This window comes from Ostrinia nubilalis, chromosome 5, assembly GCF_963855985.1.
Source record: "Ostrinia nubilalis chromosome 5, ilOstNubi1.1, whole genome shotgun sequence".
Classification (NCBI taxonomy): Eukaryota; Metazoa; Arthropoda; class Insecta; order Lepidoptera; family Crambidae; genus Ostrinia; species Ostrinia nubilalis.
The window spans coordinates 5,847,534-5,919,622 of record NC_087092.1 but is presented as its reverse complement, the minus strand read 5'-3'; the positions used below and the strand labels follow the sequence as shown (position 1 = coordinate 5,919,622).

The following is a 72,089-nucleotide window of genomic DNA, read 5'->3' as shown; positions in this document are numbered from 1 at the left end:
GTTAAAACATGATAAATTCTAGGTATATTACACCCGTATTCACAAACGATGCTTGCTTAAGTGAAGCCGAAAATCGAACGCATAGCGTTGAATAGAGCTCTGTGATTAGTTCGTGTGTCACCCTGTGCGTCTACGTGCACTGTGAGACCTCATAGTAATGTTTGTGAATACGGGCGTTATTTTATTTTCTAATTTCCTGACACTTACTCGTACATTCATTTTGCCGAACTCATTTAAATTGCACCTTTTCATTAAATTTGATTCGAGCGGCTCGTTTAATTTCACTTTTGCGATTTCACGCGAATGTTTTATTAAAATAATAACTATAAATATTATGTATTTAGTTGTTATTTCTGAAGTGTCATGATTCATCCACTATCTTATTATTGTAACATAGCAATAAAATTGAATTACAATCAACGTTTTATCGACAACTGAATACTCGTGCCTATTAATAGTAAAAGTGACTGCTATGCTCACATTAAAATATGCACCGGCTCGTTTCTGTTCAGTTTCATTAATTTGAAATTCAATTTGACGAACTTATCCTTTATTCATGTTTTTCACACTACGAATTTGTTAATTATCTATTTAATTAATGCCTTCCTCGTTTACTATGTAGATTTAATGATATAAAAAAACAGAACTGATGTAATGGACTTAATTACCATTGCGTAGTAGATTAGAGAATAATGCAGGTTCGTTGGAAAATAGAATAAAAGGATATTTACAACAAAAAGAACAGCTATGTTTGCACGTAATGGATTTGACTTTTGATGATATCTTGTTGTGCGAGTATAGAAATGGCGTTAATAACATTTTTATTCCGTTCGACATGGCGGCGCTAGTGTGCAACGAGTTGTTGGTTGTTGCCATGGGAAGCAAGAGGCGGTGTGGTGCGGGCAAGGCAGCGCCGCGAGCTCCGCGCCACCTCGACCGACACGCAAACGATCCCGGGTACCAGGCGCCCAGAGACCGATAGGAGCTAACCGCGTGCCATTCCACTCGCCTTGTCTCGCTCACCTTATCGGCGACCCTCGCACGTCTGAATGAGGCAAACGGCCTTCGTCGATTATACTCACAACGGAAAAGAGACCCTTCTGCTATAACATTGGAGTTAAAATTCCGTGTGGAGACCACCCCGATGAGTTTTAATGATCCCATCGTAGAAACCTCCGCACCGCTCCAACGAAAATGGAAGCGTATTCTGAAGCACGTGAAGAATTTCTGATATATTTTGTAAATTTATGCTGCCCTAATAGTCTCGATGCTTAAGGATCATTTTAGCGTGGTTGACATTCCTTTTTAAAGACATAAAATTCCTTGGGAACTATCGGCGAGGCTTTCGTGTTGATAAAAAATAAAGTGGAGGAAATTATATGGTGGAATGCTTGGTTTGGCGGCATTGTGGTGGTTTTTATCGACGGTCTGTGGACGGTGCTACATCAACGTGGGACGGGGAACTATTTACTCTTTTTGGTGTTCATTCAGAATAAATAATGACGTAACCCGACGCGTTGTTAATGGATCACAGCCGACTCTCGGCTCTTTCGGTGACGGCGGCTCATTGTCTGTTTGTTGGTCCATTTTTTATTAGATCGTCAAGATAAACACGATTGATAGTCTCGAGTTTGTTATCGAGGTCGATAAACACTTAAGGAGGCCGAATATTTGAAAGTGTCCTTATTTCTTTTATGTGGTTGGTATTGGGGTTGTGTGTAGAATAAATATTTTTATGCGTTCATATAAAACTAATGGCGATCTATGTAACATTTGTTAATGATTCCTGGAGTAGTGAATTGCAAAAACTTCAAAAGTATCTTTTATAGTTACAATATTATGTCTGGCTGGAATCAACCATTAATTTATTTAAATTGTATTAATGAAAATAGAACCTACTTATTTTTTTTTTGCGTTAAAGAGTTGTATCTAAAAGAATTAACTTGCAAAATATCGATTACCTCAGCATATTATGAAAATACTACATTACAAAATGGTCTTATGTCATACTTGCTCATCATATTGTAAAATCGACGTTCAAAATATGTAATGAGAACATCGTCAACATACAGTATGTTTCGTCAGGCTATCTTTTGTAATAGCAGAGGTTCAAAGTTAGTAAACACGTCTGCCTAGTTGCAGCGCCATCTGAGTTGATCTGGGAGAGGCCAGACTGTTTACTTGCGTCAGCGATAGCGCCGCGGCAAAGATGGCGCGTGCCGCGACACGGCAGGCCCAGCTACCAGGCTCGCAGGAAACCGTGGAGCTAGCGCGCCACCGTTCTCATTCTTTGCATTTGCGCAGTGTGTGTGACAGCTTACATTAAACGACGCAACTGCCGCCTAACCTAAATTCAACCGTATGTCAAAGAGGATAGGGTGTAAATCAGCTTGGAGAACAAATGCAGCGTGTGTTTAATGACTGCGTCACGTGATCACGTCTCGGCTAGCAGTAGGGAATGTGTCGGCTACCTCCTATTGAAACGTGCGGTCCTAGTGGTCAGCGCGCACTGCGCAACTCCCCAGACACACGACGTCACGCACGCGGCCCGCACACAGCCTCGGTGCGAGCATTCCGTAATGCAAACAACGTGCCAGACCAGCTCACCAAGGCTGTGCTAATAAAAGTCAAATAAATTATGCGGAACTTATTATGCAGATAATATTGGACGATAATGCCGACGCAGAGATATGGAAAATGCTAATTCTGTTTCTAGGCGCGTTAATAAACATCCCAAGTGGTGTCGGGCCATTTTAGCGATAATAATACGATACTTCAAGCAATTTGAGATGCAGAATAATTCATCCGTCTGGTTATGAAAATGGAAAAGAAACTGGAGCGCCTGGTAATTTTGATTGGGGCCATTATGTTGTTCTAGAATAATATCAAATTGATGAAAATATCTACACAAGCTTGATACAAAACGTCTCCATGAGTCCATGTTAAATAATAATAACATGAATAGCATTTTAGCATTTTATTATAATATGAAACTGATATTATTCATAATCATTAAATTCATATTAAATTTTTTCTTTTCCATAACCTTTTCTTTTATATTTTGCTAAGTAAGTTTAAAAAAAACATTTTATTTTTATAGTCCTTATAAATAATAATAATATCTTTATGATTATCGTAGTCGTTTTTAATTAGACAATCAATTTCTTTTCAAACCACTTCTAAAGCTGTTTTTATCAACTTACAACAATTGTCTATAAACATTTATCGTGCACTCATTTAACATCAAACAACAAGTATTTATGTTCCTATCAGCTCAACACGAACAAAAACATCACTATCGCAACAGTGCGCCACCGAGTCGGTATTATCGCGGCTCCGCTTCAGAGCCCACCACAGGCGTTCCACATTGCACGAAACACGAATACATCGATGTCCAGAATAACCTGACCTCTGATTCCACCATACTTTTCCCCTCGCGAGCATTGAAGTGACCGAACTCGAGGGGACCGGTGCGGCTCTCGATAACTGGCCGCGCGACGCCGCAAACATCTCCTCGCGAATTCTGCGCGCCTAGTACCCTGCGTACAGTGCGGCAGTTGGCGACCGCGCCGCAAACCGCAGCGGCGGCTGCCGGCGTTGCTGGTTCGACCCAAGTTCACCGTGGGAGGGGTCCCTTGGCAACAGCCCCTTTATCGAGAATACCTACGCATTCACCGCCCGGCAAGCAACAATGTACGAAATGAAAAACATCGGCCACTTTACAAACTACTTTTATTATCTTGCTTTGTCACAATTTTGTATTGGCGAGACTGGTTTGTGGGTCTAATTTTCGCAGTCTCCCATAGAATATTACGTCCGAGATTATTTTTTCTGCGATGTACCGCTGCATGGGCTCCAACTCTTTGAGCTGAAGGCCAATAGTGCGGCCGAATGTCTCGCTCTCTTTGGTCGCCTCCGATTCGTCTGTGGTACTTTTTATTTCAGGTTGTGATTGTGTGACTTCCTGCTGACACGCCGTTTCTTCCCGATTTGATGGTGTTGCTGCCTGCTGTGATTGTGTCACTTCTGTGTCCAGTGGCTCTTCATATGTAAATCTGATTTTCTTAGGTGCTGGTGTCTTTATTTCTTCGTCGCTGTCTTCGATAACTTCTGTGACATATTCTTCCTCCTAATAAAAAAAAAGTTTTAATTAGAGCATTGCCCAATTTGTAAATTATTAATTTGACGTAAATAGACTCTCTTAATTTTACTTTTTACTTAATGAAACTTACAAAATCTCAATAAAATAAAAACATCATAAAAGTCACTCGCTCTAATGTTTAATGTTAAATGTGCCACATCCTTTACAAAACATGTTTTTGGTACATCCAGGCTCACCACCGCGCAGTGACTAACTAGATAAACTTGTATTTTATTTTCACCTACCTGCTTAGCAAAAAAAAGTCACTTCTATACAAATGCCACGCTAATTGTTATTGTAATTTAAGTTCATTAATAAGGCAAAATAATGTTTCTCTGTAAGTGATTTCATTGTCATTTTTTTTTGAGAAAATAAATATCTTTAACCACAAAAATAGCTAATGCATAGCAAAAAATGACACGCGAGTCAGTAATTACTAGTTACCTCAATTTTTACTTCCATTATTTCATTAACTTCTGTCACTTCTGTTATTTCGCTGACGGAGCTGCTACTGGTGTCATCTCTAGTTTCATCCAAAAATGTGAACAGGTGGTAGTACCATAACACGGGGATATGCGGCTGAGCACCTTTTGCTCTGGCTGCTAAAACCTTAAAAAAAAAAAGAATAATTTTATTATTGAATAACGGCCTTTTAAATCGAACAAAAAAGAGGGAAAAATAATGCATTTGATGGAGATTTTACCTTTTTGTATTCCCGCCTGTAAGCATTCCTCATGTTATCAATCTTCTTCTTGAGCATTTCTTTGGTAGCATCTACGTATATGGTCCTATATTTCTGCAAAAGTATTGCATATGCTCTATCCCGTTCGTTTCTGCAGTGATACAAATGGTGCGCCTGATCCCAAATGCATGGCAGCCTTTTGAACATTTCCAACATTTCAGTGAGCATTTTCATCTCGGGCGCCGGCGGCATTTTGAAGTTGTATGAAAACAGGTCTATTACCGTCATTTCTGTGTTATTCATTAATAATTATTTCCAAAAGAAGCACTTCACACGACCGCGTTTCGCCTCGCACTGATAATCTGTCCAACGCTAACTCTGACTTCAGACCAACTGACTGATTCGTGTTTGGTCGTCAGACAAGTTTTGCCGATCGGGCCGACGCAAACAACAGTCGTGATGTCGTCGTCTCTTTCTAGCGCGTGGGGATGACAAGGACGGGGCATGACGGGGCGCAGGCGCAGGCGACGCGTTGTCGCGGTCGCAACAACAATTGGCCGTTATTTTTCTGTTTGTCGCGACCGGCTTTAATAAAAGATGGTCGTTGGTCGGGTGAATGGAAGTTTTTTAAACAATGCCATAGAAAAACGAGTCTAGAATGTAATAACTTGATTTGAATATGTATAGTAATAAAATGGATCTAGTTTTGTACGGTATTAAGTTATTGACATTACAATGTTTTTTTTGTAGGACTTAATACAAATTAGGTACTTGCTAGCTATTTCCTGCGGCTTCGGTGTGTAAAAGGACAATTTTCGTTCTCCATACATGGTTTGCCTAAGAACCATCAATTTTGACATTTACTACCCGAAAGCGAAATTATACGATTCTGTGTGTAAAAACACTGATTCTTGATGGACACTTGATTAAGAATATTAAATCACAGCGATTTTATATGTTATGTTTATGACAACATGGCGTCTAAATCACATTGGTTGTATTGTGTGAATGTATGAACACCAAGTCGCGAAAAATGTTTTGTATTATCGTCACGCCGAGTCGCAGCCAAATAGTGTAAAATAATAGAACAAGTTTTAGAAATACAACTCGGCATTCCACTTTTATAATATGCCCACATATTGCACGTAAATAAACAACATGAATCATAGGTTGTTCCCATCCTTGACATCTAGATTTAAATGATTACACATGATTTAAACTCCTATTGTATTGTAGATATCGAAGCCAAATCGTATATAATAATAGAATGGGTTTTGGAAATGACTCGGGGTTCCACTTTTATAAAATACCTACTAATTGCATAAAAATAACACGATTATGGGTTTTCTTTTCACTGTTTACATTTGACACAGATAACAAACTCCTATCTCCATGGCTACCGTCGTAGTCTATGCCAAAGACTACAATATTATAAGCAAGAAGTTTCAAACCTTAGCGGCTACAGTAACCCCTGGGCCACATATAGCCTGACCAGGAACATAAAAACCCTCGCCATGTTGCGGAAAACTAATGGTACTAATTTCTTTTAATGGCAACAGTAACTGAAAACTTCATTGTCATGTCACCTTGCATGTCAGACTATTGCTGTCAAAGTGTAAACAAACTTTATTTTAAATGTGCGCAATTGATTTTGTGAATTAAATTGCTAAAATCTTTTCATAGTCGTGAAAGAAAAGTGGTTCACAATGTGTTATAGTATTTGTCGAAGAGAAATACTAAGGGTTCGGACAATATTTTCATTGAATAATTTTTCCGACAAGGGTGTCAAATTGACTGACATGTTTATCGTATAGTACAGTCCACTATGAAAATTAGCTGTGGTTTGTTTCAACTACCTATTTTAAAGTTTTTTGTCACTTTCTAAGTGTTGAATTTTATGGAATTGGGAAAGAAATACCGAGTTTGAAGCGTTCATGAGCAGACATTGCAGTTGAATATTCAAGTTCTGAATTTGATTATTGATGAATAATAAAATAAATCCTACTAGCTCGATTGATGTTTTCATTTAATTTATTTAAACCAGGTTACCTATAATAACATTTTTTCGTTAATTCATGAAAATATCAAATTAGCCCGTAATCCTGAATCCTGATACATAAAGTTAGCCTATTAATTTAACACAGGTACGACTGTACTCAGTGTTGCACTATCAAATGCAATTGACGCGCCTCTATGCCAGGGTTTTTATGTTCCTGGTCAGGCTATACATCGTGATAACATTCGGTCGACACCGGAACGAAGTCTTGCGATTATGCAAAAAAGCACCGTATTCTAATGCGGCTATACCACGTTCAGCCGGGGTTTTAATTCAACTAAAGTTCTGAATAAAGACTGGAAGAAAATACGCCGCATTGTATTAGCACTTCGTGTTCGTTAAAACGGCTTCAGTATCATAATTATAGAGCCTACATAGCGTTTTCTTACCAATAATCTCCGCAAGTAGCGCTGCATGATCTTTACAACAAAAACGGCAATAGTTATTATGGTGCCAAAATTATATGATTATTTGGCACGTTATTATACACGTTCGAAGATTTGTCATTTTCATACATTTATTATTTTCTTCATGTGCTGGAAAAAAAATAGTTTCTAGCCGTCCCAGCAACTTCGCCAGTAAAAAGTTGTCTTATCTTATCTTTAAAATCGTAATATTAATTTCTGAACGTATCCTGTTTGACACCTAATATTTGACATAGCTGGCGCAGCGAATTTCGGCAAATTAATTTTGACATTGCGGAACATAACTTTTGATAGGTTATATAAAACATAGAATTCGACGGGGATATCCTAGCGGAGGAAGTTCAAAAATTGGCTGAACAAGATCTTATAATAATGCAAGGCCGAAGCTGTAGCGCGCGTGCGCCTACGTGTAATACGACGTGTATACGATAGTATACATAGTAATACCACAGAATAATAATAAGTACTTCGTACAGAAGATTTTCTTCGCGAAGGTATTTAAAAAAAAATATGCTCAATGTCGTTAACAATATGGTGTAATTTAGCTTGTCTCAAGAGTCGAGCACCATTTTGTTGACAAACGTCAGTGATCGGTACTGCGCCGAAGACATAGGGCTGACTTCGGTAAAATGATGTGTGACATGAGGTGCCAAACTGCGGAAAATGGCGGAGGAAATACATGAATAAGATTGAATTATATTTTGTGTTTCTAATATTATTCAGGCAATTAAAAATACTGCAGAGTATTAATTACACCATCGTTTTTACAAATTGTTTATTGTCTTTACAATGCAAATGGGTGAAGAATACGTGCGTGCGTCAATACTCGCTCGTGATTGTCCTGTCGATTAGGTACCTCAGGAGGGGTAGTCGCGCGTGTTTTGTTTTCGATGCAAACTCGCGGAGATGAACAGGCCTGGTAATACCTGGTAATACGCATCGCAATAACGTCTATGTCTATACGCGCTACGAATAGTGTATCATTTTGCACAGTCGCAAGACTTCACTCCGCTGCCGTCAAATCAATGTCGCCTGAATGTTGAATGTTATCGCAATGTGTGTGGCTCATAGACAGTGAAAATATTCTTGAATGACAATGAAAATCAGGGTTACCATTTTGTAAGATCTCCTCACTATTGAGGGTAACAAAATAACATTAATAACAACTGTCTACAGTATTTTTGCGCACGGGTTATGCATAGCTTATTTTTATTGCTTTATAACCTAGAAACAAGAATAACCACAAAAAATTGTTCTGAATTTGCTTTTATGTGTAAAAAATAGAAAAAATCATATCAATGAATGTATGAAACATGAACATAGATATGATTTAATTTGTTGCCAAATATTTTTTTTCTTTCTTTCTTTCATTCTTTCTAATTATTAAAACATAACAAACATCCATTTAAGATTCATTCTCACAAGAGAAAAATTAAAATAGAGTCCAAATATGTATTAAAAACCGGCCAAGTGCGAGTCGGGCTCGCACACCGAGGGTTCCGCCGTACAAACGTAGCGGTTTACAATTTATGACGTATTAAATCAAATTACTTACTTGATTCCGTTGCGAGTAGTGGCGAATTTCAAAATATGCGGTATGATTATTTTTTATTTATTTATTTTTCCTATATTTGCATTATAGGTAGGTACCTACCTCAGCGTTTTGAATTTTTGCGTTGATTTAGAATTTCTCACAGTTTAGAGGCAATTAGATTTAAGAAGTGTTTGATATGAATTTCAACTTTATTATCTCTACGCGTTCATGTGAAAAAGGGTAGGTAGTAAGTTTATAATTATTAAAAAAATATTTTATGTCATGTAAGCAAAAATAATATTTTAAATTTTATATAACTTCAAATTTATCATTTTCGCAATTTTTCCTTTATCTGTACTATATAACGTTGCTTCGTGCCGAATTTCAAGATTCTGAGTTCACAGGAAGTACCTTGTAGGTTTTGATTCCCTAGCGTGTGACGGAAATTCGTCTAAGGTGTCGGTATAAACTGCTGTATCTTTTGATCGCGTTAACTTAGAAGTTTGATTTTTTTATTTCTTAAAGGGACAATAGATCTAGGTATTTGGTATAAGTTTCAATTTGATACCTTTATTCGGTCGTGAGAAATAAGGTAGTAAGTTTCATTTTATTAAAATATTTTTATTATATTATATAACTAAAAAAATGTAATTTTCGCAATTTTTCCTATATTTGCATTATATGACAATGCTTTATGCCAAATTTCAAGATTCTGAGTTTACGGGAAGTATCCTGTAGGTTTTGATTCCTTTGCGAGTGTCGAAAATTTGTTGAAAATATCGACATAATCGGCTGTATCTTTTGATTGGCTTGGCTTAGAAGTTTGATATTTTCACAGCTTAAAGGGACAATAGACCTGAGTATTTCATGTGAATTTCAGCTTGATACGTTCACGCGTTCTTGAGATAAAGGGTCTTGACAGAAGGACGGACGGACAACAAAGTGATCCTATAAGGGTTCCGTTTTTTCCTTTTGAGGTACGGAACCCTAAAAATGAAAAGTTCTAATTTCCTGTCATGTTCCATAGAAGATTTTTTTCATAAAAATCTAACCCTATCATGCTTTCAGTATACTGGCCTTGGTAACGTCGTTTCTCAAATCCCACTATATTTTGATGAAAGCGTGCCCCTTGTTCTTGCGAATAAGCCCCCATAATTATTTATAAATATATCCCAATGAGAATGTGACGTGCATCTTGAAAGACATTCTACTATGAAGATGGAAAATTCAAATCGCTATAACTTCTTAAAAAGCAAATATTTTCGATTTGTAATCGCACTTTTTTATATGCATTTGCTTATATAATCAGAATATAATAAGTAAAATCCATGCGCAAAAAAAAAAATTATTTTTGTTGACCGGTGTAATCTAGCCATTAATTACATATTATTATTACCTATACGAGAAAGTAAAGCAAATTGCGGTTTTATTTTAATTTGTAGAATATTTGTAACAGTCTGTTCTATGTTTAGTTTTACAACAGAATTGCTGTTTCAGCTGCCACTGTGAAGCGCTACAATTTTTGTTTACAAAAAGTTAAAATAAGTTAAATATAAAATTTGCCACGAAGGTGACGATGAGAACCGTGGCGATGAGAAATACCCAATTATAGTCCAGTTTTTAAAGTAAAGTGATTGGATGATTTTTTTAATCAAACAGAAATCAAATTACCTTTTAAAAGCGGGCTTGCTTTTCGTAAGTTACTTTTACACATTTTTAATTATAAAAAATATTTGTGAAAAGAGTCAAGTGGTCTTTATTGCCAATAACTGAAAATTACCTATAGGCTTCTAATGGTCTTAAATGCGATCTTTTTTATTTTATTTAACAGTCAAAATATAAGCTTTGTTCAATCTATTTGCTTAATTCAATCTTCAAAAGGTTTACATAAAGTGAAAAAAACATTCTTACCTTGTAACTTTTGTTTAACTACTTACTTTTCACGCTTTGTCGCCGGCCGGTTTCAAAGGACTTAATATGATTTGTTGTGAGTGTGTCTTCCGGAGCCGATATTTTAATTGGTACGGGTATATTAAATATTCTTAACGCATGGCCGTAACAATTTTAGAGACCTATGCCGCTTTTTAATAGGCTCTACAGCGCTTTAAGTTTCATGTTTATTTATTAATTTTAAGATAATGAGATACCTTCATTATCTTAAAATCCAGGAGACTTGTTTGTAACATTTTAGTTTGATTTCGTTTACGAAAGAACACGAATAATACGATTGAATGATACGATTAATTGTAACGGAATTTCATTTCTTCATCATTATGTAGTCATAGTCATAGTTCACAAGACTATAATTTTCAATTCACAATCAAAAACATTACAGGTACCTATACTCTACTCTGCGGTTAAAAGAAATATCACTTCATTATCAATTTTACCAACGTAGATACCTTTTTAGTCCCATTTCTTAGTTCCCATTTAGGTAGGAGTTTCCATAAGTCTTACGTAAAGGAATCCCGTAAACGAAAGTTATCGAATGAAAGGCCTTTTGTGAATGAATCTATCCCGATTGTAGTTTTTAAGTTGTTACCTAGTTTCAACTTTGCCACGTCTTTTATTTGTATGAATCGCAACGGAATTGACTTTATTTAATAGTTATATCCTCACACACAGCCTAATCTAATCTAAGTTCATAATGCGGAAGGACTCTATCACTCGCTTTAATAAGAGTTCTTCATTCACTTACTCACCTAAACAAAATATTTTATATGAGAAGATAAATCCTTCCCGCCTTTGGGTTTCTATCTACATAATAGAGTTCGCTAAAGTCTTTTCGTTCCTTCGTTTCAGCCAAATGACGTCCACTGTTGGACAAAAGCCTCCCCAAGGATTTCCAAAAAAACCAGTCCTGCGCTGCCCGCATCCAGGCTCTTCCCGCGACCTTCACCAGATCGTCGGTCCACCTTGTGGGAGGCCTGTCCACGCTACGTCTTCCGGCCCGTGGTCGCCACTCGAGAACTTTTCTGCTCCAACGGCTATCGTCTCTACGTACCTATTTAATACCTGTAAAAGTCTTTTACATGTACCTATTAAATACATAATCAACTGTTTTGTAAGTTTTGGGATGCAATCTCGATTTCAAATCGAAAACAAATGACACTCTGCGTGTCGTCGACGATTTCAAGACGAGCTAACGTCATTCATAATTACTTCATACTGGTAATGTAGAGGTAGTTTCGAACAAAGTTAAGGAGGCTTTGGTTTAAATACCTACCTAGTCATCTTTTCGTAAGAACAACTTAACGTGAAATTAACGATACCTACGTTAGAATAAACTTTCTCTTTATCTCACCTCGGAGTAATTCTGCCTAATTTCCAAACTTTCCCAAATTAAAAATAACATCGTAACAACGTCGACAGCTTTTGTTTTAATATTAAAAGTTGGTATTCATTTCCCCGAGTTAGACAATAAAAGAAAATTGTTTCCATTTTCAGTGTATGAAAACATTTCCCAATATAGGCACTCCAAGCTAGTGCCGCCTCTACGGAAAATAAATCGTTCTGAAACTAGCTCAAAACCTCCGATGTGTCTTGTTTGAGACTGAATACCGACGTCACAGTGCCATGGCGCCTGTATCTGTTTATAGTAATGCATGGTAATTTTATGTCAATTTAATAAATTGTGACGTGTTAACTCCAGGTTAAGCCCGCCCTTCTGTCCCAGAGTACTTTGAGTACAAAGACCCGGCTTTGCTTTGAAGGGTAGGCAGTGCGGCAACAGCGCACGACCGCTATTGATCTTCCTTTTTGTGCGGCCAGCGCTTTCAGCGCTTGGAAGCATCAGTCTTATAACCAGACTGCAGAAATAAAAAAGCGCTGACGTCGCTTTATTACAGAATAAAAATCGTTCCACGCACACATTTGATACGTACTTGGATTCGGTATTCAAGCGCTGTCAACGCTGCGTAAAAATTTCAGTCATGAGACGATTTGTGCTTTACAGATCTTGCAGCGCTTTAGGCAATTTGGAGTTAATGTATGTTGGTATTTTCCGAAAATACCCTGTAGCGACAGGGCATTGTGCTTGTGTGGGTGATTCCCGGGCAGAGGGCGATTGGGTTGAGCGTCTGTAAGAATGTGGATGACAGGTACAATGGGGGATTTTCCATAAATAAATTAACGGGCAAGGAGATAAGTGCTAGGTATGTATCTTGTTTTGAGGAGCTTGTATCTAGAAATAGAAACATGTATCCATAATTTATGAAGATTTGGGCAGACGATCTTCGTTTGTCCTATCGATTTTCCGAGCTTCTTCGGAGTGTTTTTACTTTATCTTGACATTTTAATTTTCTATTTGAAGTGATCACACCGTCTTTATTCATGTTTTAGTCTGGTGGAATATGTAATATTCTTGCACAATCCGTTTTAGGCTTATTTTAAAAATTATGTTTAAATTCAAGCTTAGATTCGAACCTCCGATTGTTTGAGAATCTTCAATCTTCCTCCAGTCTCTACATTTTATTACTTTGCGTATCAAAAGACAGTTCCACATTCCATTATAAGGGCTTAAAATAACAAGAAAGGATCTATTTTCTGATACCTGACTAATACTTATACTTTACTTAAGTATCTGACTGCTAGGTACAGTTCTAAAGATATCCCTACCTACTATGTTGACTACTAGGAAACATTTCTATTTACTACAAAATGATAATGATTAGCGTTTGTAAGTAGCCTTTGACTGGCTTTGTGCTGAAGTTCATGTATCATGTCAAACGTAGAGCCATTTTTGCAAGAATTTCATACCCACCCAAAAGGTCTGACGCCCGTATTCACAAACGTTACTGTGAGGTCTCACAGTGCGCATGGACGCACAGGCTGACACATGAACCAATCACAGAGCTCTATTGTCTTTAAACTTATCTTTGTCTTTAAAACCCTTAGGCATGTAGCGAACCCCACAATCCTACAGAACGTTTACTATGCACTGTGTCGCTCGATACTTACGTACTGTATTTCCTGTTGGGGAGGTGTCCCGAAGTCTACTCTGAAGCCGCTTGAAGTGGCTCAACGGGCGATTCTTAAAGTAGCCACTTTTCGCCATATGCTCTTTCCGACACAAGAACTTTACCAGATATGCAAAGTTTTGACTGTGCGCCAATTATTCATACTTGATGTCATTCGTCTTCAACACAAAGTAACTCCCCATGTACAGATAGATAAACGCCGTAAGGACAAAATTTATACTGTTCCTTCAACTGCCTACTCTTTCACCAAGAGATTCTTTTTCTATCTGGGACCCTCTTTATATAATAAAATTAACGCCGAACTTCCGTTATACCAACTGACATTTTTTGAATTGAAAAAAAGCTTACGATGCTTCCTTTTAACTAAAAGTTATGAACAAACTGAAAAGTACTTTCACACGCTCACTTAACGATGCTCATACATATACACACACACATACACACACACACACACACACACACACACACACACACACACACACACACACACACACACACACACACACACACACACACACACACTACAATAACAAATCCTAGTGTTCCTTTTCTGATTAGATAAATTAGGTTAATTAATAGTTAATACGTTGCCATACATCACTACCATGTCTGAGTCATAGTAATATACTATCGGTTCTTAAATTAATTCTAAATTGTGCCAATATCTGGGGTGGTGGGAGCCTGATGACCTGTACTACAGGTATGCAAATACCTATCACAGGCATCAGTCTCACACAAACAACTGTGTTTTATGAATTTGTAATGTGCTTAATAACTTGTGTCATTGTAATGTTTGTGATAGAGGTGGGCGCCGATATAGAATTAGCCGGCGGCGGCGCGCCGACTTTTTGACTTCGGCGGCGGCGGCGTCGGCGGCGTGACCTTGACCTTTGACCTTGACTTATTGACCAGTGTTATTTCTTTTTAAAAATCGGTTTGTTTAGAGTCTGTCGTCAAGACTATAATCAGGTGATTTGAAATTGGTTGTGGTTTAACGAGGTAGAGCCACTGCTCCGTTTCCTAGTAAATTAGCATAATATCAGCTCTCTTGATCATTTATCTTATCTTGTTCAGGGACGCGCATGAACGCAGTGCACGTCGACCCATTGGGATCTTTTGTGTTCACACATACCTTTATTCCCCGTCTCATCCGAAAAAATCCTATCCATAAAGCGAATCAAGTGTTTGGGTGAGAGGGACCTATAGTCTTCTGGTGCCGGATATGCCGACCCCAGGAGACCCATCCTAGTTCTCGCTAGCGCGTCGCATACGCACAGTAGGTATTTTATGGACTTTACATGTTCTCCACATGCTCGACGGCTGTCGTTAAGCCCATCTTGTGGAGCATATGGTTCGTAGTGTAGTGTCCTGTTAACGCACCCGTGATCACACGGGCTTGCCTTCTGTTTCTATTGAATATGATTACATTTTCTCATGATTACATGTTTCCCTTTAAGAATAATTTAGAATGGCTCATACCGTTGGGCTTACTCATTCAGCTCTATGCCTCCTAGTTACACATTGCCTCATGGTCATGTGTGCGGTGTTAATAGATAAGGCCACTATCGGCTCTGGATCAATAGGTATCACACATGATTATAACATAGGTTTCAGCTTGAAATTCTGTTGCAAACCCCCCTAACCTTTTACTGTGCTTGGATCGTTTGGTGTAGACGCCCGCTCCATATCCTTAGTCCATCTTGGAGCCATCAGTATACCTGGTATACTTACGGTATACTGACCAAAATCTTATGGTTCCCTTTTCCAGATTTCACTTGTTGGTATCTAGACACTTTAAAATCTTTGATAGACTGAATTGTCTCATCATTGTCACATCCCATGTCCATTATTACATCTAATTGAGGATCGCTCCCCATCCTTGTGTGTTTGGTGCAAGGTTTGGATGTACTCCAGAGTCCCGTCCCCTTCAATCAGTGCAGCGCCTTCCTTGCGTCTACGTCTAGCGCCAAGTACAGTGGAGGCAGTCCCAGAATAATTTCCAATGCTTAGTTGGCGTAGTCCTAAACGCACTCGTTATTGATAGGCATTCAGTTCTTTGCAGTTTTCCGAGTACCGTTCTGCATGTCTGTAGCCTAATTCTAGGCCACCAGACAATGCTCATAAAGTATTATTTTTGGAGGGGCCCCCAAAATTTGTAGGGACGGGGCTTCGCAAGGAAAATCAGTTTCTTCCAATAATATGTTTAATCTTCTTTTATAAAATACAGAGCCACACTTTACTCATAACCGTCTTGCCGCCATGACCCCTTTCCTTCCTTCTCACTCACTCTCCATACGTTCGTCTCGCTCACACTCGTTCGTACATCCAAAGAGTTTAAGACAATGGAGTATTTACGTCATAGATATTACAATCCTACAATTATGTATCTCTTGATCATACTTTGATATTTGGATAGCGGGTTTGAGTAAACTTTTTACTATGCCTATTTTCAGGTTCTCGTGGATTTCTCAAATGTAAGTGTACCAATACTACCAATGCACCGATGAAAGTAATAGTAAGCAGATATTTTGGAGCTCTTTGGAGGCACATCGTTAACGTTGAATTAGCTGGTTTTCGAACACAATTAGATGCCATAATATTATGTCCGGATCGGTTTTATCGTTTTTACAATTATGGTTTTTCTATGTCATCATACGGTCCAGGTCTTTAACGCAGGATTGCGGCAATGTGCTGAGGTTTAGATTGGCCGGAGGATAAGTTTCATGCCCTAAATGTGATATGGTGAAACTTCGGAGTTTGCTTTTATGCGCCACTTGGTCAGCCAAGCATTAGTCGCATCTAGCTGAGTGTGCAACAGTTTAGTCTAGTGGCTTTAAGATCACTGTTACATCTGAGGAAGGTCACAGTTGTTTCTGGTGATTGGGCTACTTTACTAGTAATATGTTGTGGTGGACCGGACCAATTACGGAGTACTGGGATACTCAAGCTCTGCAGCTAAAAAGAGATCTTGTCACAGATTGACTTGAAACTGTCTGTCTATCCATCAGCAGGTAGTAGTTGTGTGGAAGGTGTTTTTTTTATTTAATAGAGTAGTCCTATAAACGAAACCCGGTCAAAGCCCCAACGAAAGCAGTCATACAGTATTTTTTCTTTTCCACACATTATCTTATTGTACAGCAATACACTCGGTGTACCTATTTGTTATGGTTGGTATGGTTTCTGCCAAAATTGAGAGTCGAGTATATTATATTACATGGGTCATACTTAAGCAAGGGGATAAACGTCCTTTCCTACAGGCTTTCCAGCCTTCTGGATAATTTACCAAAGTTAAGGAACTTGCGAGGTTTTCACTCAGTGTGTCGGCCGTTTGGTGTAGTGGTTTGTAACGTTCGTAATATATGCCGGAGTTCGCGGATTCGATTCCCGCACAGTACAAACATTTGTAAAAAAAAACAAATAGTCAGTGCAGTATAGGAGTCGGCGCGCCGACAGCCGATCGTCGGCGGCGGCGGCGTGAAAAATTTCGCGGCGGCGGCGGCGCGCCGGCGTGGCGCCCACCTCTAGTTTGTGATGAGAAAATAAAGACTATTTATTATTATTATCTCCTTTATTAATTTTCTTTCTTATTTTTAATTTTTTCTTTTTACAATGTAATTATCAAAAAGTAAAAATACATTATAAAAAAAAAAATCTTAAAAATAGTTAACCCGCTGGCAGCGGAGCAAGGCCCAAACTACCGGTGGTCAGGGTCACAGGCTGAGGAACCTCCGGACAATGCGTGCCGTGCTGAGGATCACCGCCTTTTGAATCTGACCCTTGAGCCAACCATCTAGCGAGAGCTTCTTTAGATGTTGGTCGAAGCTCTTCGCTATTAGCCCGTTTGCCGAGACAACTATCGGGACAATGATCGTCGAGTCAACATCCCACATGGCGGTCACCTCGTGGGCCAAGTCAAGTTATTATTATTATTATTATTGTCTCGATTTGCTGCTTCACTTAAGCAAGCATCGTTTGTGAATACGGGCGTAAGTCTTGAGTTAAGAGACGAAAGCATAACATTTGTTTGATAACTTACTACATAGAAAGATATTTTAGAAATACTTACATAAGCTTACTGTACAAAATTTGTATTTTATGGCACAGTTTCATGATGTATAAATGAAGAATGACGCAGTACGCGAAGTATCTTTTTCAATGATACAATTTACAAGGAAAGATAATAAAATATACTGCAATGAATGCTATAATATCAATGAATCTATGAGAATCTAATGAGTTAGGAAATTGCAGGGTTTATTAATCGACTTTCCTTTCCGAACGTGCCGATTTAGCGATGATTCGACATCAATGGTCAAACCAAAGAGGATGAAAATCATGAAAGCCTTTGCTGGTAGGCCAAAGAATTAAGATTTTGAGAAACCTTACGTTCTGCTATCTATCGGCGTCACAAACATAAGAATGTATTAGAAAGTATCCCGAAGTAAAAGAAATTCGCCAAAGTTCTTGTAGAGTCACGGCTGACAATGGAAATCTATAATACTCTTACACGGCTGAAGATGGCAACCTATAGTACCCTTTGGATTACCAAGGTGACAACGGACGACTTCCCCAACTGGGGAAAGAAACTCCTTTTTAATGAAACCGGAGGATACTGTTAGGTTTTCAGACGACGCACACCTTGTTTTTGGGAGTCCATCGCAGACGCCAACGTTTTCTTTTCTTCTTCTTCTTATTTTGTTTATGGCCAGGTTTGGAATATTACGACCAACAGAGTGATCTCCCCGATTAATAACGCTAAAGTCATAGTAATTCAAGCATTTTACATTCTTGCCCTGGGTCTTCTTCTTCGGATTCATGCGATGAATCATTTCTAAAGATTTTTTCAAATTAGGATGTTGTACAAAATTCGGATGCACCTGAAATATTGCGCGTGTTATCTGAAGTCTTCTTTGAACCCTCTCATTAATCCTATAATACGTAAGCTATTATGAATTTGGAGCGTGAGTTAGCTACAACTACATATAATTTATTATCGACTAGGTAATCCTAGTCGATAATAATAAGGATAAATTATAAGGATTACCTCTCTCTTTAAAATTACCGATAAGTAGTATTACTTCAATTCTTAAATGTGATGCATGTCAAGAATAATATCGAACGGAGCTTAATTAGTACTTAGGAGACACAGATTATAATAATTGTACCTATATTTCTAGAAAAATAATACAAAAAATTAAGAACGATACAAGTTACATCTTCGATGCCGGCATAAATACGCAGAAGCGGTTAATTGTCCGAACGCGAGCGCATGATCAGATGCCGACGTTAATTTATGTAGACGCTGAAATATTGACTTTAAAATGATGGCACTTATGCACCAGCTGTGCCATAAGAAACTGCTCCGCGATTAACGGGACCAAACCAAAAAGGAGAGACACCAAACTTGCAAGTTGCAACTAACCGAATCCCGGATCTCGTAATATGATATTTGAGGCCAGCATTTCTCAGCGTAGATTGCTTATCACTGATCGTGAAATACAGCCTCCGAGGGCTCGCAGGCGGCGGCTGTCGTATAAATTATTGCCTTTATTGTACCCGCACAGGAGAAGCCGCGGTGCGGCCGTAAACACCTAAAATGCATGACCAATCAAAATACCAATGTCAGGTCACGCACACAAAACTACCTAACACCATAGCGATGCACAATGCGGATAGGGACGTCTTAGATGTGTGGGTGAGAAGTGCATTAAAGTGGATGCATGTGTGCGCCGGCGCACGCACTCAGACGCAGTGCTCACTGAGATGGAACACGCGTTCGAGGGATAACGGAGGGCTTACGATCTATAAAGGAAGTCATAGTATGGATACGACTTGCTTTTTGAGTAAAAATATTTTTGTATTGAAGATAGATAAAAGATTTTGAATTTTCTACGATTCGATAAAGCACTGAGTATACGTTTTTATACAGTTTCTATGGATATGATGGCGATATGGCAGCAGTGACAATTTAAGATTACTTTAAGAATTATTTAATTTTTTCTCAATTCGTGTTTCAGGAAACAGACAGGAATTATGAAAAAGTTTGTGTCAATATTAACTTTACCAAAATAAAGTTTTCCAGAGAAAAAGCACTTTTCATGTGTGATTTATAATGACCAATTTCTATATGCTGGAACAGCTGGCGTCTGCCGTGACTTCATTAATCATCATGATTTTATCTTGGCACGTCTTATTAACCAAAGTGGGTGTGCTCCCATTTTGGTGAATTTTCAGTGATTTTTCAATTAAGTCCGGGTAAACCCCGATCGAATCAAGACTACCTATCTACTAACCACTACCGCGACGTCATTAAAAAGGTTATTAAAATCTTTTTTTGTCACCTGTCATCCGCTTTGCAATGGAGGGAAGTCGAACCTTAATTTCAAACTCCTCCTATGTTCTTCTGATTAATTTCGTTGCGGGTCCAATTACAGTTTAACTTTCCCCCGGGATAAACTTGACCTTCATTGGTTGGGTTTTTATGGCGGTCAAGCTGTAGATCCTGGCTACACAGGAGCTGCAGTGGTGGGAATGAGAGGTGGGAATGGTCACGTTTTACCGAGACGTCACTACTTTTGTGATGCTTAAATAATTGGAACAGTCATAAGTTCATCATCATCATTGTCATCAGGACATTTAATCACGCAGGATCGGAGCCCTCTCTCGTTTCCCAGAGGCAAATTAGATCATGTTCGCATATTAAAATTACGAAACGAATATTTATAAAGGTATGTCCACACTATCGTGAGCCAGGCGTCTCACCGACCGAGCCCCCGCCCACATAAAAAATGACATCTAAATAAATCCATTAAGGCCGAGCGGCGAGCTCTTCCTGTCTATAAGCCCCTTTATGCGCGCTAGTCTGCAGGCGCCTTTATTTTTGTTGTGACAGCGCTTAGGCCGGGAACACAACACCGACTTTTATTGGAATTGTAATAGGATTTGTTGTCGGTTGATTTGGTACAGCATTTGTGTGACATGATTTATCGGTTGGAATAAGCACTTGATAATATTGTTTTCATAACATACGCATCTGACGTTGTTTTTGACTGCGCTTAAGACTTTCGACCGAAATACAAGGACACATGGTATTTTAAAGCATATTTTAAAGCTTTGAGATTTTGGCATTAGATGTACATACTTTTAAATTGACTTCAATGTGACGCGTTTTGTTGCGTACATGGCGGAATACAGTTGGTTTTCTTTCTTTTTTATGTTCTTCATGTTTTGCTTTTGTTATCGTGATTCTTGTGAGGTTCCATTCCATCTTGCCAATCTTTATTTATAGTTTTTTATGAAAAGGTATCCCATCAGAATGAACATTTCTTTTGAATTATTTATTTACTATGATTACTAGTCATTATTATGTTTACCAAGAGTCTCACGCGCTCTATCCCTATAAGAGTAGGCGTACACCGTTGATTTTTCGTCGGCCGATAGTTTAGTCGGGCAGTTGATCAGTATGGGCAATATGGGCATGTATGGGAGTGCGCACACTACGCCGATTCGATTTGGCCGATTCTTCAAACAATTTAAAATCGGGCACAACTATCGGCCAACTAAACACCAACGGTGTGCGCCTACTCTAATGTTATCACTATTCCTTTTATCTCGCTGGTAGAGATAAAAGGATGAAAACTGTGTGTAGCTGGCCTTAAATCGCTGTTAGAAGTCTCTATGATTTGTGATGAGAAACATATTTATTAAACACACGTTTTTATGTGTCGTCGACTCAAAGAGCTTGTTGACTGCTTTTTGACGGCTTAATTGGTTTTTGTTGGGGTTTTCAAACATAGGTTTTATTGTCATCTGTTCTGGGAAATGTTTTAATTATTGCTCGCTAATAAGTTGTCTAACGGTGTGTTTCTCGCACGGGAATGTTGTAATGCAAAAAAATTACTGATTAATAAAAAATCAATTTTTTTCTGATAGAAAATGATAGATATGGTAGATCAATGACTGCTGCTCTATCTAAGAATACGAGTAATAGATGGATAATTTCCTCCTTTCTGATCGAATAATTCTTATTCATTCGACGTCATTCAGATTCATTGCTTAGAAACAGATTCAAACCTGTAAAATGTATAATTGTATTTGAATAGGTACTTTGATTCAAGCAATCACTAGGCTAGAAACTATTCTTGAGTTTGAACCAAGTTTGAGCTTCGTGTTGATAATACGGGCGCTATGAACTTTCTAAAGAAGATGCTATGCCTTATGAAACTTCCCCATTCAGTTGCTTCACCGTGTACGAATGATGGGTTTCACTATCTCAGTTGATATTTACCGCTAAATAAAATATAGATATCGATTCAGCGATAGTCGCCTCCCGTAACTACAATCGGTTATAAAACAATTTTGACAGCTTTCTTCAACACTTCCTCAATCTTATTTCTGCCGGTAATTGTTTTTAAACCAGATCATCCATCCGACTAAGTTAAATCATGAATTACGCTCCTCTTCTTCTATCATTACCCTGGTTCAGCAAATCAAATCAAATCAAATCAAATCATTTATTTGTAAAACATAGGTAAATGTAAAATTCAGGTGGTACATAATAATGGGTAGAGCTCTGTGGTGTGGTGTAAAGAATGAAGAAAGCTGCCATAGGAGTCTGCTAGAAAAATGAAAGGTGTAGGAGATTGAGATCGAAATGTAGAGTTACTACTATAACGTATATTTACCCCCCGCAAAAATTGGAAGTGTTATTAATCATTTACCTGATCAAATAAAGGTAGTGGCCTATCTATACTGTCCACGATGGCCGGGACGGGTTCATGAGATCTTTTACGAAAGCCACGAGAAAAGCAGTACTGGGAGTGGTCCTATTCTACTGGAAGTCTGGAACCACGAAGCAGCTGCATTAAGACTAAAGGTACAAGTCCAACATGGACTGCAGACCGCATACTGCAACCGCAAACAGCAAATCTCTATGAAATTCCCATTGCGGCTTGCAGATGCGGCGCGCGCCGCGCTGCAGATTTCATAGAGGTTTGCAGTTTGCGGTTGCAGTCTGCCATCTGCAGTCCATCTTGGACTTGTACTTTAAAAGAGCTGATAATGATGATTATTTCACATTTGCAAGTAAATGTGTCAACACAAATAAATGTTGTGAGCAATGTTTAAAAAATGCTAAGAATTCTAATCTCCCATTTCTATTACAAGCTCTAACATTTCAATATCCGCGCATTCTATCACAAATTCGTTGGCGATGTTGAGGAATCAATCGAGGGACAAGATTGTAGCAAATTGGGGACACGGGACGACCGGGAATACCGGGAATGGCCAGGAATGCGGCAAATTGCCGCCTAATGGAGGGGCCCGCGCCCATTAACTATTGAATGCCTTGGACTATGGAGCAAAGGAAGTTATTGGTTTAGATTTAGAAAAGAAGCATTACGAGTATGTAGGGCGGGAGTAATTGATTTATTTTGTTTAGATTGTTTTTGTATTACATTTTTCAAGCAGTAGTCTGGCCAGTGCGAGGAGTGTAGGCTAAATCCTTCATTATTCTAGTAAATTAGAGAGGTACTCCTGCAGTGGAGACCAAATGACGATGGTGATGATGATGATGAAGACAAATAGTGCAGGTCTCAGCTACTATTAAATGGTGTGATTTTCATAATAGATAGCTAAACTATTTTTTTATCCCTAACAGCAATTAATTGTTTGTTTGCCTAAATTCCAAAAGCAATTGAAAGAAATAGATTCTGGTTTATTTCTAAGCTCAATGCTACTGTCAATGTAATAAAAAGATAGCATAGAAAAGGCAAATCTCCAACAAAAATGATCAGCGTTTTCTATGACGAATCTAATCATCGTAAAATACGTTCCAATCTATGAATAAATTAATTTACTTCATATCATATGATTATCAAGCTTTCACACGAAATTAGGTGCGTAATTTAACACTTCATTCGCTTTCCCAGCAGCATCAAACCGAATGAAAAGCCACGAGCGCGCAATACTCGCGAATGCAGTCACTGACCAGTTTATCTTGACCTTCTTTACCCCTCTTCAGACCTTTAAATTCAGATACCCGAAGGGAGCATGATGTGGATGCGGGAGCTCTGGCTAAACTGGTCGGTGACCAGCTCAAGCTGACCTTCCCTGCCCCGCTGGCTTAGTGCCAATTGAGTGGTAGATGAGGAAACAGGGTGACAGCTATAGGTCTGTGTAAAGTGGTTGTAGAAGTAGGCAGTTGGGTCTGCATTAGTGCGGTCGTGGCGTGACGGGCATTGACCGCGCTATAAAACTATTGCTCCATTATATCAGGGTTACCAGATTTGTTGGGATCTGCAAGATTTTGAAAAGGATTTTATTTAAAATTATGATACATTTGTTATAGGATTTCGTTAAAAAGGAAAGGAATTTGTTGGGAAAGTAATATCAAGGGAAACTTAAAAGACAAGTAAATGGGGAAATTATGACATGGATTATTTATAAATGACATCTTTATCCATAATAATTTGAGTTACTACTATAAAAGCCATTCAAATAACCTTAAATTAGAAACAGTAATAAAAGTGGTAAACTAACCTGTAACCTAGGCTAGAAATTTAGAATTTTTGTAGTTTTATCCATGGAAAAGCTTTAATGCTTTTACAATAACAGTTTTTACATTCCCCGTATATTATTCCACAAAAATAAAATCTATTGTCTTGAAAAACAAAAGAGTCAGAGAAGTCGCACAATTATTTAAATCGAGATAAACACGGGTCTTAACTCTTAACGCAATTAATTGGATTAATGGAACGCGAAAGTTTAAAATGTAATACCTAATTATCTCTGTTCCAAAGCACAATCGATTCATCATCAAATCTGTGACAGCCCTGATTACTAGGGTTACCGCAATGATGATTCCCGATGATTCGTCAACGTCAGTCTAATGCGAGTCTCACATGTCAAGATGGACGTAATTTGGACCTTTGTAATCTCTTATTTCGTAATTGAATATGGCTGCTGTAATCGTTTTGGTAAAAAATGGCCAGTATTTATGTTTATGGTGCGGTACTTAAGCCTTTGAGGGCATAGACAATAATTACTGTTAGAAAAGTAGACCATTGCGTCTTTTCAGACAAAAGAGTTCCAATGCTCGAGTTCCGTGCTCGTCAAGTCTGTGTTTTAAAAAAAAGTTATACTCTTTTATTAACTTATTTTCTTTGGCTTTAATCTAAATTATCCGTTTAAAATGTCTGGCTAATCGAGAACAGTGAAACGATATTATTGGGAAACCAACAGTAAGGCTGAGTTGCACCATCTTACTTTAACTTTAACAAATATTAAAAATCTGTCAAACTCCATTCAAAAAACACCGGTTATCGTTAAAGTTACCGTTAAAGTTAGGTGGTGCAACTCAGCGTAAGTGATTGGTTTATGTTTCGGAAAATGGTTAAATTTCAACTGAAAGAGATACATTAATTTGATTATAGAAATGTAATTATTTAATTTTAAAAGAATTTATTTTAGTTGTAAAATAAAGCTACACAAACACGCAATACAACACACATCAAATTAATGCTACGTAAATAAATAAAGAAAGAAAATTATGAACGTTGTTGTCTTTATTCATTCTTATAAAAATATGAAGTTATTTAAGAAACACGAATGTAGCAAAATTTCTTATTTAGCTGACTTGTTTTTAGATTCATTTCTAAATGATTAATTTATGTAAAATGCTGTTTTTCTCGAAATAAATAATTTATAGAATAAAATGATTAACCGATGCTACTTCACATCAACAGAATAATTGCATAAATCAAAAACAATTAGTAATTCCAATTACGAGTATAATGTGCCTGATAAAATTTGAAATATTACCTAGTTGATTGCTGAATTCTACTAAATAAAAGTGATAGTTTGTGAAAATGATAGATGGATATTTATTACCTACGCTCTTACGCTGAGTTTTATTAAAACTTTACAGAAATATTGTCAGTATTTGTTACAAAACTTCTCCGAAACGGCTTGACCGATTCTTATGAAATGTGCATATATTCGAAAATAAGACGTATTGTCCATACCCCTAGGTGTAAATCAACGTTTTGCTGGATCAGCTAGAGGTATATTATTTATTAAAAATAACATTAAGGTGTATGAAAAAATAAGTATATTAAAAAGAAAAGGAGATTGAACATTTCGTGAAATTATAAGAAACTAATTCTTATAGTAAACATATAAAATCATGTATTATGTAAATCACAACTAAAACCCAAGAAGACGTCGCTATAAAAAAAACCTACGCGTCAAAAAAAGCTTGGTCCTGTTTTCAGTGAACAAAAGCCTTCACTTGATCCCCTAATAAAGTTGCAGACGGATTTACCAGCAAAGAAAAACAAAAACTCCCCTCCCCTTTTGTGCTGAGCCATCCGGTAGCTGATACGAATAATGGGGGTCTCATTTTCCGAGCATTCTGCAGTTTGGGTAGCGATTTTTTTTATAAAACTCTCTTTGAGGTTGTATAATCGTTTTTATAACGAGTTCGGAAGTTTTGAGTTGGCTGCTAAGTCTGCGGATATGATTAAAAGTATGTTAGGGTTGATAAAAGACTGATTTCTGATAAGGATTTAAACTAGAATTTTAAAAAAAATCAAGAATACTTGATTATTATTTATATGATGGTAGAAGATTAACTATACAGTTCTTCTTCTAACGTGAGTATCAATATAATTTATCTTACGGCCCTGGTGTTAGACTCTAAGAACGGCCATGCATGTGATGCCATGACTCAGTCTGATTCTTGATTTGTCCTCCGAAGTTCATCATCATCAGTTCAGAATCATATTTCTTCTCAGATCAGGATATTATGAGCCTCGTCGCTTAAATATACCTACTTTGAACAGTTGTATAAATTGATTGTTAATGACCTGGAAGTCGAACCCCTGGTCGTTGAGATGACAGCGCGAAAATCGTCGGCATCCACTAATTATGACCCTTATGTACCACTATATTGACAAAGTTCTCCGTCTTCGTACGCGATATTGGAAATTTGGCATCTACCATCGGCTGAATGACATTAGGCGTCGTCTGGCTTTGATATTCAATTTTCAACTGTATTACCTTGATAATCAGTTCAAAATTGATTACTAGAAAATTATTTGACAGACGATTTCTACTCTCGACAAATGCATTTGAATTACCCCACTGGATCGACAGTCTTAATTATTACCACCACATCACGAAGGAGGAGGTAATCATAGCAGGATTATGGGAAACATAAACAAATAATATTGTATACAGGAAGCATAATTTGCAAAAGTGTAGTGACTAGCTGCTAGATGATAGGAATAGAAATACAGTGACAGAAATAGAAATACCATGTAGATTATCGTCTGACTCGATAGATCAATCGCAATCAAGAGACCGGTTTTTGAATAAAAAAGTGCACGCAAAAAGTTGATGGCATTTCCCCAAGAACCAGCCCTAAACATAGTCAGTCAACAAAATCTGTGCAGTGATTTGTCCGCGGGTGAACGACCGGCTCTAACGGTGCGCGCGCGCCGTCGCCATTACGCTAATGAGCGAAACGCGGCAAAAACCGCCGAAATACGACGCGAGCGTCACGTGATGATACCATTTGGGATTTCTTATTTAATCTCAAGTTCTCAACTGCACATAAAATTATTATTTCATATAGGTAGGTACATAAATCTGGTTTCTTACGAGTAATTACCACAAAATAGCACATAAAATTTTTATCTCAGTCATATCCGAATCTGGTATAATTTTCGCAACATTTATCATTCAGCTGTATTTTTTATTTCCATGCAGTCCATGCCAAAAGAATAAATGAAGTTATTTTTTTCATTTAACTGTTTTAATTTACTTAACATTCATGACTACTTGGCTACTCAAATGAATTTTAATGTACAATTTAATAAACACTGCTGCTCAACTCAAACTGTCACCAAATACAAAAATAAAAGGAAATTGGAATTTTTTAAAACAGTATTTATTTAAATTCATCCCTATTTGAAAGATACCTAATATGAAGGTTGAATTGCTTAACCTTAAAATTATTATGATATTTTATTTCGATAACTAAAATAATACACCAATTTCATTAGTGTTAATTAAAATAATTACTATTATAAAACAAAGCCAATTGTTCGATTGGCATAGTACGGGCATACCTATCACGTTTATGTTTTATTTATTTATTTACTTTAATTATAATGGTAACAATGCCAATTAAAATAATATATAAAGCACAATCGGATAATATAAACACAGACAAATAAATGAATTTAGTTAACCTACCGATTTCAGGTAAGATTCTTTTTTAAATTAGATTTTTACGTCAGTGTTGATTTTGTAATTAATTAGATTTGAATGAGATTCTTTTCTATTTTAATTGAACCTTTTTCACTTTAATAGGGTAACTTCATAAAGATGACCGTTAATCTTTAAATTAGCTAGGATCAATAAACTGCTTTCTCCTATTAAAACTCAAAAGTCCACGGGAAAATAAATGACAAAACCTGAAAAATATGAAGAAAATAGTAAAAATTAAAGAGCTTTTCCCAGTAAAATAATTTTAAAATTAATAAAATCAACCTTTCTGAACCTTCTCAGTTCCTTAGTGGGTACCTACCTAATGATGAATAAACCTTCATGTACCTATAGCATTAGATTAGGTACTTGCTACAAATGCACCAAAAAAAAGAGAACTTATTTTATTCTTATGAATCTGTTTGTCTGGATTTCAACTTCAACAATGCCGTCGTCCAATCATCGATGCTGGAAACTTTCAGCACGGTAATATTCCCGTGCTTTCAGAATGGGTTACCAGTAAAATATATAATTGCTAGCAACAATAATTGACTTTATTTTTGTTTTGGTATTGTTCAATTTTACATTCAACCACTTATTTTTTAATAAAAAATGGATTAAAATGTTTGCTCAACTAAATAAAACTTTAATAAAAATCCTTAAAAAAATATCTTGCCTTTACGCGTATCTGTATTGATTTTCGTATAAAAGTAAAACCCCGTATAATATTTTGCTTCGCGTGTCGATCTCGTTACCAGGCTTAATAACATAATATCAACTTTTTAGGACTAGCCACGCGAGTTTATATTTTATACAGTATACAGGCGTTCTCACGCAAACTTATCCATCTTGTATTCGCTTCCACAACTAATAACTAAACTATTCTGCAATTAGGATAATACCGATAGTGATGGGCCAAATCGATGTTGAAAACTGCACATAAAATTATTTCGAGTCGACTAGAGTCGGTTTATTATTATTGATACATACGCAGAATCGAGCGCTATTCGAACTCATGCAATAGGTACTCGAGTTCAAATGTTTGGTGTTCGAATTATTTTCGAAGTCTTGACTCGAAAAAAGACTAAGGCAGTATGGAAATTCGAGTACAGATCTCCGAGTCCGTAACGAATATAAATTAGTACCGAGTATCGAAAATGAGTAAACTTCAAACAGCTTACACAAACTCGTATAAACTACACAAAATATAATCTAAGAACCAGAAATAAGATCAAGCGAGTACAAAATCGATTCTTCCTGACTCAAAAATGCGAATACCAGAATTGAGTCCGGCGTACTCGAAAAAAAAAAAGAGAATCGTAGGCGAGTCCAAAGCAAGGATTGAGTCTGACTCGAGTCAAGCCGAACTCGGCACATCGCTAATGCCGCAGCAATTAGCGTAATGAGTGATCTTGGCAGTTATAGTCCGGCGTATTCGAATCAGAATAAATTAATATTTGATTAGCCTAGCCCAAAGCAGGGATCGAGTCTGACTCGAGTCAAGCCGTACTCGGCACATCGCTAGAGTCATTCGGGTCAAGAGCACGCACTTTTTTTTTGATGGCCTCCCAGACCTATAAAGAATTGTATAATTGGCATGTTATGATATTAAATCTGTAGAATATTTAATAAATTTTCATTATTTAAGAAAAATTTCCATCAAGATTAATTAGTTTTAGCCCTACATAGGCTTAACTGAAAACTTTTCCAATGCGTACTCTTGACCCGATGTGTGGGTAAAATTACGCAAGTCTTAGGGTAAAGTTACGCACGCGGGGTAAACGTACGCATTCAGATTTCTAAGAGAATACAATTAAGATTGGCAATAATCAATATTTATTTAATCTTGTAAATAACATTTTAAGAACTTTAACATTAAAAAAAATAAGAACTCTTTGTATTATACAGGGTGGAATTTTGTAATGCCACCTGGAGGGAAAGTACTCTTAATATTGTAGATAGAAAATTTTACTCAAATAAAACTTTCCTTAATTTTTGAAAACAAAGAGAACTCCATTCAAAGATTTTTGAAAATTTACGAAAATTCACTATCATACCATACAATTTTTTGTAAATAATTAAAATAATTTAAGATTTCATGGGTTTCCTTTCATTTAATTTAAGCAAGTTTGTTAGAGAGATTTCATCCATAAACTTAACCCTAACGATCGATGCAATAAAAATACAGGGTGTAATTTTTAACAAATTTTAGTTGGTTCGATTCCTCTACATTACTAAGAGTACTTTCCCTCCAGGTGGCATTACAAAATTCCACCCTGTATCTATTATAATGTGAATCTTGTCTTAAATTATTTATATTGGCAATAGTCACACTTTGAGATCAAAATAATTGGCCTTCATTATTTGGTCATCTGAGATGAGATGAGGGTCCGCTGAGGGGCCTTCCTTATGTAATTTCTCGGCATTTTGGTGTAGGTATTCTGAAAGATTGAACAATTTTTGATATTTTTATTTCATTTGGGGTATAAGTACGCAACGGGGGTAAACGTACGCGTGCGTACTATTAATCTCGTACTCTTACCCCAATCGGCAAATATACCAAATAATCAGTCACAACACACACGTTAAATACTTTTTACGAATATGATAAACTTAGATCAAAACTACATTAAATGAACAATAGAAATATAGTATACTTACTGGCACAAAGCTATCCATTTACCTACAGCACACTTTTCCGTGGCATAAAAATTAAACGAAATAAGCGTGCTACAAGTATTCGGCGACGTGTCGCGACCAGTACTTAGATTGCGTCGGCGTGGCGCGTGGCTCCTAAACGGCGACAGTAGCGCCACTCTGTTTTACAAACACAGACCTCGGCCCCCCCACCCCTGTCGGAGATCGGACCACCGCGTACTTTTACCCACCGCGTGCTGTTACCCCGAATGACTCTAGTGCCGCAGCAATTAGCGTAATGAGTGATTTTGACGGTGCTCATATTCTGGCCTACTCGAATCAAAATAACTATTTAGTATTCGAGTAGGCAAGCCCAAAGCAGAGATCGAGTCTGACTCGAGTCAAGCCGAAGTCGGCACATCGCTAGTGCCGCAGCAATTAGCGTAATGAGTGATCTTGGCGGTGCTCATTACGCCGAATGCGCATGAGTCGTCGCTCTGTTTTGATTGTGCTGGCTAATGAGTGAAACGTGCGAGAACTGGGTTAGTAGGTTGGCAACGAGTTTTGGGTATGGTGAGACATTTCCCAAAAGTTCTAAACGAAAATTTAAAAAGGTGTAGTTAATTTAATTTTGCAGACGTATTAACGTCAAGGATTAGCTTGACTCTATATTACTTACCTCTTTTTTCTTAAGAGAATAAACTGAAAAGACTGTTAATTGTATAGTCATGGTTACACTTACCGGATTAGGAAAATCTTCAAGTTCAGGGACTAATCAATCCCCCGAATATATTATCATCATCAGCAGTCCCCTGCTGGATTTAGGTATCTCCCAATACGACCCTTTTTCCCCGTCTTGGGATTGTCGCATCCAGCTTGTAATAAATATCATTCTGCCTAGCTGAAGACCAGATAAAATATCTACAGAAATTGAGGGAGAGACCCATTGAAGTGCCTTATTTTCATTTCAGTCACAGGACGTCCACTGCTGGATCCACACTTTCCAGATTGGCCGGTTAGAAGCGGACTGCATCCAGCGCCTTTCTGCAACATTTACAGCTTAAACTTTGAAAGTTAAGAACTTTGTCAAAGTCAGAACTAGCTGACCCGACGAACTTCGAACTGCCTAGATTATCAGAAATAATGTAGGATTTATAGCGGTAAGGGTGAAAGATTTTTTTCCTCTATCATAATATTAGTGTAGGTATGTTGTCCTACAAAACCCCATTCAAAGGTCAGCCTACTCGCTAACCACGTATCACATACAAATAGACGCACACGTCGGATTTAACTTCATAATAAATGAACCGAACACCGCACTTTCTAATTGCACGGTTCAACAGAAGTGCTTTTTAGTTAGTACATGAAAGTCAATCGCTTGAGAAAGTGCGTAGAGTTCTTTAGGGCTCATGCACACGGTGATTTATTTATTTATGTGACCACTTATTTTATGTTTTCTTTTATATGATTCAGTAGGGTCGTGCTCGTGATGGAATAGAAGTAATTTATTTCAACACACGGTAATGAATTTTACATAGAATATATTTTGAGCATGAACATAAAGTAACAGTAGCAAGGTTTTAGTATTAATTATTAAAAAGGAAACCTTCAATGATCGAATCAAAACTCTACTGTGAAGTTACAAAAACTTAACCAGTTGAACTTATTCTTCTTTACGAAAATAATTTTAGTTGAAACTTATTACGAATCTTTTCATTCAAAAATTTTCATAGATACCCTAAGCAGGTAATTTAACCAAGATTTAGCAGCAGGTGTGAACTTCTCGTGTATAACCGCCCTAATAACTTGATAGTTCGACGACTTAATAGGCAAGTTATTATCCCGTTCGTGTTATTTATATCGATTTATTCGAAAGAGGCTTATAAATAACAAAATTGCAAAGAAAACAAAATAAAATTCTCGCTGAGGACAGGATTCGAACCTGCGCGGGTATAACCCATTGGATTTCAAGTCCAACTCCTTAACCACTCGGACACCTCAGCCACACACATTTTCGTGAAAAAAATAAACCTACGATTCACATTAATTGAGTTTTATTTACTCAGACTTACGTACAGTTAAAATTACTATTTCCTACAAAGAATCAAGTCGTTAATTAGTTTATTGAATGGAATAAAATTATCATTCTGAAGACGATGAATAATTACTCTTAAGATTTTGATTTTTATTGAATTTCGGACATTACTGTAAATTGCTATTGAAATTTTTAAATGACATCTAACATCATTAATGACTTAGCACTGTGTTTTTCGGGGTTTGAGTCAAGAAAAGAAGTTTCTATAAGTAGCATAGAAACCAAAAAAGTATAATTATCTCGCTGAGGACAGGATTCGAACCTGCGCGGGTATAACCCATTGGATTTCAAGTCCAACTCCTTAACCACTCGGACACCTCAGCTACACTCATTTGCGTGAAAAAAGTGTACAAAAATGAAATTATTTACTCAGATCGGTTTAATTTAGCACTCATTCATTGAAATATAATTTGCCGTTAATTGGCTTATTGAGTAGAAGAAAACTAACGACAAGATAATAATTATTAAATATTGGACAATGGACATGTTTATATCGTTATTTTAATAAATATTATGTTGTTGAATTTTAGAGAGATCGGGAGACTTAGTGTCGGCAGGCCACTCCCATCAGTTACCTGGTGAAGGTCGCGGGAAGCGCCTGGTTGTGGGCAACGCAGAGCAGAACGGCAGTTATGGAAATCCTTGATTAATAGAAGGGAACGAACAAACAAAAAAATTACACAATTAAGTTAGGTCAATAAACAAAACTTCTACTATAAATATAACGTTGTGTGTCAACCAGATAATAGGTAAATAAATAAAGGACTTTTATTTATTTATTTATTTATTTACACTTTTGCACATATAACTGTACAGTGGCGGACTTAATGCCAGGTGGCATTATCTGCCAGTCAACCACAGGTCGAGCAGAGAGACTAAGGCGGTGTAATAAATATGACGTTTAAATAATATACTTACATAGCATTAGATAAAATAAATAACATACGAATACATATTAATATCATAGACATACACCTAGATACATAAACATAATAATAATATTGGCGTACACATAACACCTGTCAGAGAAAAGAGAGAGAAAAAAAAAAGAAAAAAAAGTTTTAGTCTTTGAAAAAGTTGCGCAGAGCCTTTTTGAATGTAAAGGACATTGGGAACTTTAATATGAGAAAATGCCCCACGGCGGACAAAGATGAAACGTATTTTATTTCAAAGCTTTATACTTGTAGGTATATTCACTTAAAGCGCTATGTTGTGATATATGGGAATTCTGAGATATGACGAGTCTAAGTTGAAAATATATTTGTCTAAAATGATTTGATATTTTTATATGTTATGCTGTTTGGCATTGCAGAGTAACCAATAAAAGTAAATAAAATAATATAAATAAATAAAAAATATAAATAAAATAATATAAATAAATAAAATATTATAAATACTTAAATTAAAATTAGACAACATCTCATATATTACTCCAACCCAAAATAAGTAGCTAAGGCATTTGTGTTATGGAAATCGGGAACGACGAACCACAACACACCCAAACCAGAGACAATGTGAAAAGATCGTTTTCTATATTGTCCCGGCCGGGAATCGAACCCGGGACCTCAGGATTGGCCCGGCACACCTTGAAAACCGGTGTGTGCGCCTCTCCGCCACCGAGGTCGTCAAAAATGTTACCTAAATGTAAAATAAAATAAAATATTAAAACTTCATTTTCACAATATTCCCATATAAGAGAGAAAAAAAAAACGCACGGAAATTCATTGGATATTAGTATGTATCATCTGTGATAGGTTTCGTTTGTGTCCGCTACTTTTCGAAAAGTGGGGCAAAAAGTTCCCAATGTCATTTGGAGGATGCTTTTCCACGTTTCAGTTTCAACTCGCAAATATTTCACGCTTTTCAAAAATCAAAAAACAGTGTTTTTTATACTATTAATGGGATTCTATCTACTATGTAGTTTAAGGACAGTTCGTGTTGTGAAATTAAAAAAATATATTATCTCGCTGAGGACAGGATTCGAACCTGCGCGGGTATAACCCATTGGATTTCAAGTCCAACTCCTTAACCACTCGGACACCTCAGCCATGTTCTTTAGTGCTGAAAATTATACCGCAGTGAAACCAGCAATGCAATTAATAATGTTTATTAGCCTATTCATGAATGCTGTAATAATTATAGCACGCTGAACAAACAGTATGAAGACACAATGGTAATAATCAGTATTTTGTTTTAGTTCACTGTTAAGGCAACGGATTATTGAGCAACCTAGTTCTATTAAGTTCATAGCAGACTTGTCAACTCACAAATGGATCAACACCGTATCGCCTTCCGCGAGATGTCATCGCGTTTCGCGCGCTGTCAAACGCGAGGCGAGGCGTCTACGTTACGGTGCGGATACGTAAGTGTGCGTTGCAGTATGGAGTTTGATACAAAGAATACTGACCGCCTCGAGTTGATACGGTTACGATCCCTTTCCGGGTTGAAATGTGCGACGACCTTTATTCTCCCCCATCGGATAGGAATGACTCCGTGGTCTCAGTTAATCTCATCAACTCCCCCACGAAGGAGGGATGTGGGTCCTCTTCCCGTCGGCTCCCACATAAGGGGAGATGTTGGCCCCATTCCCGTCGGCTCTTCCATAAGAGGGGGTATCTTGTAGGTCCTGGACTCCTGGTCCCGTGGGTTCCCCATAAGTGGTTTTTATAGGTCCTATCCTGTAAATATCCCGGGTTTTAGATGGTTTGAGTATTCTATTTTGGAACAAATACGAACATATTCGTGCAGACGATTTGAGTACAGAATAGTTACGGACAGTGGCGGATTTACAAATTTGCCGCTAGTAGGCCATTCAATTTTTGCCGCCCCTACCTACTGACTTTTGAAATTCAATACGTTAGTTTAATCCCGTTATTAGTATGATTGTGAACTTAATGATATTTCTGTCAGTTACTAGATTAACCCCTATTTTTGCAACCCGCTATGTACTGAAGAGTTTAATGTTGACCTAAAAACAGCAGCATGTACTAATCATAAGGTGGGGAAAGGCATGACTTAAAAATACCCACACTACCTATTATGAACACAGACAAAATACTTAATGTGTGGTCAGGAAGCATTGTTTTTGTTAAATATATTTTATATGCACTTAACAATTTAAAAACAATACAAACAATTTCTATTAAAGTTACTAAATTTATATTGAAATTAATATTAATAATAGTTTATTTATTTTTATTTATTTTCTCTCCACAACAATCAGATAACAGAAGATAATTAGCTAAGAAATACCTTAAGGTAAACAGAAAGACCAAGGCTTGGTAATAAAACAATATACCTACACGAAGTTGTGGAGAGATGGTGCTCGTGCTAGGCTCCGAAGATCCTGTGCTACGAGTTTTTTATTTTATTTTTATTGAAACGCTATTGGAATATTTTAAAATTCATGATCACATAAGTACCTAAGTATATGTATATTACAGTGCGTTTATTAATCGTTTATTTATACAGGGTGTTTGGCGGAAGGTTAGACAAACTTCGTGGGTGTATAGGTAAAGTCATTTTTAACCGACTTCAAAAAAGGAGGAGGTTATATGTATGTTCGGCTGTATGTATGTTTTTTTTTCTATGTATGTTCACCGATTACTCCGTCAATTGTGGACCGATTTTCAAAATTCTTTTTTTGTTCGATAGGGTACACTTTTGAGGTGGTCCCATTGTCACCATGTCAGGATCTGATGATGGGATCCTAGGGAAATCGAGGGCAACCCTCAAATTTTATAGGCACGTATATCGTTTTTCATATTTATTCTAAAGATATTCAAGTATATGCATCTAGTATTCATTATCTACTGTTGATGAGGTGATGATGGAAGGTAAAACTCCGTAACGCTTAGGAGTTGGAGAATAATTCTTTAAATATTTTAGGTACGTATGTACAGTCACGGAATGAAAAGGTTCGTCAGTTTTCAAATTGATTCCTTCAACGAATTGCGAGCACATATTACCTTTTGAAACTATGTTACAGAATAATCTCGAGTTAGAGAAAATAATCTTTAACTGTTCGTCAGTAAAGTTCAAAATTATTCAGATCAAAGTTGTTTGACGATTTATCTTGTCAAGAAGATTATTATGATTGATAAACTAAAACCTTCTTGTTGGTTCAAGCTGCCATTATTATTTCTATTAAATAAAAAAAACTATTGTCAATTGGTCAATGTCATCATTGCATTGCATTGATGGGATAGAAAAATAAACAAGCAAAACCTTATTCGTTAGCAAACGTCATATTTATTTAAATGTTAGCAGCACTGTTTCTTGCACTGTTATGTTGGCAGGTTTGACTCTTACAGTACCTAGTGCAAGCGAAAACCGACACTAAGGTGACGAACCTTTTCATTCCGCGACTGTACATACAGTTGTAATACTTCAGGTTTTTTAGGTGAGCTGATGATAAAAGGTCAAACTTCGTAAGTTAAATTATACTTTTTAGTTGCCCATATTAAAGTAGGTATCCTGTATTGTAGGGAAGATTATTTACACTTAAAATGGAAAACTATAGTCTCAATCTCATTAAACATAGGTACTGCCCATCTTTAGTGAAAATAACAAGGACTAATCAACTAAAAAGCATGAAATAAATTAATTTTAACAAAAAAAAATAAAACAGACTCCAAAAAACCTGCACTAAAAAGTAGAAAATAATTACATTATTTATTTATTAGGACAAATGTATACCATGATTGATATTTTTGGAGTCGGTGCCGGTAAATTTAGAACATTTCTTAAGCTTGGCACTTAGCAGGTACCGACTCCGAGAATATCAATCAGTTGAGAATATCAATCAATATTAGTTGGGATTAGGACAAATGTATACCAATACATTTGTCCTAATCCCAACTAATATTATAAATGCGAAAGTAACTCTGTCTGTCCGTCTGTCTGTCTGTCTGTCTGTCTGTCTGTTACGCTTTCCCGCTTAAACCTCGCAACCGATTTTGATGAAATTTGGCATAGAGATAGTTTGAGTCCCGGGAAAGAACATAGGATAGTTTTTATCCCGGTTTTTGAAACAGGGACGCGCGCGATAAAGTTTTTCTGTGACAGACAAAATTCCACGCGGGCGAAGCCGCGGGCGGAAAGCTAGTACATAAATAATGTAATTATTTTCTACTTTTTAGTGCAGGTTTTTTGAAGTCGGTTTTTGAGAATACAAGTTCGCCCATTTGACCCTAAGTGAGCTACTTTTTTTTTAATTGATATTTTTGTTTTTATTTATTTTTTTCCCAAATTTGACCTAAAAACTGCTCAATTTTTTTTTCTCGCGTGTTTTCAACCATTTTTTCAATTGGTATTAATATCGAATATGTCTTTAGTTAAATAAAATAAATTTCAGATCCAGATAATGATTGGATAGCTAGTTACGAGCCGCCAAAGTTTAACAAAAATAAAAACCACGGTAAAAAATTCAACCTAGAATTCGATTTTAAAAAAAATGAATGGTGAAAATGGATTGCCAATGATTTTAAAAACATCCCTAGCTTTTTCACCTTTCCAATGATATATCACACGTAGTGATTCGATATGTAAATTCGTCGAAAATCCAAAGTTTATGGAAGAAATTGGAATAATAGTACGAAAATTATCCATACAAAGTTTCTTCAAACATCGCTATATTTTCTGCTACACTCCTTTTCATAACTATTTTTGGGTGTTTTATTTCAAAATTAAATAAAAAATAATAACCACGTTATGAATAAAAGAGTTTAAAAAAATTCAAAATCAACTTTGTAAATGGATAATTTTTGTAAGTATTATTATTCCAATTTCTTCAATAAACTTGGGTTTTTTGACGAATTTCAATATCGAATTACTGCATGTGATATATCGTTGGAAAGAAAAGAAATTGAGGATGTTTTTAAGATCATTGGCAATCCATTATCACTATTCATTTTTTTTTAATGGAATTCTAAGTTGATTTTTTTTATCATGATTTTTACTTTTGTTAAATTTGGCGGCTCGTAACTAGCTATCCAATCATTATCTGGATCTGATATTTATTTAATTTGACTAAAGACTTATTTGATATTAATACCAAATAAAAAAATTGATTGAAAATACGCGAAAAAAAATTGAAGCAGTTTTTAGGTCAAATTTCGGAAAAAAATAAATTAAGACAAAAATATCAATTAAAAAAAAAGTAGCTCAGTTAGGGTCAAATGGGCGAACTTGTATTCTCAAGATGACCTAACCTTTACACCCACGAAGTTTGTCTAACCTACCGCCAAACACCCTGTATATGGATTGTGTATACGTATAATTATTAATTATTATTTTTTTTCTGTAAAAAAAAATAGTTAAATTTGCCGCCCCTCTAAATCTGCCGCCCTAGGCACTGGCCTACTTGGCCTATTGGTAAATCCGCCACTGCTCCGAAGTCTGTTAAGATGTACCTGGAATCTGGACCATTGCTGATTCTTAATCTACCGAAGAATGCTGGCGACGTAATTCAAGGGATGTAGTTTTGCAGTAGTCGAATTTCAAGTTTTGGGCATTCACATACCAATTTCTATCTGTGAGAAATTAATTCCGTGAATTTTGCGACAAATTCTTGAAGCATAAGCTATTTCAAATCTTTTTGTTTGTGTATTCAACTGTGAGGCAAATATTCTTGTTGCGAATAATTATTATGAAGATGATGATTATTTTATTATTATACTATTGCGTATTCTGCTGCTGTTGAGTTGAGAATATAGTGCAATTAAATTTTTAATCTATTTTCAATTTGAAGTAACTAAAATAATACAAATCGCGAATGTTTGATAAGTTACAATTTTCATTAATACTGATTGTGTGATAATATTACCGAATAATTACCCACTAACTAATATAGTTTTACATTAATTATTTATATGATAGAATTCATTGAATAAACAACGCAATAATGAGTTTATGATCCACTTTTTGCCGAAGATAAATAAAAAGATAATGAGGTCGGTATAAAATTATTTAATGAATATATTAATACAAATTGTACGCAAACCAGTATCATAAGTTACGTTAAATTATGTTCTTATATTTTACGATTTCCTATTTGAATGACGCAAATAATATTTATTGGTCGTTTACATGGCTCCTTTGCAACTGCGAAACTGGTTGTGAGTGATTTGAGATAGCGAGAGGTTGGTCAGGGTGACCATCGGTAAGATGTTGGTAATCGGAGGTCCCAATGAGGATCAGTACTGTTGTAGAAAATTCAATAAAACTAGTATCTACGTTAATCTTTAAGACATAAGAAAGATATATCTTTTTGAATTATCCAAATCGGACCATTACTTACGAAGATATTAAGTAATAAACATAGGCCGTTTTTGCCGCTAAAAGACAACGCACGCAGGGCCGCGTGACGTCATTATATCCGAATCGAGCGCAGCCGGCGTACTATTGGGATGGAAAATATTTTTTTCCAGCTAAACTATCAGTTTTAGAAAAAAACTTTTAATAACATTTATTCATCAAAATAAAGTAACCTATCGACCAGTAATTTTTAAAAATAAAAATTGTGAAAAATAAGTATCGTATGTCCAAAAACCACATTTTTATAGGATTCGATGGAATGCGGAGACGCGGTTGGGGTGAGTGTAACTTTAGGATTGTTTGTATTGAACATAATAATACATAATATGAGTGCTAATACCCAGTTTCTGGCCTGGGGGGGGGGGGGGGGGGGATAAGTCATACCCAGCTTATAGCCTCGGGGGAGGGGCAAGCCTTATCCAGCTTCTGGCCTTGGTAAGAGGGGGGGAGAGGCAAGTCATACCCAGTTTCTGGCCTAGAGGGGGGGGGGGGGGGGAGTCATACCCAGCTTCTGGCCTAGGGGGAAGATAATAGATAAGATTAAATAGATTTCCAGGAGGGAGCAGCTGGCCCGCCCATGGGAACGGCGAATAGATAGGTAGGTACGTAGGTTTAACTCAGAAAAACTAAATAACAGGTAGGTATTGCGTGTACGACCCGACTCGACTCGAGTGGCGACCACGGGCTGGAAGACGTAGCGTGGGCAGGCCTCCTACTAGGTGGACCGACGATCTCGTAAAGGTCGCGGGAAGAGCCTGGATGCGGGCAGCGCAGGACCGTGCATTGTGGAAAACCTTGGAGGAGGCCTTTGTCCAGCAGTGGACGTCATTTGGCTGAAACGAACGAACGAACGAACGATTGCGTGTACATCGAAATGATCTTCATAGCAATGTCTTGTAGCCTAGGCAGAGTGTATCTGCCTCAGCTATACTTATTGTTAGAAGTAAATAAATTAATATTTATACATTTTTATATTTTACTTGGACGAAGATATGACTCTAACAACACTTATGAACACTTTATTTGAATAAATCGCCAAATATACCACCGCGGAGACCCTAATCGCGTCTCCGCGTTCCATTGAATCGTATGAGCGTATGGATTTTTTGCGATATTTCTCACAATTTCTATTTAAAAAAATTACCTATCGATAGCTTACTTTATTCTGATGAATAAATGTCATAACAAGTTTTTCTCTAAAACTGATAGTTTGGCTAGAAAAAAATATTTTCTATCCACGCAGTACGCCAGCAGCGTTCGGATCGGATATAGTGACGTCATCGGTCCCGCGCCAAGCGGTCAGTGAACTTTTTTAGTAATTTGGCCATAACTTCGTCAATTTTTGTCGTAGAACAAAAATTTTTGGACTGTATATTAAGGATTTCTTAGACCTATAAATCTGCATTCACAGCTAAAAATCGAAATGATCCTCATTACACCAAAAATACAACTAACTTATCAAGTCGCTAATCCTAAAACGTACAAGTGGTACTATGGGCGTAGTGTGAGTTTACATCAAACGCATTCACTTACCGACTGCGTTTAAAAAATATTAAATTTAGTTCTTGAAAGTTTCCACTAGGGGCACAATCCAATGTCATTTTTTTACGCAGTCACTAGTGAAGACGTTTGATGAAACTCGCACTAAGCCCCCTGGTACAAAAAAAGGATTGTGATTCGTACTTACCAAGGTTATATTTTATTTGATTTATATTATATTTAGTATATCCAATAGCAAGAGAGGACGCCTTAAAAATACATCTTTTGATGATGCTCTGCACTTCATTTTTATTGCGCTTTTAGTTTTTTTGTTACAGCGGTAATTACATACAGTTAAGGTATTCTGTGAGAATTGCAACTAGCAGATGAATTCTATTACAGTTCATGAGTTCGCAGAAAGACAGATGCTGACATAGGTTCCTTTGGTACCTTTGAGCACAGAACTATTAAAAACAAATACGCAGTAAAAAACAGCAATATTTTGTTTCGTCTATAATAGCGAGAGTATTTAATGCAACTACCACAAATTTTACATTCATATTAACTTCTTTAGAAGTTGCTGCCCAAAGTTGCAAAAAAAGAAACTAATATTTTCACAGAATGCAATGTATGGAGACCCTACACGCTGGGGGCTATATTATATGACTGGTGTAGTAGCACTTAAGATGATGTATGTAATTATACAGCTAGATGTTAAATAGAAATTGCTTAACTGTCAGAACAGTTATTTGAAATATATTCTTGACTTTAAAACGTGTTGTTTAAATTAATTGAGACGTATAGTTTTATTGGACCGCCAATAGTTTTTGTGGCCACAAATATAATTGGATTAGGCCAGCACATAGTGATTATAAAAACTTTACTTATTCAATTTTTTTACTTTTTTTACGGGTGTTCTTACCAATATTTTTTTTTCTAACCTCTACCTGTGCCTCTCCTCTACCCCTTTTTATAAGGTAGAGTTTCTATTTACAATGCAATATTGCAAATTACAATGGAGAACATAAAAAAATGCATCTGGAGTTCCGTACAGGAAACAGGTGGTAAAATATCGTTCTAGCTAGACTCTACAATCGTCGAAATAGCAGATTATTGATAAATCATCAATCATTTTAGCCTTTAGCTATAGACTAAAAAAAATGCTGGAAGAAAGAATAAAGTAAAAAATAATTTTATTGATAAGTAGGTACAATAAAAAAATAAAAATACAAATAAAAAATGATACTCATAAGAAAAAATGAAAATATCTAAGTAAGAGGCGAAAATAATTAAGAGTAGTCTTAACATTACGTACCTTAAATTTACGAGTACTTAATTAATGTTCCTATGCTATGATGCTACGATAATAATGTTTTAAAAAAATAATTATAAAAATAAACATCTCGCTGAGGACAGGATTCGAACCTGCGCGGGTATAACCCATTGGATTTCAAGTCCAACTCCTTAACCACTCGGACACCTCAGCCATGTGCATGAAATTGAATTTTACTGAGTGTTAATAGTAAGTTATTACTATGTATGCTCGCTCATTAACAATTTTATTGGCCTATTCACGACGCCATCAATGTTATTCAACGACTTGAACAAATGTACGCAATAATTACTTAGGTTTTTGTGAGTATAACTTACGACATAGCAACACGTGGTACTTAAGAACCTCTAGCATCATATTTTTGATAGAGGAGCAATACATCCCACGGGAATGCGGACTATTTTTTTTATCCACAACAAGGAAGCTCTTGGCCTGTATCTCACCTGATGGTAAGTGATGATCAGGCCAAAGATGGAAGTGAGCTTCACCCGGAATCCTCAACCACGAAGGAACTGGCTATCTTCCCTCTTACTGCCGGAACACAACAATTCTGTTAACATTGTTGTTATGGCGACAGACTTAGGTAAGATGGCGGTAGCTAGCCAGGCGGACTTAGACCAAGCCGAACAGAAAAATATGCCCCCACTGGGAATCGAACCCGGGACCTCTGCATCTGAAGCGGTTAAATCTTATGGAAAGAAGCCTTTAAAACTAAAGAAAATATCCAGAAAAGAGCTATAGAGCAATGTTATCATGGTTCCCGAAAAGAGAAATGAATTCTTGTTGGAAGGACCTGAGGGAGAATAGAGATGAAATAAGAGAGAAGACGAGAGCTAATGGTTAATGGAATCCCTAGTGCGTAAAACTGACTAGTATATTTTTATTTCTCTAAGTTAGTTAAACTGGATTATGGCCCTTTCACGTAAAAACTATCCTGACACATTTTGCGACCACCATTCGCTAGTTTGACGTGATACCTTCACATGACTTAAAACCTAGATGGTTTGAATGAGAAACAAAAAAAAATTGCAAAACAGCTAAATTGCAATGAAAGTCGTTGCGCGTGATGCTTGCCACATAACGATCACGACACTCGGCAATAAGGAACAGACTTTGAAAAGATGACATAGATAGTGACGCGCCGTGTTAGTGACAGCTTTACTTTGGATTGTGTTTTCCACGTTACCTATTATGGCATAGACCTAATCATCATCATCATCATCATAATATAAGCCACAGGACTTTGGCTGTTTGGCAGCGGCCATAAATCTTCGCCTCGGGAATGCATTTTTCTTATATTTATGCATTTCAGTCAATCTTACAGAATAATAACAGTTCTGGATATAAAAAGAGGTTATTTACTTCTTTTACACTTAAGAGGTTTTTACTCTAAGGCGTCGAAATTATTATTGCGCTTCTATTTAAAACCTAAACCAATTTAAAAATTGGTTAAAATTCAATATTTTGATCAATTCAGACAGACTTCATCGACAACCTTGATCAATAACAAGTTATTTCTTTGCTAATAGCATAAACATTATGAATTTTCATTAGTCTTATCACTCCTATAAAAGCTGGTTTTGTTAAAAATGTCTTCTACATACCTAATCGTTTACCAAAATTTTATATGTAAGTATAAAGTGATGTTGATCTTTAGATCGGACCGGGATAAAGCGAGGCAGAAGAAGAAGAAGATGTGGATCTTTAGAAAAAAGAGAGTATGATTAGGATCATATAGTAGGCTATAAAATTATAAATGCGAAAGTTTGGATGTCTGGATGTTTGTTACTCTTTGAAGCAAAAACTACTGAACGGATTTTGATGAAACTTTACAGTATTATTGTTTATAATATAATTTTTGACGATCTGTAAGAAACTAAATTTCACGCGGGTGAAACCGCGGGCAAAATTATAATGAAACTTAAATTAGACACAGAACTTGACAAAAAATAATCTCAACCCGTTCCAAGGCCGGATCAAACTTCATATTTACACTGGAGATATGTCATATAACTCAGATCGATCAGTCCATAAATAATACAGACTCAATAATGTTTTGTACTTATCCACTCAGACGGAGAGTTCGTTGTCCTACAAACCGCAGTGTCCAATTCTCATAAATTACTTCGACGCTTCCCCCATTTATGCTGTGGGCTGTTGTCAATGGCATTTAACTGTATCAATAAAATAATTATCCAATCATGGAGCAATTTACTTGCGATTGTCCCTGCTTTAGCTTTCTCTTTCCCACTTATCAACTCGCAATATAGCCCTCTCGATCCCACATCGGCTGAGGACGCTGACACAGCGAGTCTGGTTCTCAAAAGACCAGTATAACTTGACCTCCAATCCAGTTCTACAAGTTTCAAGGTCTAGTCTGGTTTTTACTGGACATCCACATTTAGACGCGCGTTGAATAATGTAATTAAGCGATCTATTAATAGGTGGTAAATTGGTCTGCGTTGGGTTTCGTGGGCGATGGTATTAACCGAGCTCTCGATTCAATTTTCATAAATATTGTGAATTCATTTACACGGCCCGTTTGGATATTGCTTCGTTGGTTTTTGCTGCCTATAAGGTATTTTAGTTTATTTTTATTAAAGCACTCGTTAAGACCTAGCAATAAGGTATGGTCAATATCGTAAAACTCATAATCTAAGCCACTATATTCCTATATCATAAGATCGGTTGGCGTTTATTATTCCTTTCTTCTTACCTTAAATCTGTTTCTGGACTATGGCTTTAATCTCTATCTACAGGCAATAAAAGATCTACACTCTTTAATTAATTAAGTGATTAGCTTATCAAGAAATGAGGATTTATGCGTTTGTTACACTAATAAAAGGGCAACATAATATTATGTAAATCAATTATAAATAAATTAGTGGTAGAGTTAGGTAGGTCTTTCCTCCTTTCTTATCTTCAGGCACACAATACGATGTCTTTATTTTATAAATGTTGTAATGAACTTATAGAACCATTAACCCCTCGAGCAAACCAAATACGTGCTTATGCTTTTGTGTTGCAAGTGAAATGTGACAACTATCACAGCTTTTATCGAGCACCGCCGGTAAAACGCAGCAAATAAAGTAATATCGCTTTATATCGCTCGTGTTAACACATATCGCCGGCACCATACAATTTGACGTAAAAGGCATACAATACCGCAATATCCATACAATAGAGCGATCGTAACTCCCGAATGAGGTCTTTATAATGTCGGTCAAGTTGGTATCAATGAGATAATGCTTGAAACAGTCCATATCATAACTTTCAAATATATTTTTTCTCGGCTATGTAAAAAAAAAATAAGATAGCACAGTTGGTATGTATTTATATAATCTGTGTGCGGGTTAAATAATGGGAGAAAAGTAAGAAATAAAGAAATTAATGTTATGATTATGAACAATAAGTTTATGAATTCGATTGTGTGATACAGTAATACATCGACTTTATAATGATCGTATTATTCCATTCAATAAGCCAATTTACGGCACAAATTACACTTTTGAATGAATGAAATTCATTTATGTCTCGAAGAGTAAAATATTAATGGTAATTGTACGTTTTTTTTCACACAAATGAGTGTAGCTGAGGTGTCCGAGTGGTTAAGGAGTTGGACTTGAAATCCAATGGGTTATACCCGCGCAGGTTCGAATCCTGTCCTCAGCGAGAAATACTTTTTTGGTTCCTATGCTAAATATCTACGTAAATATCCTTAAAATAGATAAATCTTTTAGAAGAAACTTCTTTTCTTTACTTATTGTCATTTAAAAATTTCAATAGCAGTTTACAGTCTGTGCACATTCAATAAAATAGTCTAAGTATAAAGTAAATACATCATCTTGAGAATGATAATACATAATTTAATTCCATTTAGGGCCGATTCGACCAAACTTTTATCCGAGAATAACTCCTGGAATAACTGGCACATTGACAGTTTCAGTATGGAATATGTCAAAACTGACGATTTATTCTGAGATTAATATTTACTCTTGTTTGATCGAATCCACCCTCAATAAGCTAATTAACGGCTTGATTACACTTCTTTGTATTAATACCTAGTAATTTTAACTGTACCTACGTAACTCTGAGTAAATAGAACTCAATTATTGTGAATCGTAGGCACACTTTTTTCACAAAAATGTGTGTGGCTGAGGTGTCCGAGTGGTTAAGGAGTTGGACTTGAAATCCAATGGGTTATACCCGCGCAGGTTCGAATCCTGTCCTCAGCGAAATATCTTTTTTTGGTTTGTTTAATAAGTAATGGCATAAGTAAGTAGGTATCTAAGTGTCAGTGACATAATCTAAAGAATAAGCGCTCTGAAATAAAAAAGAGTACCTACCTAGTTTACGACTTTTAAACATTGGCCTTTACAGCCAAGCTCTTTTTTTCCTAACTAGTGCAACTTTACAAACTTTTTCCGATTTCGAGAAGCAACAAACTCAGTCATCAAAGTCTGTTAGAATTACTTTAACCTTAAACCTTTTATGAGTTTAATCTACTCTTTCTGAAAAAAGGCCCATATTGTTACCTCTTATTTAAATCATTGTCTAGAAAAGCTTTGGGACTAGATGACGTAGTGTCCAAAGATATTTTGAAACGACTACATGTACCAAAATTAACCAATTTTCAGACCTTGTAAAATAGATTAAAAATATTGATAGAATTGTTATAATGTGTTGTAAAACATGTTAATATGCGGGCAGAGTTTCACGACACCATAAAATGGGGTCGGCCGTGGGTAGGTAGGTACAGGTAGTTTCGCTGCGTTTTATTGCCAATAAAATGAGTTAACATCATTTTATACATCGCTGTTTTGTATATAAAATTGAATGTTAAATTAAGCCTTTCTTCTGATGTCTGTTTTCACCATCAATCCCTATTTTTAAGTGACCCCTATGAAAACAAAATTCCTGTTATGTGTTACCGTAGGGGTCACTTAAAAATTAGGTATTGATGGTGAAAACGGGCATGAGCCCTTCAATCTTCTATCGCGCGGATATTATGATAGGAAAGTTAAAATTGTTGTAGTACTCTCTCATGCTGAAATAAATTATCTGATAAAAATTATATGTAAAAAAATCTCGTATACATAGAATGTCTCTATGTAAGTAGTTAGGTATAAAAAATTAAATCTTACTAAACAAAAATTCGTAAATTAACATAAATTTAGGTAATTTCCAATTATAATAACAGTAGGTTAGAGTCCATAATAAAAATTACACTACATTATTCAATTAAGCCGGTTGTTTTATTATTAGTTATGTATGAAATACAATCCATAAAGACCCCTAATATAATTAACTTTTTAAAAAAATAAAACCGACTTCAAATGCGTGAACACAAAAAAAAACTAAAAATTAAAAATATTGCGTATAAAAAAGTTCAACCCCAATTTTCCACCCTTGGGGGTGAAATATTTTCTTAAAATTCGCATGAAACCACCCTTTTGATAATACCTTCAACAAAAAAATAATCGTTCAAATTGATTTATAATCGGCGGAGATATTGCGTATAAAAAAGTTCATCCCCAATTTTCCACCCTTGGGGGTTGTTTTTTCTATTATTAAATTTAAATGGGACCACCCTTGAGGTATTACCTATACGCCGAAAAAAGATTTGTTCAAATGGGTTCATAATTGGCGGAGTTATCGCGTAACAAACATAGAAAAAAAAAAACATACGGGTCGAATTGAGAACCTCCTCCTTTTTTGAAGTCGGTTGAAAAGGCATAGTAACTGTACCTATTAATAAATAAATTGTATTAGAGTTTTACTCCGTTAAAACGCAAATAGGTTAGATAAGAAAGGACCGGTTTAAATAGTATGTAAATAAAACAATAGAGCGTTAATAATTTAAATATTAAACAGACTGCTTATTTCGTCGCCAGCTGCAAGGCTGAGGTGTCCGAGTGGTTAAGGAGTTGGACTTGAAATCCAATGGGTTATACCCGCGCAGGTTCGAATCCTGTCCTCAGCGATTTTGGAATAATCGTTTTTCAAATTTTTCCCCTTTATTTTTACTAATTACTTGGTACTTATATGTATAAAATATAAAAAATGTAGAGCTTATATAAAACATTTATAGAAAAAATTACTTTATTTTGAAATATTTTTTTACGTAACAATGCCGCAAAAGATCTAAAACGAACAGTCGAGAGCATCGGTTTCCACTTTTGTTGAAAAATAGCATCTATCGCCACTCCATAAAGACCAGTATTTAAGCTCCAAGTGCTGTCGTCAGTATCATTGCCTTATCACCTTATCTCCGGTCATCTTGAATTCAAGGATACAGTTAATGCGGCACTCACATAAAGTGGCTCTATCATGCGGCAGTGCCGTGCGCCGCCATTGGTCAACACGGCCGTTATCAGCTCTTCAACGGCTCTTATCAGCTGTAGGTAGCTTATCGTAATGTTGACGTGCAGTGACGCATGTGGGCCGATTCTGTTACAAGGATGTTGACTGTTAAAATTAATGTTTCTACTTATTCTTGGATTTTGGCTTTATTAGAACTGTGTATGTCGAATAACGTCTACAACCAATGTGTGTTACCAGTGTTGACTTATGGTTCGGAAACGTGGCCTCTCACTATAGGGCTTATACCCTCGTAAGCCCGGATGTGCCTCAGAAGGAACTGAAACTTTGTAGTCAGTAACGCCTAGACATTTTCGGAGGTGATTTCGAAGTATCGCCGGATGTGCCTTCAGAGGAACTAAAACTTTAGCGATAAATTTAAGTTCAAAAATTCGCGCCTATTGCAAAAAAAGAGTGATAATCTATGGCTTCAAGTATTCAAAATTAGGTATCCGAACTTATAAAAATAAAAAAAACAAAATGACACTGTCAAATTATCATTTTTCTTTGACAAGGTGGTTCGTCCGAGAAGATGTGATGTGCGATTAATTTTTTTTCTTCACGTAAACGTAGTTTAATTGCAAAACTGACCAGTATAATTTAAGTTAAAATACTGCTAAACAAGAAAAAAAAATATTTTTCACAATTTGAAGTAGTTTTGTAAGATTTTTTTTCGTTTGAAAATAATAGTTCTTTGCAAGGAACATTCGGTCTTGATGGTGAAAGTTTTACTTTTGTATATTTTTTCTATTGAGATGGGATTGAGTATTGGACTTTTAAAATTATGACATGATTGAGAAAATTTACCATGAGAACGTTGTGATTTTTAGTTTAGTAAATATTATAATTAACATGAATATTCACTTTACTTCTTATACATTCTAACCTATCATTAGTGTATGTTATAAAACCGATAGTACTTTTAAAAGTACTAATTATGAAACATTAAATAAAATTAAAACCGTTGTACCTTTTCAGTTACATTTATTAATATCATTATTGTATCTTTATGTAGTATTAATTTATTAAGAAGGTTACATTTTTGTTTTACTTTAAAGTATAAAATACAATTTATTTACTTTTTCTTTTTAAAGTCTGTAATACCGAATGTTCTTTTAAGAGAAAACATTTTTTTATTATTTTTCACCTAAAATAAGCTCTATGCACTATTATATAGGGCCCCTGAAAATATGAATGCAAAAGAAAATCTCTAACACAGAATTTTTTTTACTCGAAGTGCTCGGCGTTTACTACTTCAAATTATTCGTTCTTCTGAAAGCACATTCGGCGATACTTAGAAGTCGACAAAATTTACTCTTCGGTCTTACGAGGATACAGAATCTCAAAGTTGTACAGCGTGCTATGGAGAGGGCTATGCTCGGTGTTTCTTTATGAGATCGAAAATCCGTAAACGTACTAAAGTCGCTGACATAGCCCGACGGATTAGCAAACTGAAGTGGCAATGGGCAGGGCACATAGTACGCAGAACTGACAGCCGATGGGGCAACAATGTTCTGGAGTGGTTCACAGTTGGTTACTTGTCTAGGACGGCTAATGTACTTAACAGATTTTATTTTAAATAACCTCTTTAGTAGAGCTATTAGTAGATACTTAAGTAAGCCTATTTTCCTTTTGGCAGAAACATTATTGAGGTCAATGTTAACTTTCTCAAGCAGTTTTTATAGGACTCATATATTTCTAATGCAATCGATTTCTCCTCGCAATCATAATCATAACAGGTTGCCATTATACAGCTATCGCACAGGTGGTCGTCCTTACCTTGCTGCTGGCAATCTCCATTCGATTTTCATTCTAAAAGAAACCTCTAAATCAAACCAAAAACATTCACATAGAAAAAAATCTTACCAATCGGTATCCGTAGATTTACGTATTTGCAGCTCTAAATTGAATTTTCATTCACTTAAAATAGACGTGCCAAGTTTTTGATAGAGCAAACCTTTCAGAATCGGGCACTGCCGCTGTGCTCATAAAATCCAGACTACAATGGCCTCCCGCAATACACTTTCCAAAGCTGTTTTGATTGACACCAAACGCGGTGGGGGGTCAACTCAACCTGGTCGGCATTACAGAATGTTTGCACAAGTGAAGTGGGAATATTTTCATTCACGTTGCATGTTTTGAGACGAGGAATGTGCCGATTAATAACACCGTACGCTCGGTAAACAATGGAGGATTTATAAATACCCGCTCACGGACCGATATATTCAGTTGCGGGCCTGTAATAATGATACTTTCATGATTCAGTCGAGCGGAACCGAGGTACAGAGACAGAATAAAGTAATATGTCGTAGTAGACACGAGATCTTAATGATGACATAAAAAACATTTGATTTGCTTGAAGAAAACTGTAATAAATGTATTACTGTAATCAAATGATTATGAAAATACAATTAAACATTGCAGTCGCAATTTCAATATCATTTCGTACCTGCGTACACTTTACAAATAAATACACAGGCTGAAATACAGCACAGTAAAGTAAAGCGTTCACTGAAAGAATCAAGTAGCTCCATCTCTTGGTAAGGGAGGGAAACAACGAAGAAAGTTATTAGTCCTTTGAGTTACAGCAGTAAAATTTATAACACCGGCGGCATTTATGTTATTACAAGGAGACTTATGTACCATAATTTTATACATAACTTTTTTACAGAGTTGTTTTTCATTAATGAGGTTAATCTACCATTTAACCATTTCAAACTAAAAACAATTAAAAGCAGTTGCATAATAAATAATGTTCGGAGTAACAAATTTTATCTTGAAAAACTTTACTGTTTATTACACTCCTGATCTGTAACACATAAATATCAACCATTTTCTGCAAAGCTTTTTGTAAAATTTAAAGCTCAACGTTTTTTGTGGAGTCCTCAATTGAATGAAATCAAATGTCCATAGTGGAAAAATAAGAGATTTAAACCCATCTCGAAAGGTTATTGCCAATCGGCTTCCAATTTCACGGGCCATTAGTGTTACATGCGCAATCATTCAGCTCAGTTTGTGTTATTACTATCACAGACCTTAGCTTTACAGTCATAAGGTAGGATTTCCTTTGGAGTTTTCTGTCCATTTGATTCGATCCAGCTCACGCATTGACAAGTTGTAGCAGACGGTGAAAAGTGTGATAATGCGTTGGGTTCTTTGGTTATTAAGGATTCACAGAATTGATAAGGTCGGGTTCTGGGCAAGTTAAGTATTTAAGGAGAAGTTAGGGTGGACAGCGACCTCTTAAAGGCCAAGGAAGGCGTTGGATGCAGGTCACTGGTTACCAACTGGCCAATCAGGAAACCATTCTTCTTCTATTCGTTTCGCTCTTGGCGGAGCGATCATGGTCGTTGAGGCGTTGTTCATGCTGGTTGTAGAGACGGATATAGCTAGAAATCAATTAGATGAATCCTATGTTTATTTTCAGCAGTAAGTACCTATACGCCCTGTCGCTGAAATGATGATGATGATGAAGGATTCTTTTCCGGTTATGTTCGGCAGCTTTTCCGACCACTTCATTGTTGCACATTTCGACAAAAATTAGTCTACTAGCCTATGTCCTATAATAGTTACAAGCTTCCATTGTAAAGTTCCGTCAAAATTGATCCTGCCATTTCAGATAGACTTTTTCTTTGTTACCTCCCATACATTAGGATGCAATTTTATGTGTATAAGTAACTTATTCGATCATAAATGTTACATTAAATAAAACGAGTGCACGATGATCGATGCGCAGAGCGCCATCTATTTAAAAACTCCACAGGTACAAATCCAGGGCATTGTTAGTTGTAAAATAACATTAAACATAACAATAGCAGATTTCTCCCAACTTATAGCTTTGTTCAATTGCCATACAATGAACGAGAAGTTGTTAGTAAAGCGGCGTGCAAAAGCACTCAAGTCCACTTTACCTTACTTTGCCGTGAGAGTAAATCAGATTAAATTCCAGAGCTAACTTTGAGGGGTGAATCGAATTTGTGAAGGTTGATTTGTGTTTGAATTTCTGAAAACTAGGACGTTTTTCCTTTTTTATTTGTTCCTGTTTGGGTTTACTCATTCAGTTATATTTAAGTTGTGACACAAAAAATAATAATTTCTAAATACAGTTTTCAAAGTCTTCTAAAATCACTAAAAAGTTGAAGTAGGTAGATGTATCAAATAACGCGAAAAACAACATTAGGTAGAAATTAAAATAAATAACCAAAATGTTGTTATCGTTGTAAAGTAAATTATTTTGTTATTTCTCATTTTAACTTTATTGTTTTAGGATCTCTTTGTTTTAACAAAATATACATCAACATTAGAATATACAAATCTGTTTTTTTACTCGAACTTCTAACGTACCGAATACGAATACATATAATTATTTTGTGTCACACTCGGGATAGGATTCCAAATAAAAAGAGAACATTTCGTAAACCATTGAGCAATCCCAAAGTGGAAGACTGTTGGGTAGAAAATAAATTGGCATCATCATAATCATTATCATTTTAGCCACAGGACGTCCACGTCTGCTGAACAGGCCTCCCAAGATTTCCATATTGACTGGGTGGTAACGGCCGAGATCCAGCGCCTTTCTTCTACCTTTATAAGGTCGTCGGTCCAACTTGTGGGTGACCCTTGATAGGTATAAATGGACAGACAGTTTTCTAACTGAAACCGTCACTCCTGCGGGATTTCGGGCACCACTAATTAGGCGCTTAACGACAAACTGCCAATTACCGGGATCCTATCTCGCTGCCCCAAAATGTCGTCGCGGTGTTTAATTTAACCTTAGGGTTGCCACATCTCTAGAGAGATCCTTTTTCTTTATGGCCTATGATCACTCGATCATTCGTTCGTTTCAGCCAAATGACTTCCACTGCTGGACAAAGGCCTCTCCAAAGAATTTTCACAACCTACGGTCCTGCGCTGCCCGGATCCAGATCCCTTGCAACCTTCACCAGATCGTCAGTCCATCTAATGAGTGTTTAGAGACGACTGTGTTAAAATACAGAAATATCTACCCACTTGTACAGACAGACAGTTATGCTCTTATTTACACGTGTTCACTGTTACAACTTAATATTAAGTACACGTCAACACTTTATTGTAGAATCTGAATATCATGCTATGAACGAAGTTGATGAAGACTCGGGAAATAGGTAAGCTGCTTAAAATTTCTCAGAAGTTCAGCTGTCGACGACGACGGTACAAGTTTAAGGCATTTTATGTAGTCAATAGCTACTAAAATGTAACATTTTAAAGTCTCGGCGAGTATGCTATCGCTGTACATTATACAAACCAAAAAGTCGTTTTTACTAAAAAAAACCGCTAAAGGCGACCAGAATTAAATACATTGATCGCCATCGCTGCACGCCGGCTGATCACGTGTGATCGCGTTGGTTTGGCCGAACCTTAACAGTCCTATCAGAATCTAAGCCCTACACATTGATTGTTTGCATTATTTTAATCTAGCAATAAATAATGAGTGCAGAGTATTAATGTAGACAACCCTACGCCCGCGGCGTCACGTGTAGGGCCGGGATAATCCCCTCCCGGGATACGACCCTCGTGCGAGGGGCTTTAAAGGATCGTAACTATTAAAGCAAGCAAGTGCTTGCATGTTGGGCTTGGTGCACGTAAAATAATCTATGGTCTTCTTATTTTGTCAGGGTGGCTCATTATAAAGATTGAATACAAGAATATCCACACGATAGCAGAGGAATATTTTTAAGATGTTTATTATGTGGGCTAAATTATTATGTCTCTTTCTTTTATGTAAGTACTTAAGATAAATTAGCTTTAAATAAGTATTTTTGCAACAATAAATGTTATAGTCAGGTGTTGGCGACTGTACTTACTTATCTAAATATTAATTTATTCACTTGAATGGAAATAAACAATTAGCATAAAAACTGTTGGCAAATATCAATCCAACAAAAGCAATGTTATTCTATTCTCAGTTAGTATTAATGGGAAAACTTTTTTTATTGTTACTTTAAGTTTAATTTATTGATTTCGTTACAAACTAAAACAAATACTAAACATAAGTACTTATTGTAACAATGAACCTTATTCAGAAGCAGTAATTTACAGCACGAAAAATGAAAAAAGAGTATGAAAAAAGTTTCACTATACAGACGCCAGCTGCGGCCAAACTAAATTTTATAACCTCGCTGGAAAGAGCAGAGACAGTTGCCCAATAAATTGCGGTGACTGGAAATATCCTGTGAATCCCGGGGGAACGCGGGATCGGCGGCAATATCCCGGGAAACTTTTTAATCGTCTACACGGGCTTTGTGCAACGCTACGTGACTAGCGCGATGGTAACATGATTTTTCTTGGAAAAAGGCATTCATATTTAAATAGATTTCCAAGTGTGAGCACGTTTGGAAAGATTCCACGTAACGTAGCTGTATTGCTTTGAGAATGTTTTCATGAGAATTTTCATTCAGAAGCACGCTATTCAAAAAATTACACATTCTGCTTCACTCTTGATTACGAAAATTGCCTTTTCATTTTCAAGCAGATTCCTTATTGCTCTTAGCTTGCTTTGTTTAGTACCTAAACTACCTAATGGCTTTTACTGGATAATTATTTCCTATCCAGTGTATGATTAGCAAATGACATCATAATATTTTTTTAAACTTTATAAGCCCGTAAGAGTCTGACATTTCTAAAACCAGAGGATTGCTTAAAACCATATGAGATATGGAACCGTTTTTCTTTTCAGACAAAGAGGTTCTAATTGCGATTATACAAAAAGATTTCTCAGTCTTAAGAAGTCAATTCTACCCATTGTTATTTCTTAAGCAAAGGAACAACTCCCACTTTCCTTGACTTCCAATTCCGAAGTTCTGACAAGCAAAATGCTGTCTACAGGTACAAGTTTTAGCACTCCGCCCGTCCAACTTTGACGCCTCTCGAGTTGGTTTATTCCACTTTGTTCCCCTGGGTGATATCACCTGGGTGAACAAAGTAGATTTTTTAGGCTGGGTTGCACCATCTTACTTTAACTTTGACTAGAGGTGGGCGCCGATATAAAATTGGCCGGCGGCGGCGCGCCGACTTTTTGACTTCGGCGGCGGCGGCGTCGGCGGCGTGACCTTGTTTGACCTTTGTTCATTAGGTTTTTTTTAATTCTGCTTTTTTAGTATCTGTCGTCAAGACTAATCAGGTGATTTGCAGTTAGTTGGGGTTTGAGCCACTAGAGCAGTGGTTTACCCTAGTAAATTAGCTCTCTTGATCATAGATACTTTGATAATTGGATAGCGGGTTTGGCTGAGATCAGGTTCTCGTATATTTCCTAAAGCGAGCGTACCAATGTGCCGATAAAAGTACCCTTTACATGTATTTTTGAGCTCTTTGGAGGCACATAGTTAATGTTGGATTAGCTGACTGTCGGTGTATTAGTGTGTCGGAATATTATATTCAGTTCTGTTTTATTTATATTTATGGTCTTTCCATGTCATCCTACGGTCCAGGATTTTAATGCAGGTTGATTGCAGCAATGTGTCGAAGTCTAGATTGACCGGAGGATAAGTATCACGTCTTAAATGATAATTATTTTGTGGTAAGACTTCGGGGCTTAATTACATGCGCCACTTGGTCAGCCAAGCAGCTGACTTCGCAACAGTCTAGTCACTTTAAGATCACAGTTACCTTTGAGGAATGCCGCAGCTTTCTGGTGTCTGGGCTACTTTACTAGTAGATGTTATAGAGTATCGGACCAAGTACAGAATCCTGGGGTACTCCAGCTCTGCAGCTAAAAAGAGAAGATTTTGTCACCGAGTTTGATTTAAAACTGTCTGTCACTGAGATAAGAATCCATCAGCAGGTAGTAGAAGTGTGCTAGATAGAAGGTACTTTTTAATTTCATAGAGTAGTCCTTTATGATAAACCCAGCTGAAGCCGCAGCGAAAGCAGACGTACAGGATTCTTTCTTTTCCAAACATTGTACTGATTATGGTTGGTATGGTTTCTGCCAAAATTTATGGTCGGGTATACTATATTACATGGGTCATACTTAGGCAAGGGAATAAACGAGCAAGAATGATCCTTTTCCATAATTTTAACAATACAAATGTCAGATTAATTGAGCGATAAGAGAATTTGTTAGGCGACTTGCCAGCCTTATGGATCATTTCCAAAGTTAGGAGGCTTGCGAGGTGCTTCTCACTCACTCAGTGTGGTCATTGTCAAGACCATGGACTTCATGGTGATCAGATCAAATACAAGAGCTTTACGAGGGTCCATTTTGGCTATTTCTTTAGCTTAGCCATCTCTCTTAGCGTTAGTTCTTTCATTTCAGCCGAAAGACGTCCTGCGCCGCTCACATCCAGGCACTTCCTGCGACCTTCCCTAAATCGTCGGTCCACCTAGTGGGAGGCCTGCCCACGCTACGTCTTCCGACTCGTGGTCGCCACTAAAAAATTTACTGCCCCAGCGGCCATCAGCTCTACGAGATATGTGCCCCGCCCACTGCCACTTGATTTTAGCGATTCTGTGGGCTATGTTAGTCACTTTGTCCTCCTGCGTCTTTCGTCCTCAATTAGCGTAGTAGGAATCAATCTTCTACTTTGAACTTGAAAAGGGTAAGAGGAAACATGGCGGTCAACTCCTCAGAATGATAGTCAAGTACAAAGATGTCCAGACGCAGCATGAAAAGATGCTAAATGAGCCCTCTCAAATCACAATGGGAAGGTTTGGCAGCACAGCACCTAGAATGGCGGGAGATTGTGTTATGTAGAGGTGAGTCCGCGAATTCAACGAGCAGCGCACAAATGAACTCGACGCAAAATGCGATGATGTAAATCCCGTTCCCGTCCATCTGCCGCCATTCACTATAATTATGTTGGCGGCGGGTAATTACTCTCAATGTGCGAGGAGTTTGCCGCGCAGATCGGCTATGTAAGCCATCTTCGGGCGCACCAGCGCCACTAAGACAGCTAAGTCGAAGTGGTCACCATGACCGAAATCGGTCGGATGAATCATCATCATCAGTAGGAATCAAAGGCAGGCATAGCTGCAAGTCTCAGATCAAGTCAAATGCTTGATCTTTTTTTTTTATTGAATTATACTCAATACTCAATCGTTTATTGCATAACCACTTGTTTGTTTGAATTGTGGATTTTTTGGATTATCAGTGTCAATGGATTTTTTGGATTTTTCTTGTCAGCTCGCACTCATGTATTACCGGACCTAATAAGCGGAGAACACTTTGAGGGAGGTACTTTGTTGCCTTCCAGAGGTGGTTCCCATTTGCATTCCGAGACATATTTGCCAATCTCTGTGTGAGTGATTCGCTTAAAGTATGGTCCAATAGTGTGAATCTGCCAGACGAAGGCGGGGATTTTTTTCTTGACAGCAAGAGGGACCGGCGCCTCTCGCGATCAATTATTTACTATACCAAGCAGTAACTTGAATAATGTACTTGATTAACTGTTAATATAGTTAGTAATTAGTATTAAGTTATTCAATCAATTTATTAGTAGGTATATCAACGGCATTAAATTCGCCTTGTGTACCAATTTATATGGAAAGAAAGAAAAATATAGCATTAAAGAATAAACATTATAGTTAGTTCTTCTGTTATATGGTTTACTGATGAGTCAAAAATGAGCCCTAACGTAGGCTTTTGCGTGTATGGAGAGCAGCCGAAGCTTAGGCTATCTCAAAGCCTGGGTAAATTTGCCTCTATCTTTCAGGCAGAAGTCTACGCCATTATTGAATTTGCGGAAGCTAACCTGCGAAAAACTTTATGCCAACCACATAATTTACATTAACTCAGACAGTCAGGCCACGCTGATGGCCTTAAACTCCAACTTAATCACCTCAAAGTTGGTAGAAAACTGCATGAGTCGACTGAATACCCTAGGAAAATGTAACAGAGTAACGCTGAGATGGGGTCACGCGGGAGTCGTGGACAATGAAAATGCCGACGAACTGGCCAGAGCAGGAGCGGAGGGAACACAATATGGTCCAGAACCCTTTTGTGGCATTCCCAAAAGTCTCGTTTGAATGACCCTGGAAAACATCTATTTAAACAAATCCTTTAAAGCATGGTCAGACACTCCAGGATTAACTCATTCCAAAGCTCTTATAAACGCCTATGACCGAAAATGCTTTAAGCAGATCATAGGACTAAGTAGGATCAAAATGCGCATCTTAGTTCGAGCCTTCACTAGACACTGCAGCATAAACAAGCACTCGTCCACTATGGGACTGTCCGAATCAAGAACGTGCAGTGCAGGATGTGCCAATAGGCAGATTCCCACGGACCTTTGATGCGCAAGCGGAGCTTGCACATGGGCAAACACATCCTAAGCCCACAATATGTAAAACATATCGCCCCCAAAGATACTGCAATTCCTAATGGATGCAGGACTCGGAGGCGAACTGTAAGGAAAATAGCGGCGATCACAATAGATCGGTACCGGTCGCAGTGATACTAGGACTTTATTGAAATAGAATAGCCGCTCAATTCAATAAAAAAAAATAGTTCTTCTGCGTTTGAAACACAAATTAGTACAGTATAGGAGAGGAATAAATTCAAAATAGTTTGTACAGTATCAGTATCGGCGCGCCGACAGCTGGTCGTCGGCGGCGGCGGCGTGAAAAAATTCGCGGCGGCGGCGGCGCGCCGGCGTGGCGCCCACCTCTAACTTTGACTAACGTCAAAAATCTGTCAAACTCCATACAAAAAACACCGATTGTCGTTATATTTACGGTCAAAGTTAGGTGGAGTAACTCAGCCTAAGTGTCCTCATTTCTCCTAGAAAATAATTCAGCCAGGTGAACAGATGCAACTTTTTTCATTGATCAAGTGGACTTATATCACCCGCATAAAACATGCTAATAAACGCTTTCAAATTGATGATGAATTCAATGAACAGACAACTTCAAAAACTGCTGTGAATTAACTATTATTTAAAAAGCGACTACTTTAGTCGACTCAATTCATCTGGCAATTAAAGTTGGGTGAAATGGTGATATCACCCAGGTGAACAAAGTGGAATAAACCCAACTTTGACGGTTCGGGGTCGTAGCTGTCAAGTCTCGAGTGGGAGCGAAGTTGCTCCCGAAATGCCTCCGGGAGATGGGAAAAACAATTACCAGAGTTTTACGGTTCTTTGGATAAATACCTACAACGGTGTTGGTTTTGGTGAGGAAAATTGGGCAGTGAGCTTCCTTGTCTTTTGAGAGGTATAAGAATTGTTTCTCAAGTACCTAAGTACTTTTTTACAAACAGGCTGCTTGAAAATCTTTGAGGAAACCTACCTATACATATTTTATAGCAGTGCCGTGGAAATCCTGTGTCTGGAATGATGACGATGACAATGATGACTTTCTTTAGGCTGAGTTTGCTGTAACAGTAACTTTAAAAATCGGTGAGTTTTGTATAGAGTTTGATAAACTTTTGACGTTTGTTAAAGTTAAAGTAAGATGGTGCAACCCAACCTTATAAAAGTACCTACTTAGGTTGATATTTCAAAAAGTTATTTGGTTCCTTACGTGTAGGATATTATGGTAATAACATTTAACCCCTTGCACTATACTGCTCTTTTGAATGGATTTGGATAACTTATCGTAAAAGTAGGGCTATTGAAACATCTTTGAAAATAACTTTATGCTAATTGAATGTTTAACCAGTAACAAAAAACAACAATGCTGTTAAAACACCCATTCTCATAAAATCTTTGAATGTGTGCTATAAAAATGTCATGGCGTAGCGCCGCCTTTTGATAGGTGTGACCTTAGATTAATAAAACCTAGATGGATAGTCTTCATACAAACGCTTCGTCAAGAGTGAGGCAAAAATCTTATGTCATTAGTGTCAATTTTGTTGGGGAGTGTAGACAGTGAAGGCGATTTTCCCGAAAGTAGGGAAATTTTTAATACCTTTTTAATAATTTTATAATTAACAAAAACAAAACGCATCATGTACTTACTTATTTATTGAATACAAAGTACCTACCTAATAACAATAAGATAAATCGACTTAAAAGTCTCGATTTCATAAAAAAGGAAGTGTATTTGTACGGCGAACAATTGGGAAATAAATTTTCTTGTTACTGGTATCATTCCCGTATTTAATTTTTGAAAGCCAAATTCAAGCAAAATACGCGTCGAATCGTAGTACTTACTTATGAAATGTAACACTGGTCACTTTCTTTTGTTTTTCTGATGTATTTTAGACACCCTTTCACAGCACAAACCGTTTTAATTAATTAAAATTCGTCGGACGTCTTTACCAATTTTTCACTTTGACAGTTCATGTGACGTTTACGGGTAAGCCGTGCCGGCTCCCTAAAAACTGCCTCACCTTTCGTGCACTGACTATCTATCTAGGTTTTATTAATCTAAGGGTGTGACTTTATTCCTTTACAGCATTCGAATGTGAGGGTCAGGGTCTAATTAATCTTTTATTGTTATAATTGGATGGTATTTTGGATGTGAGTTCACAGAAATAAAACGAATTTGCTAAGTTTTTGTTACGAGTATTTATGTGACGGTTACAAATTATAATTTATTATGTATCAATATTGTATCGTTATAAAAATATTAAACTATAGGTAGGACTTTAAAATAAAACTTATTAAATATTCATTATTCATCATAGCTGAACAGAGTCTTTAAAATTAGAAAAATAATTCAGTTTTCAATTTTTAAGTATTAAAGCCTTAGCTTACTAACATTAAATAAAATAGCAAAGCTATGCTTACTACAAGTATTTATATCACAATGTACACTTACTAACTAGTAAAATTAATAATATTCTTATAAATTTGTATATTGAAGAATATAAAAAATTTCATGATTCGTGATTTAGATATCAACAATCACTTTACAAACAATCACTTATCTCACAAGTATAATCCTCACCATCGTTATCCATTTTTATATTCTGTATTAACTGTACATTTTCTAAAGAAGTGTTCTCGAACCGTATCTCTTTGTTCACTTGCAAGAATTTTGAGTCTGCTTGAAATATGATATTGTTGATCGCATGTTTCACATGCGCTAAAGTAAGTGCATCATACTTCCTTAATTCTGAAGCTATGTGTAATCCAAAACTCACGTATGGATCATGACTTTGTTCAATTTGTTGAGGTATGTGACTGCTTTGTGATATTTTGGAAGATCCAGGTCTTCCATCGTCAATGGTGCAATATTTCCTTTTTAAAAGGTTGTGTGGTGGTGCTGGAACTGCTTGGGTGGTCAATGGCGGTTGCTCTGTCTGTGACGCCTCAGATTCTTCCTCGTTTTCGTAAGTGACGTCATCGGGTTCCTCATTGTCCTCAACGCTGGGCACTTCGATGAGATGGTTATCCTGTTGCAACAAACAGGATTAAATAAAATTAATAGGCACTTACAGTCCGCTGTCATAATTTTACAGCATAAAGTACGGCCAACGAGAAGCGATACCAAATGTAAACAAACCCAATGTCATGGGTGAACCCGTCTGACTTTGACATGTTTTGGCGGGAGAACGAGACATTACGACAAATACACAAGATGGGAAGAGACAGAATATTATTATATTGTCAACTCGACAGTCGTATCGACCATTTGTATCGCTGCTAGTTGGTCGTACTTTAGTTAATTGAACAATACTAATATAGATAGCTAAATTCAGTTTTATTTCTTAAAAATTTACTCAATGGACAAATCAATGGAAATCATCATCTCTATGATATTGAATAGAAAGAAGTTTGTTTCAAAATAATTAAATTTTGCAGTAGAAAAAGTTAATACGTAGTAGACGAGATAATTTCAATTTGAAAAACTACTAATAATGTAACAAAATGTCTCTTTGACACCGCTATTTCATTTTTATGATTATGATGTTTTTCAATATGAATTTGCTATTAAGTAATCTAATCTACACTAATACCTATTATTAAGAGAAAAGATTTGATTTTTGTTTTGAATAGGCTCTGAAGCTATTGGACCGATTTAAAAAAATCTTTCACTATTAGAATCCTCCATTATTTCTGATGAACATAGGCGGTTCGAAGTTCGCCGGGTCGGCTAGTGTTAAATAAGTAATCATTGTTACGAACCGGTGAGTCCTCAGCGACGAGATCTTTGTCGCGTAGAAACGAAAAAGCTTCGTACGCGAACCATTGGGATTGGTACTGTCGTGCGAAACCTGAAACAAGAAAAGTTTTTGTTCAGTGTCCGTTTGTTTAGCAGTGTCATTGAAAATTGCAATAAAAACGACAGCACGTCAAGCTTAACACTGAGGTGTTACCAAACACCCCCGTGTCTAGTGGTCGACGACCCTTAAGAGGGGACATGGAGATGGTAGTGTCTCCTGGTGTCCTGAACAATGATGATAATGTTCGAAGGAGCGTCAGGCGAGACCTCACGCTTAGGGTTGCCAACTTTTTTTTCAAAATATAAAGTAGGTAAGTAGGTATATCAAAGTCGGAGAAGAAAAACAATCAGTATTTAAAAAATAACAGTTTAGCTCTACATCGCGTACCTAAATGTAGTGTTGGGCATTTACTTTCAAAAATATCTATGGATACTAGTGATGCTTGCTGAAAACAGTATTTTGTATACTTTAATTTTGTTCAACAGTAAAAAGTAGTTTGTGAAAAACAGTATAATACTGTTCAAAACAGTACCTATAGTTGGCAACCCTACTCACGCTCCCTCCCTCTCCGCGCTTCTTTTTGCGACATCATGACTACCTCGCAGTAGTGGAGCACGCACTGCATGCCATGCATCTGGGCTCACTGGCATACGAGGCAGGATGGCTCGTAAGAAGATATCAATAATTACGAAATAGTAAAATAGTAGACCTACTGCTGATATAAATAATGCCCATAAAAGTTCAAACTTTGTTGTGAAATGTGCAAAATGACAAGAAATATTTACCTTGACTCCGCCGTTCCCTATTCCTTTCTCGCCTATACGAACCGGACAAGCTCTTCATTTTAGCGAGCAAATCTGTCTTTGGCTTGCCCCATTTTTCCGCAATATCCTCCCATATATCTTCTCGCTTGTGTTTGTTGTAAAACTCCTTATGTCGTGGATCCCACAACATTTGGTAGGAGGCGTAGGTTTTTATGAGCTCGAGGCAAGATTCTCTCGTCCACATCGTGCGACAAACTCGGAATGACTAAAATTCGAATCGAATCGTTCGATGCTCGGGCCTCGGCCACCCTCGGCAGTCGGCGCGCGGCAACCGACCGCGCCGCTCGCGAGGCGAACCTGGCTCCCTATTTCTACAGCACAAACATTGCCAAGCCATTCCCACCCTTATAACCATGCACAATAAGATCACTGAACTTTTATCAACGACGCTGCGTGCTCACATGCCGCGTGAACTAATAACAGACAGAGACAAGCTATTCCAACACACACGAGAATAAACGAGACGGAAAATCGCCCTTGAGTTCTCAGAACTATCGATAGCATCTGACGCGCACGGTAATACAACTTTTTTCTTGCCATTGTAACAGTGTTGCCAGAAGGTTACTTTTGAACTGCATTGGTTACTTTTAGGTTACACCAATGAAAAGGTTACTTTTAGGTGATTTTTCAGAAATCGTAGAATTAACTTTTACAGGTTATTCAGTAAAAAATATTAATAGTGACAATTTAAAAATTATGTCATAAACTGCATTTAAACATGAATTTGATTTATTATTTGTTAAAGACAATGAGTTTTAGCGAATGTTTTTCGATAATAAAACGCAAATCCATGAAACGGTTTTATACGACCGGTCACTTTTCGGTCGTCATGAAATTGTCAAAATTTCAAATTTAGGTAAACATGAACCATCCAACAATTGAAATGAACAACCTAACACAATCGCTCCGCACCCGTATGAAGGTTACTTTTTATTCAAAAAGGTTACATTTTTTTATATTTCTGGTAATTTCTGACAAGACCCGACTGGCAACACTGCATTGTAACAACCCACTTATTTATTCATGACACCTTTGTCGGTTTTTGTAGCTCATTAATTTCTATTAGTTCGAATAGGCGAGCAGTTATCTACATAATGATGATGCAATTATGAATGAATTATAGGCTGGAAAAGTTGATAGATTATAATTATAATGAATATTCAAATTATTTTTACCGCAATAAATAACAGAAAGTAAGGAAAGCTAACTACTAATGCAAAAGTATAAATAAGCGAACTGAATTGCAATGGTACTTAAGTACCTAGTAAAGGGATGGATGGACTGAATAAGTTTAGTTATACAATTTCAAAACAAAAAAAAATCAGAATAGGAACTGACGAGACGACTGCACATCAAAAAACAATACTGTAATTTTGTTAGATGTATTAAATCAAGAATTGACAGTTTGTTAGACAGGCAGAGAGTCAGAGATTTTGTGAATGGCTTGAAATTGTGCTTTGAGAGGCTTAATAAGTCCAGCAGTAGATTGCAATTTGCTGAAATCATGAATTTATAGAGATTTCATCCTTATAACTAACCCTAATGATCGATGCAATAAAAATACAGGGTGCAATTTTTTACTGTTTTAGTCGGTTCGATTCTCGGGTGTGAGCAAACGAATTTTCAAAAATGTTTGAATGCAGTTTTCTTTCTTTTCAAAAATAAAGGAATGTTTCCTTCCAGTAAAATTCCTATCTACAGTGTTTAGAGCATTTTCCCTTCAGGTGGCATTACAAAATTCCACCCTATACTTATTGTGAATGAGTGACACAGAAGCAATCAACAAGCTATCTAAAGCAATTATACTTCATGGCAATGTTTCAAAGTTCTGAATTAAGATTTTATGTAGGTATTAACAAAATTTGGAATCGCCAGGAACTGCTCACGTTGAGCTATAAATAATGATCTATCTTTGGTCTTGTACAGCCTATTTAAATCATTATATTTTTTACTGCAGCCTGGGACACCAAGTAGGTATCAGTAGCTGATACCACTAACCATTGAAGGTAAGTACAGTTAGTTAAAATTTCGTTTCGCATGTTCCAAATAAGCCGAAACAATGTCAAAACCCCTAAAGAGAAAACTGTGAGAGCGCATTGTGAGGCGAAACCAGCTTTCTACTGCGCGCGCGCACGATCCAGCGCGCATTTCTATTAATCATGACGTCGACGCACGAAACCGCCGACTATTACGAAGATTGCTGTGGCCTTGGGGTCTACTTCGCTATACTATTCTGTTAAGAGCCATCCATCCATCACTTTTACTTGTACACCCAATTCGATGTAAGTGAAAGAGATTAAAGGAGTTCCTATCAAAACGGCGATTGGAATAGGGTCCCTGTGCCGGTGCTCGTTCTAGGAAACCATGGATGGATGTCTTCCATCGTGAGAGCTGTAACAACTGAGGTCACAACCCTGGCTGGAGTGGCTGGTGTCAGTCAGACTATACATTATAATGAGCTGCTGTTGAATCTAGCATCGCACAATCCTCGAACTATCTTCTTAATACCTCTAAGGGCTCGTTCGTCCCACGGCAATCCAGTTTGATCGGTTCTTTGCGTAACATTGCAAAACGAGATGTTCTTGTGAACTTTAATTATTAAAACACGTATACTAAACGGGATCCTGCCAAATATACCTACTCAACATCAAATAAACCGCACCTTCCGCGACGCGAACTTTAACGATTTTCTTCTGACACAATCATGGTGCCCCAACAATATTGGTGTTATTTGAAAGCCCAATAAATATCCTTAAAGAAAAACACATTTAATTTCTTAATAAATTATTTGCATATACCATAAATGTGACTTGAAAAAATACCTCACTTTGGGCCCACCTATGGGATCAATTAGACCAATTTTTATGGTTATAAAACCAAATAATGATTTCACGTGTCCTCTTTAACAGATGGATAGCAATTAAACCCAACTTAACAGTTTAATAGCCATAAAAGTTGGCTCTAGCGTAACTACCTATTTTTTGAAGAAGTGACTCTGGATCCTTCTAAAGACACATTTTTGGGGTAAAAACCTTTCCTTTAATGAAATGAAGGTTAGAACTAGGCTTTAAAATGGTACCAATATTGGTGGGAAGTGGGGATGCATACGTTTGAAAATGCTTGTCGCGGGAGGTGCGATTTATTTGACGTCGAGTGTAGTTCCAAAAACGGGATGTCTCATATGATTGACACTCAGGTTGATTCGAGCTTGCAATGGATCAATCAAGCTGAAAATAATGAACACTAAGGCTGGGTTGCACTATCATACTTTATCTTTGACAAACGTCAAAAATCTGTCAAGCTCCATACAAAAAACACCAATTATCGTTACAGATCCGGTCAAAATTAGGTGGCGCAACTCAGCCTAAGTGATTTTACAAGCAGCCGCGTAGTTTCAGCAGAATAAAATAGAACCACCCCCAACTTTTGGCAATTGATGGAGAAATATGCGAACATCAGGGCATTAAAATTCGTCTGACTATTGCTTTTGGTCAATTAAAGAGGGTCTTATTCCCGCACTGAGCACTAGATGACCTGATGATGATGTGATGGAGGAGAAAAGTATTAATTAACTGAAATTACCCGACACCTAGGAAGAAGGGATTTACTACGCTTGTTCAGAGCGCTATTAGTTAGCAATGATGAAATTTCATAAAAATAACTGGAGGTGCTTGTAGCACACTTCGTTCGTTCGTTCGTTTCAGCCAAATGACGTCCACTGCTGGCTACAAAGGCCTCCTCCAAGGTTTTCCACAATGCACGGTCCTGCGCTGCCCGCATCCAGTACACTTATTTGTCGGCAATTTTTTGATTGTCCGCTTTTGTCCGCGGGGTACACCGTACACCATTTCCGATTCATTTAATGCTCTTCTGATTGCACCCACTAAACAATATCTAGAAAGTTCGCAACGAACCTGTGTTTCATTCATACCACATTTTTTTTTATTTTGACTCCTCTAAAGTAAGATTATTCCGCATCCACAAAAAGTATTGATATTGCCTAAGATATTTTCGCTTGTAGTGTGGCGTGGCGTGTTCTTTAATGTCCGCAACGATTAATAAAACCCGTGTCTCCGGTGACAGATTGCGTGTGGTCACGTGACTCGATGGACGACGAGTGCTAAAGAAAATCGATAACCTATTAAATCGATTACTGATTAAAATCAACGCGAGCCAAGTCGATTACTTTCGCTTAACGCGATCGAAGCCGCCTTAGCAGCAATAAAGAGTAATTAAGACTAATATAATACTTGTGTGCTTGCTTATTATTCCATTTTTAATTAACTAATATTTTTTACATGCGTTTCATGTGAATGAAAACAATTACCTATCGAATGAATGCTTCATTCAACTCTTAGCAGAACCACTAAAGAGTTTCATGTAATAACTACATAATCAAAACCCCGTCTAACATATAAAATAAAATTACCTCTTATAAAGTTCATACCGTGAAACGTATTAAATTTTCTCGTATTAGCGTACACGTAAAAACCAGCTTTGCCCGATTAAAATCAACATTCCCCAACGACCTTTGCGCGGCGCCTCTGCCGACAGCGCGAAGTAAATCACTGTTTACTCGCTGCCTGCCACTATTATCAATGCAAAATTAGCGAGGAGCCTGTACCGTCAGCATGACTGTGTGTTAAATCAACGGTTAAAACATTAAACATAACTTTAATTGCAGACTGAATTAATGCGCTTTTTTTCTCCTAATCATATTGAGATTATGCTTAATAGGGTTTAATTTCTGATTTAATAATTGTTCTGTCTTTAAATGTTTTGATGCGTCTTTTGAATCGAATTTGACAATATGACAACAAAACACACTATTCTCTGTAGTTTTATGTCTTTTTATAAAATCAATCAGAGCCACGAGACCAGAGAGGTAAGAAACCACGTCAATTATTCTCGTTTTATTTTCGTCCCTAATACTCACTTATGTTCCAAAAACATTTTTGCATTTGACTGAAAATCAAAAACAACTTTATTATTACTGCCATTGTTTCCAACTTTACCTAGCTAATACCAAGATTACCCAAGTTCCCCGAGCCAAATCGCTGTTTACCGTCGCCCGCCGCATTACCAATGCAAATGACGGCCTATTGATCCCGGTAGCGTCTGCGTTAGCGTGCGTGCGATACAAGCGGCAAATGATGGTTTCTTTTTACATCTATACAAAATTAAATAAATATTATTTACTAAAGTAAATCTGTTTTTTTGGTTGTTGGTCCTTCCCAAGTAGCAATTGGTATTAATGGTAAAATCTTACTTGTCTTAACTCTATCTAAATTTACACTTAAGCTAAAACCAAATAAACTTAGGATAGAGATTTCTCTCTTTAAGAGTTTATATTCTTCATCGAGCACTACTTAAGCAAATTAAGAATATCCAAAACCAAGTTAAGTATTTTTGAGATAATTTGGTCTTAAGTTATTCTTAGCTTAAGTTAAAAAAATCTTTTTTTTACTAAATTATGATTTTTTGTATGCTCACTTAATACTAAATAGTATAGATGAAGTATTATTTAAGTGTTGCAAAGTAAATAAAGTATTCGTAGATTTACTAAGGACTCTTTAAAGACCATTGTCCTAGAAATAGTTTTCTGAAGATTAAGTTAATTACTTTTTTACTAGAATTAATACATTTTGAGAAAAAATATACTTAACGGGACGATTTCGATAAAACAGGATCACGCCTATTAATTCAATTGCGCGGCATGCGCACCTTATTGTATTAATCTTTATAAGTAAATTATACTATTATAAGTAAACTCCAAATATGATTTACTGAAATATTGTCTAAAATATTTTCAAAATTGTATGGTAAAGTTGGGTACAACATGATTACTATACAATGGAGTAGTTTCGTGATGTTGAAAACATTAGATTTAACTGAATAGAATTAAAATATAGACCAAATAAAAAGCCGGTGAAGTTATTTTTGAAATCCATCAAGAAATGGCTGAGAAATTAATTATTTAAATTACCTCCATATTTTTGCGTGGAATTAAACATAAGACGGTGCCGTAACGTCAGGCCACCTGTTCAAGTTTCAATCACCATGCTTACCACCTCTAACGCATTGTCGAGAGTGACACTATAATGTCAAAGTCTTCTTCTTATTTTTATATAATATGGTCAGTGGGTCTAGACAAAGTGCCATTATAATCGCAAACCAGTCGAAAAGTGGTCGAAAAGCCCCTTTTTTGTATGGAATTTGACGGATTCGATTTTCGATTCGATCAAAAAGTGCGTTTTGTCTAGGGGGGCAGGTCTTGGATATGTCAAAAAAGGTTACACAATTTTACTAAGAAAGAATCTTGAGTGATCCTGGCTGAAAAATTAAAAACTACTATAATTAAAAAAATGGATCTGTCAACAGCACTGGACCAGGGGTGATTTACTGTTTGTACTCCGAATGACTGTCGTGATTACACCGATCAAAATGGCGCGAATATTTATTATGCGCAACTTTAGGGCCCTATAACTTTTGTATTTGTAGAGATATTTTCATGATTCTTTCACAGTTATTATTAGTTTTACTTATATTTTCAAGTTTTATTGAAAGGAAAACATTTTCCATTTAACTAACTAGGTGACAGTAGATACTTTTAAAAAATCTTAACATAATAAGTACCGAAAAATGTTTCTAATACTTGTAATCCACACTAATTTACGCTTCTCATTTAATAAATTAGAAACACTGTATGATTAAATTTAACAAAATTACAAATTGTTAAAAGTTCCATAAAATCAATTAAACACTTTTCACAATAAAATACGTCATTTGTGTTCATAATAGGGCAAAAATCATATGGCCGATATTCAATGATATTAATTGCTTATCGCTGAGTGTAGCAATTACAGAGTTCAAAGAATACTTTACGAAATATGAGGGTGGTGCAATTTACCCGCCAGTACAATATACCGAACTTTCCCCTATATGTTATAACAAAACTAAAAACGTAAAAACAATAAAAATCCTATTAGAACCATTTTCGACTTCCACACGGACAAAGTCAAAGGAGAAATCATGTAATTAATAAATAAGTTAGTAAATGAATTGTTCTCTACTGTATAGCAGCACCAATAATTTAGCAAGACTAAGACAGAATGAAAACTATTTAGTTTTAACTCAATAAAACTAAAGGTCTACTTGATACCACATGCACTTAAGTAATACTTCATCAAGTGAATTTTAAGTGTAAGTTAAATCTAATGTTTCTGAACGAATACTATGTAAAGTATAAATTGACGCAACTCTTTCTTAACTAAACTTACAAATTCAAAATCTTCTATACTCTTGCTACATTAAGACAAATTAGAATTACCGCCATTATGAGCAATGTGTAACAAAAAATAAACCAGAAATTAACCAATAATATCATAACAAGAGGACATTTAAATTGAAGTACGTCTTTGTTACACTTTTTCTAGTTGCATAAATGTCTTAGAACGTTTGCATAAAATAAAATATAATTTTATAACCTCAAAGTTTTCTTTATACAATGCAATTTCGTAATATTTTATTGATCTTATTAGGTTTTTTTCAAGGCCCTCCTGTTTTATAACATTATCCATTGATTTTACACGAGAAACCACAATGCGTTTTATATTTCCTATGCAAAAATGACATTCACGGTCATTTCTAGACATAATATAAATTGGTTATTAAAATAATTTAATCGCCATTTTCATTCACCTTTATCTAAAGTTAATTTAGTGTTAAAGATCACAATGTTTTCTAAATTAAAGTTCCTCTTTAATAAAAAGTGTCTTACATAGTTCTTCATGAAGTTAAATAAACCTTAGCTGTAAAAATAATTATTAGTCTTAAATAAGTATTCAAGATATCTTCAACTCTATTTCCT

At 36.6% G+C, this 72,089-nt stretch overlaps 2 protein-coding genes and 7 non-coding genes across 9 annotated transcripts; 3 read left to right on the top strand and 6 right to left on the bottom strand.

Moving 5' to 3' along the window:
- Nucleotides 1-3,715: 3,715 nt before the first annotated feature.
- Nucleotides 3,716-5,377, bottom strand: LOC135072231 (uncharacterized). The gene is made up of 3 exons (XM_063966176.1): nt 4,845-5,377; nt 4,586-4,750; nt 3,716-4,129 (listed from the first exon to the last, which is right to left on the bottom strand). The coding sequence occupies exons 1-3, from the start codon at nt 5,124-5,126 to the stop codon at nt 3,749-3,751; spliced, it is 828 nt and encodes a 275-aa protein (XP_063822246.1). The 5' UTR covers nt 5,127-5,377; the 3' UTR covers nt 3,716-3,748.
- Nucleotides 5,378-32,646: 27,269 nt separating this feature from the next.
- Nucleotides 32,647-32,728, bottom strand: Trnas-uga (transfer RNA serine (anticodon UGA)). Its single transcript has one exon. It is a non-coding gene; the product is annotated as a tRNA-Ser (tRNA).
- Nucleotides 32,729-33,061: 333 nt separating this feature from the next.
- On the bottom strand, nt 33,062-33,143 carry Trnas-uga (transfer RNA serine (anticodon UGA)). Its single transcript has one exon. It is a non-coding gene; the product is annotated as a tRNA-Ser (tRNA).
- Nucleotides 33,144-34,785: 1,642 nt separating this feature from the next.
- On the bottom strand, nt 34,786-34,867 carry Trnas-uga (transfer RNA serine (anticodon UGA)). Its single transcript has one exon. It is a non-coding gene; the product is annotated as a tRNA-Ser (tRNA).
- An 8,153-nt stretch (nt 34,868-43,020) lies between these two features.
- On the bottom strand, nt 43,021-43,102 carry Trnas-uga (transfer RNA serine (anticodon UGA)). The gene has a single exon. It is a non-coding gene; the product is annotated as a tRNA-Ser (tRNA).
- A 3,437-nt stretch (nt 43,103-46,539) lies between these two features.
- On the top strand, nt 46,540-46,621 carry Trnas-uga (transfer RNA serine (anticodon UGA)). The gene has a single exon. It is a non-coding gene; the product is annotated as a tRNA-Ser (tRNA).
- A 481-nt stretch (nt 46,622-47,102) lies between these two features.
- On the top strand, nt 47,103-47,184 carry Trnas-uga (transfer RNA serine (anticodon UGA)). The gene has a single exon. It is a non-coding gene; the product is annotated as a tRNA-Ser (tRNA).
- Nucleotides 47,185-48,850: 1,666 nt separating this feature from the next.
- Nucleotides 48,851-48,932, top strand: Trnas-uga (transfer RNA serine (anticodon UGA)). Its single transcript has one exon. It is a non-coding gene; the product is annotated as a tRNA-Ser (tRNA).
- Nucleotides 48,933-61,846: 12,914 nt separating this feature from the next.
- On the bottom strand, nt 61,847-64,411 carry LOC135072230 (uncharacterized). Its single transcript, XM_063966174.1, has 3 exons — nt 64,181-64,411; nt 63,358-63,446; nt 61,847-62,624 (listed from the first exon to the last, which is right to left on the bottom strand). The coding sequence occupies exons 1-3, from the start codon at nt 64,401-64,403 to the stop codon at nt 62,139-62,141; spliced, it is 798 nt and encodes a 265-aa protein (XP_063822244.1). The 5' UTR covers nt 64,404-64,411; the 3' UTR covers nt 61,847-62,138.
- Between the last annotated feature and the right edge of the window lie 7,678 nt (nt 64,412-72,089).

What these genes read in the sequence shown, in the direction of transcription:
- LOC135072230 (XM_063966174.1), bottom strand. Translation starts at nt 64,403, where the DNA reads ATGTGGACGAGAGAATCTTGCCTCGAGCTCATAAAAACCTACGCCTCC. An exon ending in TAGGGAACGGCGGAGTCAAG is followed by an intron (nt 63,447 to 64,180) that starts GTAAATATTTCT and finishes TTCTTGTTTCAG; the next exon opens with GTTTCGCACGACAGTACCAA. An exon ending in TCGTCGCTGAGGACTCACCG is followed by an intron (nt 62,625 to 63,357) that starts GTTCGTAACAAT and finishes TTGTTGCAACAG; the next exon opens with GATAACCATCTCATCGAAGT.
- LOC135072231 (XM_063966176.1), bottom strand. Translation starts at nt 5,126, where the DNA reads ATGAATAACACAGAAATGACGGTAATAGACCTGTTTTCATACAACTTC. An exon ending in ACAGGCGGGAATACAAAAAG is followed by an intron (nt 4,751 to 4,844) that starts GTAAAATCTCCA and finishes TTTTTTTTTAAG; the next exon opens with GTTTTAGCAGCCAGAGCAAA. An exon ending in TAATGGAAGTAAAAATTGAG is followed by an intron (nt 4,130 to 4,585) that starts GTAACTAGTAAT and finishes TTTTTTTATTAG; the next exon opens with GAGGAAGAATATGTCACAGA.